The following is a 72,089-nucleotide window of genomic DNA, read 5'->3' on the forward strand; positions in this document are numbered from 1 at the left end:
CTTTAAATTTTTTTATCAAAATGATATATGACTGATTTGCAAGTTTCTGGTTAGTTATAAAAATTTTTATGAGGATTTTGCCAAATACTCCAATAAATTCCTCAGCAAGATAAGTCTTGAATGTTAACCAGAACGCATAATTTACATTACACACATAAAATTCTGTAATTTTATTAAAGGCTGTTTTATTTCCTCAGTAGATATTACAGTTAAAAGAATTTTATCTAAATTTCGTTTGAACCATTAATCTTTATTTTTTGATGATACACAATAGTTTTAAAATAAACTCTTTTAAATTTTCTAAAATCCAAAAAACGTTTTTTTTTTTTTTTTTTTTTAATGTTTGGTTTACATTTTATATCGCAACAAGTATTTCAAATATTTTAGCATCTATGAAAGAAATTTCAATATTCAGTATTAAATTTTATAGTACCCGTTAATAAAAATAGATCAATTTTAAAAAAAACTGTACTTTGTAGATCTAATATTTTTTATTTCATTGGATTATTTTTTATTTTAACTTAATCCATTATTTTCTGTTCTAATTAATTAAAAAGAAACATGCATAGGAAACGTGTTTTATATACACTGTAAAGAATCCCGGATCAAATTATGGTAAAGAATACCGACACTTTGGATTCTGGTACTTTTTGCCATAAAATCTATTTTTTCTGTAAAATTTTACGAAGCAAAAAATCTGAAACCATAATTTTTACTGCAGAATTTATTTTAAAATCACAGAATCATTATAAATAAATAAATATTTCTGTAAAAATTACAATGTAAAATTTTACTTTAAAAATGGACTTACGCTAAAATGAATTTTACGGATGATGCACCCAGGGTGCCAGTAATTTTTACCATAAATTGTTCCTTAATTTTTTACATTGTACCTTACACTGATTACATTTTATTTGTTTTGTATTACTAATTTTGTGTTCTGTTCACATAGCTTTTTTTTTTCCAGCTACGCATTTCATATTGTCATTTTATAAACGGGTATAATTATCTAGTGTCTAAGTTCTCCTGCCTTCCTATTGCTGATGACATACACATATAAAATTCCTCTTCACTCCGAATTGGAGCAGAGGGCTTCTACCATAGCTTTCCATCTGTGGCCAGATATTTTGCCTCTCTCCATGTCTTTCCTATTGTTTTCAATGCTTACAATCGCCCTGTGCCAAGTATTTTTAAGTCTTCCTCTCTTTCTATTGTCCTGAGGGCTCCAATCAAAAACATGTTTAACTTTAAATTCTTGAGGTTTACGTGGAACATGACCAATCCATCTCCATTTACGTTTTTTTGATTTCCGGATCAATTGGATCAAAGGATTTCTACGTTGCAAATTTTATGGAACCACTTGATACATAAGATTCTTCTTAAACAGTTGTTATTAAATACTTGAACCTAAGGTTGATTATCATAATTTTAATATTTTTTCTTAATATTTTACTGAATTGATTATAAATTTTTTTTTTTTTTGGAAACTTCAGCTTTCTTTTTATCTTTTTTCCTCACATAATTTTCTGAAAATAGATTTTTTGGTAATGCTTTGTTTTCTTTTCCTCTTTAAGTATGCCATTATTTGTTAACTCCCTGAAGCAAGAGAAATTTCAGTTCTTTTCCTGGGTATCCTACAAAACTTAATTTTTAACAAGTTTCACAGAATATGTTATTCTGAAAACTATGAAAAAAAGCTACTAGTTTTAAAACTAACTAGTCATAATGCTTTTTGAATAACTTTTCAGAACAATGTTCTTTGTTTATTAGGTCTAACTAGAAATATTGAGGATAAATTAATATCAGTGATACTTTTAGTATTTCATAATTTCAGAGATGTGATCATAATAAAGTGATCTAATATACATTAACACCCATTTAAAATTCAAAATATTATTTTTATTTCTCTTCCAGGGAAGAAAGGAGCAAATTTCTTTCAGACAAATCTTAACCACGTTTTATTATTATTAACTTATTCGTTAAATAGTTAAAGTTGTTAAGTTAGTCAAATATAGACCTTTTTTTACTGTGTTAAATAATTCTTAAACTAATCATTTTTATTTATTTATTATTTTTTGATAAAACTGCAAAGAGAGTATTGGATTTCAGAGAAACTCTTAGTTTTATCACTTTTCCTGAAAGTTACAGGCATATTTTTATTTTGGTTAACAGTTTTTTTAATAACTTTGTTGTGCCGGAATTGTAATTAATGTTTTTTCCTTTTAAATATGCCATTATTCTAAACTTTTCCTAAATATCTAGACATTGTAAACTTTATTAAAATGCGTGATTTAAGCTCTGATTATTTTCTTGTGATAAGTTCTTTTACACGTTATCAAAATTTGCTGATCATTTTCGTGTGATAAGTTCTTTTACATCTTATCAAAATTTGTTAATTATTTTTCTGTGATAAGTTCTTTTACATCATATCAAAATTTGCTGATTAAATTCTTGTGATAATGTTTTTACATCTTATAGAAATTTGCTGATTACTTTCTTATGATAAGTTCTTTTACATCTTACCGAAATTTGCTGATTATTTTTTGTGAAAAGCTTTCTTTTGCGTCCTATCAAAATTAGCTGATAGTTTTCTTGCGATAAGTTTTTTTACACTTTATCAAAATTTTCTGATTATTTTCTTGAGATTAGTTCTTTTATATCTTTTCAAAATTTGCGTTAGTTGGATTTGATCATTTGAACATGAAATATTATGAAATATTTTTTTCAATTGATTATTTCCTTAACATATTTGCAGTTTAATTTATAAAACATTAGGAGTGTCAATTCATCGGATTGAGAATTTCAATCGATCAATTGATTTAAATTAATATATCATCTATTTATATCAAAAATCAAAGTTATTTTATCAAATGTACGTTTACAGCTCGTTTGGTGAACAAAAGGTAATTCTTACTATAAATTCTTTTAAATTTTTATATTTTGAAAAATGTATATTTTTCTAGAACATAAGAAAAACAGACGAGAAAAAAAAACTAAACCCAAATTCTTAACCTCTTATTCATTCTATACGTAAAAATTAAGACTGACGAGTACCCACTTGGGGTATACTTGTGTTGTATAAGTAATAAACTAGCAGTTTCAAGAATAACGTTGTCATACAAGGATTTAAGTAATTCTAATCTAAGAATAGACTACAACAAAAAGTAGAGACAAAAAACAGTTTCAGAATCCGAATGGTGGATATTTATTTATTAATTACATGTGAAAGTAACAATATATATCTTATACAGTTTTATAATACAGTAAAATACATACAAGAAATTTTACGAATGATATAATAACATTAAAATTGCAATTAATATTTTTATTCCAAATTTATTGAAAATTAAAAATACAATATTTTAAAAATTTATAACAATAATAACATTTGTTTGATGTCATTATAACGCAAAACAATAAAATTTTCCGAAAGGAACTATTTATTTAATTAGTTATAACGATTCTCGCAGATTGCGACCAGTATTCTAACACAAACAATTTTACTCTACACGTAAAAATTGCAAAATATATTTTATTTTATAACCGTCGTTGTACAGCCGACCCAATTTTAGAGTTTTGACTAACTACCAATATTTAACTTCAGAAAAAGGACAGAAAAAAAGTTTTCACATTAGAATATTAAAATATAGATAATAATAATGTTTATATAGTGCTTATGATATGTGTTTAATGTTTATCAACTATATGGATGAAATAAAAGTAAGCAACATTTTTTGCGGCAAGTAAAAAAATCTGTTCGTTCTAGATGAAATCTTCACCATTAAACTATTCCTCATTTAAAGAAATCGTTCCAGCTCCTAGTCCAAAGAAAATTTCAAAAACATTTCTGAAAAGTGAAAAATATGATGCTTAAATACAATGAAAAACCACAAAATAATATACGCAATCAGTAAAAAAAAAAAAAGTCATTTTCATAACTGTTGGTAATGTTTATTTATAGATTGACGATTGAAATTTTTCTAATGGTGAAGTATAAATTTGCTATATTTTGAACAAATTTTGCGACGTAAATGAACTACAACAACAACAACAACTTGAACAAATTTTGTTACATTTTGTACAAATTTTGTTATATTTCGTGCAAATTTTGTTATATTTTGTACAAATTGTGTTACATTTTGCACAAATTTAGTATTGTGACACATTCAAACGTGATGTGATCTAAATTTGAGGAAATAATCGGGGTGAAATGTGTATTGAAGTCAAATTTCAACATAAAATTACTTAAATTTTTGACCAACAGTGAGGCATGATATGTTGCGTTCGTAATTTGATTAAATTATCATTTAAAAGTCTATAAGCGAACAAAAATATGGAACATAATATGGTTCAAACTTAAATCTTTATTCTCGAGTATGGTTTCAGTGAATATAATTAATATTATATTTAAATATACTATAGTTAACTTTTAAAACTGATCCACTTTTTTTGTACTCTCTGAGCTCAAACAAATTGATTTTATAAGATTGGATTAGCTTTAAATTCGTTTACTTGTAGACGATACCACTTTTCCCTGTATAACCCATTATTTCTTTAAAGGTGCTATACATTAAACTTTTTTAAGCAAATTAGTTATCTGTTGGATGCCTTTACCACTTCCTTCCTGTTGAATATCATGGTTACAATATCTTTTAAATACCCAGTGTCTTCTTTTGAACTGTATATCCTCTGAACATTTAAAAAAAAAAAAGAATGATTCTATTAGATAGAATAGTTTTGTAACTGTTCTTTTTCTAAACGATATAATACTAATATTTCCCAATACCCAGTACCCAATAAACTCACTATCGCATTTTGTACATTATCTTATGAAGTTTTCTAAGCAGAATGATTTTAAAAAAATGAACAGTTTTTAGATTGGTTATTTGTAGACATCATGATATCTCTTAAATACACTGTATCTCTTTTTGTATAGTGTCCTTTGAACTTTTGCAATCAAATTGATTTTATAAGATTTAGCATTTAAATGGTTCATTGTACGCACAGTGGCACCAATGTGTCTCTGATATACCTAGAATTTCCTTGACACAGAGTCTTATGAACGTTTCTAAACAAATTTATCTTATGAGATTGAAGATTAGAATAATTTAATAGTAAACACACTGGCACCAATGTCTCTGATTTATTCAGAATTTCTTTTGCACAGTATCTTCTGAACTTTTCCAAACAAATTTATTTTATGAAATTGAACATATGAATTATTTAATTGTAGACCACCTGGCACCAATGTCTCTGATATACCTAGACCAATCTCTTTTGTACAGTATCTTATGGACGTTTTTAAACAGTATGATATTATGAAATAGAATATTTGAATAATTTAATTGTAGACCAACTGGCATCAATGTCTCATATACATAGATCAATTTCTTTTGTACATTATCCTATGAACGTTTCTAAAGATATTTATTTAATGCGATTGAACACTTAAATCATTTAATTGTAGACCACATGGCACCAATGTCTCTGATATACCCAGACCAATTTCTTTTGTACAATATCGTATGAAAGTTTCTAAACTAATTAATTTTGTGAAATTGAACATTTGAATCTTTTAATTGTAGACAACTTGACGCCAATATCTCTGATATACCCAGACCAATTTTTTTTGTATAGTATCCTATGAACATTTCTAAATAAATTGATTTTATGAAATTGAACATTTGAGTAATTTAATTGTAGACCACCTGGCACCAACGTCTCTGATATACCGAGACCAATTTCTTTTGTATAGTATCCTATGAACATTTCTAAATAAATTGATTTTATTAAATTGAACATTTGAGTAATTTAATTATAGACCACCTGGCACCAACGTCTCTGATATACCGAGACCAATTTCTTTTGTATAGTATCCTATGAACATTTCTAAATAAATTGATTTTATGAAATTGAGCATTTGAATAATTTAATTGAAGACACCCTTGTCTCCTCCAATGTCTCTGATATATGCAGAATTTCTCTTGTTCAGTGACCTCTGAACTTTTTTAAACAAATTTATTTTTATAAGTTTGAATACATTCACAATGCCTAATGTAATACTTTGGGGAGCATGAAGAGTTGAGTAATAAATTTAAATAAGAGGAATAAAAAAACCTTCCAAACTAAGTTTTTTGTAGACGCTAATGTACCAATTTAATTTATATACCCTGAATTTCTTCCGTGTATTTTCTCTGGACGTTTTGAAGCAAATCAATTTTATAAAATTGAAGATGTTTGAAATTTTCCCCTATAAAAACCATGACACCAATGCCTCTTATATAGACAGTATCTCTTTCTGTACCATACCTTAACCACAGATTGCCTCTTTTAACAGAATTAAACACAGAATTGCAACTTTGCATATTTTTTACTTGTAGACACTTGTACTTTTTTACTTGTATTTTTTACTTATAGAACCAGAATTTTCATTATCTTCTGAATTCTTCTAAGCAATCGATTTTATCACATTGAACACTGAATAGCTTTAAAATTGCTCACTTGTTCACATTCCATAATACCAATATCCTTCATATACTCAATATCTCTTTTTGTACAATATTTTCAGAATTTTACAAATTTGCTTTAAACTTAAACCTTTCCGACTTGTGTTGGCTTTTCAATAGAACTTTGGGAAATTGTCCTAAATGTTCTTTTTGTGAGAGAGATATATTTGTTTTAACTAACAACTTAAAATTTTTTTGAAGTGTTCTTATTTTTTCTGCTATTGACGAACAACTTAACTTTCTTTGAAAAAATTAGTTTTAATTTTTTGTTACGAACTAATAACTCAACTTGTGATTTTAACTTTCTTTATTTTTTGTTGTTAATTAAAGTAATGTTTAGGGTTATTTGCAAATTATGTAAAATAAGCTAGAAACTTCAGTATGAAAGTCCAGACTTTGTCATTTCACGATTGAATAGTAATTAATCAGGTAATAAATCTTTCCTTTTTAGTTTTGTGTTTTGGTACTTTTTCTTTTTTTCTAATGAAAGATTAAATTTATAGCAGAACTAGAAAATCGTAAAAATTAAAAATAGAAGAAATAAAATTTAAAACAAAATTAAGGTCATTTATTTATGAAAGGAATGAAATAGAAAATTCAGTAAGGAGTAAAAATTGAAAAGGAGTAAAAATAACAAAAGATTATTCAAAAAATAAAAACTAAAAATAAAAAAGAATATAAAAAAAAGACAGGAAGAGGGAAATTGAAACAAAACAATCAATTCAATAAAACAAAAGACAAAAAAAAAATTTTTTTTTTTAAAAAAAAAGTGGAAAGGGTTAATGTCTGAAAATCCGAATTTCAACTGTTCCTAAAATATCATTTAGCTTGGCCTTTCTCAAAGCTACTCCCTTAACAGAAATAATACATAAAATTTTGCAAAAAATTATAAACAGTTAAAAATGAAATTGATTATTATGCATTTTAATAATAACGTAACAGAATTTGTATTATTTAAAATATTCCCAATAACAGGAAAGAAGTTATGAAACTACATATTAAGCGCACACTTTGTTTTCAAATTCAATAGACTCTAAAATATTTTGTATCACGAAAATTCATATTTCAATAAGAAAATTAATTATAATTTTTTATATTAATAACATGAAATTAGTAAATAAAACATGTTTTCGATATGTAATTTAAATACTATATTAGTTACTTAATGTTTGGTAATTATTTACATAAACTACAATTACTCATTAAAGTTTAAAATCGTATTTAATATTATGGTATTTTTATGTAATAATATCTATTGAATTAAACATCGCTCTAGTAACTATGTTTCACAGTAGGTGGATTTTTATAATGAATCTCCGCCCATTAAAGAAGAAAGAAAGCATTCATTGGCTGTAATAACTGCCTCAACTGTCCAATCAAGCTTTGGCGATGCCATCACGCAACTCTGCCATCATCGTTTTGAAGAGGGGAATTCTGAGAATTTTTTTCTCTGGGTGTTCGGAGGGGTGTGTGGGGGGTAATAAATGAACGCAAAGTGGGAGAGTAATAAAGGGGGAAGGAAAATAAAGAAAAAAAGAAAAGAAGAAAGAAAATTATTCTAGTTGTTCCTCGATCTTTAATTTACCCTTGCTATAACGTGAAACTCACGTTTAGGTACATTATAAACGAAAGAAAAAAAATGTTGGTCCCCAAAATACAGGATTTAATTCTCCTTAAATGTCCTTCCTTGTAAAATGGGCCCCGTATGTAAATACTTTTTTTCTCGTCTGAAATCCGTGAACGAATATTTTCGGCACGTAGTAGGAGGGGTCGTGGGTAAAGTGGAGGTCAGGAGTTTTTCATTTTTAATGCAACTTAATGGATTAAAAACATGTAATTTAGCATGTTGGTAAACGTGAGCACCTCTTCAAGTGGGCCATAATTACTATTTAATGAGATGCAAAGAAAGTTTTGAAATTTTTTTTTTATTCGTTTACATTTTCGAAAAAAGAAAAAAAAGCTAATTTGTAATCTGAATATACTACATCACTTAATAATACGAACTGTTAAAGTTTTTTTTGCTGTAAAGAATAGCGCTTTGTTGCAACTATGAAATTTGTATTTTTAAACTTTTCAATATTCATATACTTTCATTATATGGATATTTTTATGAATAATGTATAGAAATTGAATATCTCAGCGTTTATTTCTTTTAATCCATCAAAATCAATTCATAAATACTCTAAAAAATCATTAATTCATCAAAATAAGTTCTCTAATTTACTAAATTCTCTTTATCTGATTTCATTAAATAATCCAATAGTGATTTTTTTTTTTATAATCTGCTATTATATGGATATTTTTATTTTAAAATAACTAATGCAACGATTTGAATATTTCAACATTTATTTCTCTTAATCCGTCAAAAACATCTTGTCAATACATAAAACAATCATCCATTCATCAAAATAAGTTCTCTAATTCACGAAATTATCGCTATCAGATTTCTATATAATCTAATAGTGACTTCTTTATAATCTGTTATTTTATGAATATTTTTTATCTTAAATTAATAATTTGGATGATTCGAATATTTCAGCATTTATTCCTTTTTATCCAACAAAATCAACTAGTCAATACATAAAACAATCATTAATTCATCAAAATAAGTTCTCTAATTCACGAAATCATCTCTATCAGGTTTTTGTATAATCTAGTCTTTGTAATCTGTTATTTTATGGATATTTTTATTTTTAAATTACTAATGAGAAAACTTGAATATCTCAACGCTCATTTCTTCTAATTCATCAAAATCAACTCGTCAATACGTGAAACAATCATCAATTCGTCAAAATAAGTTCTCTAATTCACGAAATCATCTGTATCAGATTTCTATATAATCTAATAGTGATTTCTTTATAATCTGAATTGATATTGTCCCACAGTGGACTGATTAAAGTACGGTATCAGAAGAACGCCAAAATCATGCATCAGTGACTGATATCAGTGAGCAATTGGGTGATCACTTTGATCAGTCTGGTAGAGACCGAGGGTGTGCGGTACCGGTCTGTGTTAAAGCTCTACGGTAAACTGTTATACCGTAAAATGCTCAACTCTTCACACAGGTCGTCAGACTACCAAGGTGGGAGAGTCATAATTCCGAAAAGGATCAAAATTTGCAAAGTTGCTAATTTGCAAATTACCAAAATTGTGATGTCTTTTGAATTGTATTTGGACATGCCTTTGAATTATCCGCAGGGATGTACCCCAGACCGTTGCCAATAGCCAATTGAGATGATCTACTAATTGATACTAATTTCGAAGCTAAAAAAATATTCAATTTGAACTATATTAGTAGTCATGTCATAATCCTTATAATAATAGTTCGAATCTATAATAATTATCATAATTCGATTTATCATAGTAATTGTTCGAATTTGCTGCAACTTTTTTTAAAGACAAGTTTAACTATTTTACCCCCTGAGTTGAACCTTGTTATCAAGTACCTCATTGAAGATTAGTTCATAGTATAGATGGCGTTAAAAAAATTTAGCATTAAATATTTTCCAACCAGTCTCTTGAGAAAAATTTTAAAAAATTTACTATACTCTGTTTTTGTAATTACAAAATATATAGCAAAACAAGCTTTGGAAGTATAGGTTATCGTTGAGACCTTTATTTGGAAAGATAGGTTATCTTTGTGCTTAATCAGGAATTTAGAGAAATTTCGATATAAAACACTTAAATGATGAAAGAAATTAATGATAAAAGCAAAAAATGTATCGATTGAATTATAATTTATTTTGTATTCGCAAATTACTTCGTATAGATAAATAGAAAAATCAGTCATAAAGTTATTTATCAATATAGGGGATGGTTTGCTAACAATGGCCGTCGAACCACTTGTATTATTTTGTAGTTGTTGATAGCAGAAGTTAGAAAATTGCCAATTGACAGTGAGTTAATTCAAGTTTAGATAATGTTTCTACACAACAAAATACCAATTTTGTACTTATCTTCTAATCTTTCAATGCAAACATCTTACTGAGGAGAGAAAAAAAATGTGTTCAAAACTTCTACTATATGGTAAAATTTACAGTGTTTCCAGCTCAATAAAACACCAAAAGTCTCGGTAATTGTTTACCGAAGCGCCTTGGTAATTATTTTAGTAAATTAAAAATTAAATGAGATTTTATAACATGAGATAAAATCTGGTACATGTGGCAACATATTGTAATAATATGATACCTTAGAGCATGGCATAAAAACCATTTATTGGGCTAAATTTACTTTTCAGTTCGTTATTTTTTACCAAATATATGGTAATAAGAGCTATAATTTTGAAATCTAGAAATTCTGGTAAACCGAATGACAAAATTATCAAATAAATGATTTAAAATCCATAACCATATATTCTAGTTTTTGAAAATACATAAAAAAAACACACACACACACAGAAATGCTATTAATATAAAGTAGTACGGCAATTTTAACAGAAATTGTTTTCATCGTGCAATGAGACGTTAACATTTATTAAGTGTCTGATAATTTTAAAACTGTGTTAAATCAGCGTTATGCAACCAATTTAAACTGACAGAAAACTTTGTTATAAGCAAATTTAAAGACTATATATAGACTTATAAACCAATTGCTGGTTGCCCTCAATTAGCCAATCTGAGTTGGTATCAGTTGATCCAAGCATGGGAAATTTTATCGAGTCCGTTAATTTTTAAAATTTCGGGTTACATACTAAAATTTATTTGTGGCTGATTTATTAAAAATACATCACGAGTAATTGAATCGACAATTAAAATTAGAATTTATTTCTTCTAGATAGACATTTTACATCAGATTATGTTTTCATGCATTTCTGTGGTCAGTGTAGGTTTTCTATCAGCCTTTTATCCCAACGAAATAAGCTCATAAAAGTTTTAAACATTTTATTGACTCCTAGGATCGTACTTAGATACTGAAATTTAAAAAAAAAATAGCTTTTGGCACATTCATTAGAAAACCCCTTGGTGCAATGACAGTAATATTGAACCGACGTCACTTAATTTTATTTTTCCATTATATATTTAACACTATATAATTGTCACGTCTATATCTGTGTACGCATAGTATGGAAAAAGTAATAATAACATTAACATAACTGACAATAAGTCCATAAAATTGTCAAATTTGACGAGTTTGAGAATCGTTTTATTGAACTAGTTCTTTAGTAGCAACCTAATTTCTTTTATTTACTTTAGGCATTTGATAAGAGACTCAACTAATTACTTTAGAAACAAAATATTGCATAATTTGTTATAAAATAATGCTATTTCACAGTAAAAGAACTATCCATTAAATGATGATGAATGGAAAGTACAGAAGATTCTCTATTTTTATTTTAGTACTTTCATTTGTTATTTATATTATATTTATATTGTACTTTCAAAAGAAAAAAAATCTTTTTAAAAAAAGCAATAGGTATCATAAATAATAGGTTTATAAATAGGTGTCAATGATTGTCTGCAAGCAGGTTTACAAACAATCATTGACACCTATTTTCACGGCAATTTATATCCATTCTATGCGAAACCCAACAAGTTCCAAGCATTTGACTAATTAAAAACTGGGGTGAAGGCCGGTTTACAACAAGAGTGACATCACATCCTTTGTAAATGTCACAAAATGACATGTAACATACATATTCAATACAGTTGTCATGTCAAGGGACAAACCCCAGATGAAGAGTGTTAAATTCCAGCTACAGCATTTAATACCATGTTTTCAAAAAATGATGAAAGATTGGTAGTAATTAAATCTACAGTTTTATCACTTGTTAACAGGAAAAATGAAACTTAGTGTTGATAATAACAACCATTGACTGTGTAAGTGTTACATTGGCGACAATAATTCTAATTATAAACTGGTAAAAATTACTCAGAAATGCCAGTCGCTGCCTTGTATATGATTATTTCCTTCCTTTTCTGGCGTTAAATAGGTGCTATTTATTTGAAAGCTGTTTTTTCTTGAGTTGATAAACATTTGATGACTTCTTCCGAAAGCTCTGCTTTTCAAAATACGGTCCGGAAACCGATCAGTGCTAAATGTAAAAGGTTTTTTAATGATTTGTTTTAGAATTACATAAATTGTTGAATTATTTCATCTTTTTTTAAATTTTTTAAAAAATAATTTGTTTAGTAAAATTATAAAAGTTTATTAAAGAAGTTGCTTTTTAAAATTTGAAATTTGTACAGTACTACGAGATCCAGAAAAAAGTAACAAGAACGAGTCAATATTTTTTACGTCTGAGAGTTAGTTAATTTTTGCTGGGAATAGCTCTTTTTTTTTCTTCTTTTTTTTGTATTTAAGGTACATACAAATGATTAAATTAAACTACAGTAATGTATCGTTAAAAATTTTAAATATGATATGCCATTATTATACAGTGTGGTGATTTTTCCAGAAATTTTTTTTGTCGTGTATTACTATCTAAATTAGATTGAGGAAAAAAGTTTTTTAATCGCCTTATTTTATTATCTCATATGACATTTGATCTTGTACCTTGAATCTTATATCACGTACAGCATTTTACATCTATAATGCTTAGACACTGTATCCCAAATTCATGTTTTACTTAACAGTGAACTTTAAATCCATATTAAATTTGGTGTCAGTAGATCAATTTAAACTCCATAAAATATCTTACATAATAAACAATTTATTATTGTTATTATTTGTAAGTACCTAAGTCACAATTTTGTAACTGCCAAGTCAAAGTCTCAATTTGAGTTGACAGCAACATTTTTTTCTATTCCATAGTCATTTTTTTCTGTTCCTCCAACTTTATTTTTCAGAATTATTTTCTACTTTTTAAATATCTTCTTATTCTTTAGTTGCTGATTTTCATAAATTACAGCAAAACTACTTTCTTTAGAAACAAAACTAAAAGTTAATTTATTGTATTTGTTTACGAAGTGTTGTAAACAGCAAAATAAAATAGTTTCAAGATTTATAGCCGAAAATAATTTTTATATATTCCAGAAATAACATTCAAAACTGCGTGCAAAATTGTAAAGTTGCAAAAGCTCTGTAAATATGCATTTATTTAAAAAATATGTTCTTCTTTTCATCATTTTATTTTTACGCTATTAGATCTTTTAAGCAACATAACTACTTTTAAAAGCAACAAAACAAGCAGTGGAAATTCTTTTAAATAAATGTTTTGATTTAAAAAATAAAGTATTTTCAGGTTTACTTGTGAACGAAATGATACGTATATGATAAAGCTATGATATATTCCAGAAAAATCAAAAACTGCGCATGAAATTGGCCACTTGAAAAAGCCTTTTAATAAATATCCTCTTATTTAGAAAAGAAAAGAATTTTCAGAAACAAAGAAAGAAAAGTTTTATTCTTTTCTTAAGAAAAAGACAATATCCTTGAAAAATTTGATCTTTAAGTGTATGTTGTGCGCTAATGTATAATTAAATCCTCATTAAAAAGTAGATTATTTTCAAATCGTGACTTTTTTAAGGTCACGCCTAAAGAAAGAAATATTTTGCAAATGCTTAAAATATGTAAATATACCGTTCAGAAAACATCTCATATTCTTAGAAGATATGCCTAACATGAATTTAATCTGCAACATAAAATAAAGACCAAAAAGTAAGGTTTTAATCGTGGAATCTGTTGCCGTATCATTTCTGAAACAGCAATTAAATTGAGAAGTCCACGAGTCTTGTATATGATCTACTGACTGCAATACCATTGGTTTTTATAAAACATCTGTTTTTTGAGTCTTGGTGGATCAGGGGATGGAGCACCCACTTTCCATCGAAGTGACCCGGGTTTTATTCGGGTCACTCCAACTGGATGCTGAATGGCTGGTCGATACGATTTCCGTGCCAAGTTCAAAATGACCAGTGTCGACATAAAATGTTCTCAGTGGTAGATGGATCGTAGGTTAGAATCCCAGTGATGTCAGGCTAACCGTGAACCATCTTCGTGATTTTACCTCTCCATGTAACGCAAATATGGGTTATTTTTTAAAATGAATTGAAAAGAGTTGGGACATTTTTTAAGCTTTTAATAGTTTTTTATACATTTGTAACTGTTCAAAATGCTTTAAGTTAATAATTACTTTTATCAATTACGCTATTAAATAATTGTTTTAGGATTACACATGGTCTACTTATTCATTTAATCATAAATACACAGCATTGTTAAAGTCAGTACGATTTAGGGAGCAAATGGTATGGACTAGGCAAATTTTTTTCCTGAATCGCACATTCTAAAAATTTCCGTATCAAATTTTAGTAAACAGTACTGGCACTCAGGGTGTTGGTACTTTTCACCAGAAAATCCATTTTATCCGGTATATTACTGGAAAAATTGTTAAGCTTTTTAGTGTTCCCATAGAGCCAGAAAGTTCTCACCATATTTTTTTCTGTGTGAAAAAACTGTTTTGTTTGGCACTTATTAAAAATGCATAAATAAAAATGGGATAAAATGCAAAGTACTATTTTGAAGCTGCTTTGTCAAACTTCCAAACCAAACAAAAGTATTTTTTGTACTTTTTGGTTTTTCTTTACTTACTAAATAAGAAATTCTCTTAAATAGTTAAAAGTATAAACATAAATATCATAAATATTTTATACTAACACATCTGCAGCAAAATTTATTTCCGCACGTTAAAAAATATATCTTTTCTTGCTTTAAAATAGTCTCTGAGAGATTTTGAAGCATAAACATAAATATCCTAAACATTTTATAGTAGCATATGTGCAAGATAATTTATTTCCACACGTCGAAAACTATCTCTTTTCTTGCATTATAATCGTTTCTGAGATAGTTTAAGGGATAATCATCCTAAATGTTCTAAATATTTAATAGTAAAACATCTGTAAGATAATTTATTTTCACACGTCAAAAACTATCTTTTTTCTTGCATTATAATCGTTTCTGAGATAGTTTAAAGGATAATCATCCTAAATGTTCTAAATATTTAATAGTAAAACATCTGTAAGATAATTTATTTCCACACGTCGAAAACTATCTTTTTTCTTGCATTATAATCGTTTCTGAGATAGTTTAAAGGATAATCATCATAAATGTTCTAAACATTTAATAGTAAAACATCTGTAAGATAATTTATTTCCGCACGTCGAAAACTATCTTTTTTCTTGCATTATAATCGTTTCTGAGATAGTTTAAGGGATTATCATTAATGTCCTGAACATTCAATAGTAGAACATCTATACGATAATTTATTTTTGCACGTCGGAAACTATCTCTTTTCTTGCATTATAATCCTCTTTGAGGTAGTTTAAAGGCTAATCATAAATGTTCTAAGCATTTATATAGTAAAACATTTGTAAGATAATTTATTTCCGCACGTCGAAAACTATATATTTTCTTGTTTCAAAATCGTCTTTAAAACAGTTAAAAGCATAAACATAAATATCCTAAGCATTTTATAGTAACCCATCTACAATATAATTTATTTCCGCACGTCGAAAACTATCTCTTTTCAAGTATTTTTTTCAATAAAAAAGTAAATTACAGAGGTGAGAACGGTACAGAATTCTATGAATTACGCAAACTAAAAGTTAAACTCATTTTGCGATGTGAAGTGCACTGCGAAAAAAGAAGAATGTAGTTGTAAAGTAGTGGACCATGACGATTTAAATTTTTATTTTTTAAGTAGTAGTTTTCTTTAAAATAGTTAAGTCATTCAGCTAAGCTTTAGTTAAGAACCTCTTTTGTCAATTGTGCTGCATCAGTAATTTGAAAAATGGTACAAAATTTCATAAGCTTTTAATACAGCAACTAAATTTAATGATGTGTCACAGTTTAAAATAAATAGATTTAATTGCCTTTGAGATACTTGTTATGCTTTATAGTTTGCACCTTTCAATATTTGGTGTTCTCTAGTTTTTGTTGCAGTGCTATGAAAATAAAATTAATTCTCAATAGATATTAGTTATTCGTTTATAATATAAATTTCAGGAAGACGTGATTTGGGTAAAACATGAAAATTGGGTAAAGGCCATTTAATTTTGACAGTTATTTTTGGGATTAAATTTGGTAATTATATAGTTTCGCATGGGCTAATACATATAATTTTTACTTTCCATATTAGGCATATCTAGACGCATTCTAGTCCACCTAGACCATGCATATCTAGTCCCATTGCCATCAGGGAAACCCGTAAAGTTTTCGTGGTTTTTCTTTCCAGGTAACGCGAATTCGGGTTAGTTCCATCAAAAAGTGCTTTACGAAGACAAACTTCTCCCAATGCTTGATCCAAGAGTTCTTCTGAATTGAACTCAAAATTACAAGGCTACGAAGTACGGAGTCAAGGGTACAAACATTAGTAGTCGCAAACTCAAAATTTGATCTACAGTTCAACAGTTATAAAATGAAATAAAATAAAATGGCTTAGAGGGAAATGGCTCAATGGTTCCACAAAGACTAGTTTGTCCCAATGCTTGATCCAGGAGTTCCCTTGTCTTCTGGATTGGGTTTAAAATTGAAAGGCTACAGAGTTGAACATTGATAATCATAAACTCAGAATTGGGACTCCTGTTCAATACCGGTTGTAAAATAAAATATAAAATGGCTCAGAGAGAGACGTGGTGACTCAGGAGATACAGCTCTCGCCTCCCAATATGATGACCCCTGATCGATGCGAGTTCTGCCTTCGATTCACACCGACCACAGTGTTGACGTAAAATATCCTCAATGGGTAAACAGATAATGAATTAGAATCCCCTTGCCATCGGGCTAACAGTGGGAGGTTTTCATGATTTTCCTCTCCATGTAATGCAAATGCGAATTAGAAAGTAGACCCTAAGAGTTGGTACTTTTAACCGAGATTTGATCCGGAATTTTAATAAGCCCGTAAATTTAGTTATGATAAAGCATATAATTTTTATTAATATGGCTAAATAATGCTGATTTAATACTAATAAATATTTTCAATAACAACAAAAACTTAATTGGTATTTTAGTGAAATAATTCGCTTTATGAATTTGATAAAAAGTACAAAATTAGTTTTTTTTCGTTCAGGAAATTTGTCTGAAAGGTAATTAACTCATAGCAAAGATGGAAATTTTCAAACTTCATAAAGTATGTTAAACAGTCAATAAGTAAAGGCTGCTACCAATAAAAAAAAAATAATAGAGGTGGTCTAAGAGCAAAGCCGACTCATCTATCTTATACATAAATATCTAAAGATAAGTTAATTATATGAAGCTAATTGCAGTTATACTTTTAGTTGTGTATTTTTAACAATGGTTAAATATGTAATGAGAACTATTTACAATTTCGGTTATGTACTTTTTATTATAGCTTTCTAAGAATAGATAAAATCTGACACCGTTAACAAGTTAAAACTTCACGTCAGAAATTTTAATGAACAAAACATTTCATTTTTTGGTATGATACGGCAGTATTTTTTTTAAAGCATTGGGCTAAAAAAGCTGAAATGATATTCTGTCTCACAGACCATATCCCCTTGACATCCTAACATCTGCCTCTTCTGTAACCATTTAGACACTTATTGTAAATGCTGTGAATTTTCATAACAATGTACTGAAAGTTCACTAAGCCATATTTTTAGTAAATTGCATTGGAAAAAAAATTCAAACAATTTTACATAATATCTTCAGTAAATTGCATTGGAAAAAAAATTCAAAAAATTTTACAGAATCTACTGATTTCGTACGAAATTATGTTCTCCCTTTTATAGAAAGAAAAAAAAAACTAAATAAATTAATTGGATATAAAACAACCCAATATCCTTGGAATATTATTAGAAACCCAGTAAAAACCGGGATCTAAAAATTAAATGAAGTAGCACGAAATTTTAATTGGACCCTAAAATATTACCCGCCTTATGTTTTTAGCATTAAAATAGAGACATTAATATAGAAGAAAAATACCTCGCCCAAAATATGTTTAGTAAAAGAAAGTACAACCTAAACATTAGGCATGGACTATCACCCCCCTAAATATTAAGATCATAATTATGTTCGGTTGACTGCAGGGAAGTTGACTATCAATTATCAATTGTTTCGGTCTTTTCAAATTCATAATCAGTTATGCTCCGTCAGTCATTTAACTTAGAAGAGGACAAGATGTCAACCTCGGCTCCCATTTTTACTAAATAAGTCATTATTTAAATTGCTATGAATGCATATTCAAATATAGTACAAATTTCATAATGTTTTGATGGATAGGAAATGCTGATTGTCATGATTGCTTCAATCGTTTTTAAATGATATATTGGTTATACTGGGAAATATATTTTTTGTTGCATTTATACAAATATTTGATCTTAACTAATACGGGAGGAGGGATTTCAAATCTAAAACTAGTTTTGCACAAAAAGTTAAATTTTTTATCAGTCTGTTTTTTGTCGAAATGTTATAAACGTTGCATATAACAGGAGATCGCATAAATGTTGCAACAAACTTCTAGGGGAGTTAGAGCATATCATTAGAATTAAAATTACATATTAATCCATGCCCAGAAATGTCATCGTACGCGGCTAAGGGCGTTTCCCTTTTATGAACTGTTCAGAAGCACACGAAGGAACAGTTCGTAATAGGGAAGCGAACCTGGCAGGTCACGAAGACATTTCAGGACATCGGTTCCTAAGCAATTTTTTTTAATCCTGATGATATGCCCTAAACTTCCCTAAAAGTTTCTCGTAACAATCGTTAAACATTAAAATTTTTTAAATTTACAATATATATATATATATATATATATATATATATATATATATATATATATATATATATATATATTCCCCATAAGCGATGAGTATCTTTGTTTATTTAACAAGATTTAACTTACAACGCCTGAAAAATTTTCCTTTTGTCATTCAAATGGGAATATTATTTTGAGAAATCCGGGAGCAAATCTTGAGTGATATCTTATTTTCTTTTAACATTCTTATTTATTTTCCAAAGACGAAAGATCAAAGGATAGACCGTTAGATACTCAAATAAAATTCTGAGTCTCAAAATTACCTTCAATTAAATCGTAGTAATTTTGGCTTGCAAATTATTTTCCCATCAAAAAGGCTGGAGCAATTCATCTGCAATTTACTTACATTTTCTTAAAAAAAAAAAAAAATCATAAGGAATTTTTTTTCTTCTTCCAGCATCTTCTTGGAAGAATGGTCATGTCTCTAGACTGTTGTCCTTGAATACCCGGATGTTCAGTCGTCATATGGTCTAGTCAAGTAGTAAAAAACTAAGTTGAAAATATCATTTCAACTCCGCCCACTCGTCAATGTTTTAACCAATCAAAGTCAAGAACACGAAATCAGAAAGTCACGATTTAGACTCAAGGTGCTGATGCAAAGAAAATGGCATTTTTCGATTGTGACCTTCTTATTTTTTTGCATGATTTATTTTTATTTTTATTAATTTTTTTCGTGTTAAGGGACTGAGATAATCTGAAGGCAGTATCGGTCCATTTAACTTAATATCTGGTTTATAAGCGTTCGCACATAAATCCGAAAATCATAAATTGATGGTTTAGTGGCCTCGCATCCTGGATTGTTTTCACTTCAATCATTCCGTTCGTAAATTGCTTTTAAAAGTCATTACTAGTTACCCGAAGTCTGTCGATTCGTTGAGTTAGTTGATGCGCTTGAAGTAAGAGATTAGAGATGGAATACTCAGAAGTCAGGGATAAAGATCAGTTGATGATACATCTTCATGAAATGTTTTAAACTTGTCACTTGTCAAAAATTTTAAATTATAAATATGTAAAATGAAACAGATGCGCTTGAAGTACGAGGTTAAAGATGGAACATTCAGATATCGGGGATAAGGATCAGTTGATGATTCATCTTCAAGAAGTGTTTTAAATTTGTCACTTGTCAAATATTTGAAATTATAAACATGTAAATTGCAATTGATGACTTGAAGTAAGAGATTAGAGATGGAATGCTCAGAGGTCAGGGATAATGATCTTCAAGAAATGGTTTAAATTTGTAACTTGTTAACTATTTTAAATTATAAACATGTAAAATGAAATGGATGCGTTTGAAGTGAGAGATTATAGAAGGAATAGGGTCAAGTCAGGAATAAAGATCACAAGTCAAGATAAAGTCAGAAATCAGGGATAAAGATCAGCTGATGATTCATCATCAAGAAATGGTTTAAACTTGCCTCTTGTCAAATATTTTAAATTATAAGTATGTAAAATGAAATTGATACACTTGAAGTAAGAGATTAGAGATGGAATGCTCAAAAGTCATGTAAAAAGATTAGTTGATGATTCATCTTCAAGAAACTTGTCATATGTTAAACATTTTAAACAATAAACATGTAACATGGAAATGTATTAAAAAGCTTGAAGAATTCTGAGCATTATTATAAAACGTAGTTTAAGTTTTGATCAATTCTGAAACTTTGAACTTCATTTTAGTTCAAAGTATGCTCATTGCCTCAAGTTTAACGTTTGAATATCGATTTTTATAGCCGGTTCGGGCTCGATTCTCTACCCCTCTACTATGAATAAATTTGATATGAGTAGACTGAACTCTTTAGCCCTCTCTTTAATATTAAAATTCTTTCGAGGTTTTCTCTTTGTACAACAAATTTGCAAGTTTGGTAATGAGTAATTTCACGTAACAATGGTTGATTTTAAAGATATTTTAAGTACGAATGTATTTTTTAGCGGTTATTCTGTCACTCCACAGTTTATATATAAATCCAGTATTGCTTTGTATACTGATCTAGTTTTACTTAAAACATTTATCTACAACTACTTTATATTAATCCTACTTTTTATTGTATACTGATGAAGATCTGCACGAATAGTCAAGCCTTACTTCGTATACCGATTAAATTGGTTATCCCTAACACATCCAACATTACATTGCATACTTATCCGTCCCTATTTTACACTAATCTTACTTTATATTGAATATGAATATTAGTTGAACAAATTATTATTTGAATATGATTATCTGAACAAAGAGCTTTACCTTGTATGCCGATAAGTTGATCATCACTAGCAAATCCAGCCTTACACAGAATTCTTATTCGTCTCTACTTTATGTTGATTCTATTTCATATTGTATTTGAATAATATTTGAACAAATTATTATTTGAATCCTATTATTTGCACAAACACTAAAAAGAAAGTTTAGATTTATGAGATGATTAACATTTAAGATGCCCTCGGAATTTTTTAGCTTCATGATATTTAAATAATAAAAAGCAAATTATAATTTATTACAAATTTTTCCAGGTGCAAACAGAAACTATATGAATCGTTACAAATAAACCATATTTAATCATAAAAATTACTTTAGATGTATGGACTGTTCATCATGGACTAAGAAGTAAAAAAAAATGTACTCTATCTTACTAAATATTAACTACTAACAAAAGAATAAGAAACAATTGATTATTCGTACGAAAACTTTTCAAAAAATTAACGAGTCAGCTATCGAACCGAGAACAAAATCTGTAAAAACCATATTTAATATATATTATGTATTAAATATGTTTAATAGTAAAAGCTACTTTGGATTAATAGAATGTGTATCACACATAAATAATTACAATAAATAATTACAATAAATAATTGAAATTATGCATTTTAATATTACATAAAATATTTTTATCTTATAATAAAAACTGTAATCTTTGTCTATTAACGAACGCATAAGAAAAAATTGTTTGTTTAAATGATAACTTCTCTGTTTTAACTATTATAAATAAACTATTCTATTCTTAAAAAGAATAAGACAATGAGCTAGCTGTCGGACTTAGGATAAAAACTATATAAAATTCATTGTTAACAATGTTATTTTAAAATAATATTTATGCTTTAAAAACTATAGGAATAATGGAATATTATATACATTTTTAATACCATTTGAAATAATGTAGTTTAAAATGCATTTGATATTCTTGTAATAAAATTTTTTATCTGTTGTATCAAAATAATTTATTCAAACGAAAACTACTTCATAAATCAATAAGGCAGCTATCAGCAATAGTCGATAGCCTTGAATTTATAATTTTTTTTTTCTTCTGAAAAAAGTAAAAGTCGAACATAAGCTTGAGAAGTCTCTTATGAGAAAGTTGATGGGAGAAAAAGGGTCAAGTGACCGTTTTCTCTTGTCCGGCGGTCTAGCCACCCTCAAATTACTGACCACACGCGATGCTTTGATGACTGTAATTTTAAATAAATTAACTCTTGCCCTATTTCCGTTATAGTTATCTGAATGGGTAAACAAGACCGAGGCCATTGTAAACACAGCGCATCCTATTATTGTGCAAGAAAAAAAAATTTTTTTTTTCCATCCATGGCGGGATTAGAAGATGTTGCGTTGATAAAATTGAATTCAAGAAAAACCGTAATTTATTTTAATGTAAAATTTTGTTTTTTTAGTTTATAAAGATTTTTTTATACAAATAACGTGTTTTCTAAATCTTAGGAAACATCCAAAAATGCTGATTTTAATTACATCAGTTTGCAACTATTTTTTTCAGCGTTACATAGTTTTAAAATGATTAATGCTACAAGGGGGAAAATTTTGGTGAAATGACCGTACTGTATGGTAATGGCATTTCTGGTAAAAAAAACAAACATATTTCTGGTAATAGAAATCATTATATATGGTATTTAAACCATTCATTGGCAATTTTTCCGTCTATATGGTTGTTGTTTACTGGAAAATTATAGTTCTTATTACCACACGTTTAGTAAAAAGTACAAAACTGAAAAGTAATTACCAAATTTTACCACATTTAACAAATTTTATTGCATATTATAAAATTATATTTTATTTATAACTTATCCAAAGTGCTTTGGGAAAAGTTATCGAGCTCTTTGTCTTCCTATAGATGCAAAAACACGGTAAATTTTACCGTATTCTAGCAGTTTTGACCATATTATTTTCTCAGTGTAGAATACAGTATTTATACTGCATCTATAATATTAAGTGTTTTTTTTTTCATGAAATTTTTCAGAAATGTGCACTGGTAGATTTTCTTGATGCAGTTTTTCAATTTTTTATGCAACTTATTATTTTATTTTATTTGCAAGTTTTATAAAAGTTTTCAGCATGTTGAACCATATTATAGACGCAGCTTAATATGGTGTTGAGATGAATTGAAAAGTTGGTTCAACGTTGAACTGACTTTTCTCTCCTTACATGGTGCTAATTAGACGTTAAATTGTATCATCGAATCGTGTGACCAAGTTTTTTTAGAATGATATTATGATTTCACAATCGTATTGAGGTTGCAGCAAGTTCAAATGATATCACACTTCGAAAAAAAAAAAAAAAACATGTTCAAAACTACCAGAATATGGTAAAATTTATTGTTTTTCAGGATTTATGGGAACATCAAAAAGCGAAGTATATTTTTACCATAGTGCTTTAGTAATGATTATGTTAAAAAAAAAACAAAAATATATTTTCTTATAATATGTGATGAAATTTGTTGACTGTGGTAAAATTTGATAAATGTGGTAAAATTTGTTATATTTATCATGATACCTAAGAGTATCGCGTAAAAACTATTTATTCGGATCAATTTATTTTGAACTTTTGTATTTTTTTACTAAAAGTGTGGTAATAAGGACTATAGTTTTGGAATCGAAAATTTCCGGTAAACCGTTACCGTATGAACGGAAAATACCGCTTACTTTGGTTTACGGTTGGTTTCAGTTGCGGTATACTCGGTAATGGAAATACTAATTTACTATAAGTTTAAAACCAGTTTTTAGTTTAAAAATTCAGAAATGTTACACTGTAATTAATATTCCATGTAAGTTTACATTACTTTTTACTAATTCTAGTAATTTTAATATTTCATTCAGACTTATTAGCATTTCGAATAAAATTAACACTACGAGTTACTGTAATTTTCTTTTAAATAATAATTTGCTTTTCTAAAATTAACAGTTTGAACAGTTTTTTTCTCCTCCAATTAGCTCAAAGGTTGTACTTAAATAATTAACATTGCAAAATAAGAACATTCAGATAATACTATCACATCACGGGTGAATAATTCAAGTGTAGTTATACATTTCCTATAATTAAGAATACGACTCATGTATAATAATATGGCTAATACTCTAAACTTGCCACCACGCAGTTAAGATTTACCTTGGGGACGATATAAATTGCACAGTAGTCGTACTGTAAACCAGCAATTTCTTAAGAGATTTTTTTCACGTGATAATTTTCTATTTCTTAACGAGAGAAAAATAATTAAAGATGCGCCAGTTCCTTCTGTTCTGTTTCAACATTATTTCTTATTCACTTTTATAATTTATAGCTTTCAAAATATAAGGTTATGTGTAAAAAATAGGACTTTATTTTTACACATACACTGTTATTTATACACATTTCTAATGTTTTAAATCAATAGTAAATTAGTTTCTTGCGGAATGATTTTCAGCATTTTTAAAATATAGTGTTCAGAATAAAAACACTGATGAGTTAACTTCTTGTAATTATTCTACGTTTTTAAAGTGGAATTATCTGTATAAAAAATACCTGAGGAATTCTTACGGGATTGATTTTTCACAAAGATACTTTTTTAAATTAATATCCTGATTCCTCGGAAAACTTTTTCACATTTTTGAGTTTTGATTTTCTGAATTATCACCCTGACCAGTTGTTTTGTGGATAATTTTCATATGTTTTTAAAGTGTTATGATATTCTGAATTAACACCCTGACAAGTTAACATAAGGTAATCTTTCTGTGATTTTAAAGTACAGGATTATTAGTAGGATTATCTAAATTAACACTTTGATGAATTCACTCGCATTGGATTCTCTACTTATAATAAGATTATTATTTTGATTAACATCTTGATGAGTTTTTCTTGGAAAGGTTTTTCCACATTTTTGAACTGTGATTTTCTGGATTATTACCCTGATCAGTTGAATTTGGGAGACTCATACGTTTATAAAGTCCAATGATGCTCTGAATCTTGGCTAACTCTGAATTAACACCCTGACTAGTTTATTTTGGTTATTTTTCTGCGATTTTAAAGGACAGGATTATTAGTAGGATTGTCTAAATTAACATCCTGATGTTTTCAATCGTATTAGATTTTCTACTTATTTAAAGATTATTATTTTAATTAACACCCTGATGAATTTTTCCACATTTTGGAACTATGATTTTTTGGATTATTACCCTGACGAGTTATAATTTTGAGTGACTTTTACAGATTTTCAGAAGATAATGATATTCTGATTTGACACCCGGGTGAGTTGTCGAGGGGTAACTTTTTATTGTTTCCAAACTTGGTTAATTGAATTAACAACCTGCTGAATTTGCACAATTACTTGGAGCGTCTTCCTCAAATATGCATTTCTTAGTTAACACCAAGACAAATTTGTATTCAATTAAAGACTATTGTTGGCTCTAATGTTTTACTCTGAAATCTGATAGATTGTCAAAAATTATATTTAAAAGTATGATAGTTGTCAGCACAAATATAAAAATTTTAGTTAAGAGTTATCATCAAATAATAAAAATTTATACATCAGCATGTTCTGTGACATTTTCAACATTTAATTGTGATATAAAATTTAATGTTATGCCTTTGATACCGTCATACGAAGTTACTTAAACTGCTTTTCGATTTAATGCTTTTATCCATTTATGAGCATTTATCCATTTATTTTATCCATTTTATCCATTTATCCATTATTTAGAGACAGATTAATTAGTGTAAAACATAATTTTTTTAATTTATAGTTTCCTTCTGCGAACATTTAAATGTAATAAAATATTTAATGATGTGTCTTTGATACCGTAAATCGAATTTAAGCGACTTTTTAATTAAAATCCTTTGTCAATTTAAGAGCATTTATATTCGAGATTAGCAAAATATTCTAAAAATTGGATCTATAGTTTCCTTATATGCTTAGTCGCATAAAAGTTTTGTATAGCATATATTTTAAAGATATTGTTGTTGAAGTTCAATCACGTCGCACTAGAGCTGCACAATGGGCTATTGGCGACGGTCTGGGAAGCATCCCTGAGGATGATCCGAAGACATGCCATCAGGGATGGCACCCCCGCTTCGGTAGCCCGACGACCTGTAAGCGAAGCTGAGCACTTTACGGTAGAACAGTTTAACGAGGACCAATACCGCACACCCTCGGTCCGTATGAAGATTTATACAAGTGGTCACCCACCCGCCCACTGACAGCAGCCAGTGGTGCTTGACTTCGGGGATCTGCTGGGAGCAGTGTCTTAATGATCAGTTCACTGCGGGACTACATTTTAAAGAAATTAAAAGCAAATTTGTTTTAATTACCCCCCTAAAATGGAGTAACTTAGACCTGCAATGAGAATTTAGTACTTGATTTATGATAGCCAGTGATGGAATATCTAAGTAGATACTTACATAATTTTATGTAGTAATTTATGTATATATATATATATATATATATATATATATATATATATATATATATATATATATATATATATATATATATATATATATATATATATATATATATATATATATATATATATATATATATATATATATATATATATATATATATATATATATATATATATATATATGAAGGTTCAATATAATGAAAAAACGTTTAATTATAACAACTCTGAAATTATTAGGTTTTCACATTTTTGCCTGAATAGGTCTACTAGTTTTTTTGATCAATATGTGATAAAAACGATTTTCTGATATATTATCTTCGAAAGACATAGTATAAAAAAAACTAATATCCAATTCAAAAAATGATTGGTTTATAATGAGAAATGATGTATAGACCTGAGAGATAAGGGTTTTATTGGTCAATACGAACTTGGATATTTTAAACTGAATATTTAATAATTTACTAAATGTTTAGATATCTTTGACAAAAAAACAAACATTTTAAATGATATTCGATTTCTTTTGTTGTAAAATTAAATTGACATGGTAACTTAATCATTTTAATAAATTCAAAAGATTTATTTGCAAATGCTAAAATAAATTATGAATACAACTTAATCTAACGATTAAATAAATTTAATTTATTTTCGTTTGTTTGTCTTATTTATTGGATAAAAGCATATCATACAAAATAATATTGCGTTTCTTCCAGTTCTGAAAATAATTACTTTTATTGGAAAAAATCTAACATAAAATAAGTAAACCAATTAAACACGCAAAATCTAACAGGTTGAACGAAATACAACAAACAATCTACGGCTTTTTAAAATGTAACCAAATCCCAATTTATTTGAATATTGGTAAAGTAAGAATGTCAAATTTTAGCTAATCTCAATGAATCAATTGATATTGTATAATATTTGTTATTCTTTAGCCTTTATCGATAATTCAATTTTGTTAACATGTTTATAGGCATTGAAAAAATTTGTTAATAAAAAAAAAGTGAAAGCTGGGTAGGTGAATTTTTTTTTCTTCATATTTATTAATTTATAGATACTGTTTTAGATATTCTTTGTTACTTCCTTTCATATTTGTAATAAACATTAAAAAACAAATAAACTGTAGGTGTAAGTTTATATTAATGATGATAAACATGTCATAGACGAATTTTCGGATGTATATTAAGATAAACTATATAATTACAATACCAATGTCAGCATGATAAATGTAATCATATTGATCAACGCGAATAATTTCCTTCTCAAAATTGAACAGAATCATGCGAAATTAATGTATTTTCACAATTGAATAGTAATTCTTGTTTAACTTTCAATCGATGTAATGTATGTAGACGAAAAACAAACTTAATAGCACACGTTCTTTAGTGGCAAAAAATGAAAGTTACTATTTATTGAAAATAGTTTTTACACTATATATAGGAATTAATTTGTTAATTTGCTGCAATAAATGCAAATAATGAATCTGTACAGAAAATTTATGAGCGGAACTGATTAATTTAAATTTAAAAGTAAAATAATATATCTTCTACTACTTTAATCCTTTAATGGCACTCAGCATCAAAGTTTTTATGACGCTCCTAAGAATAATATGTAACTTAAATTAAATGTAATTAGAAGTTTAATATAACGAATAATTAGAAGTGTAATGTAGCTAATAATAAATGTAAATCTCATTGTCTTTTGCTAATTTAATGGAAATAATTACTATTAAATGATTACTGCAAAGCAAATTTATGAGTGGAACTGAATAATTTCAGTTCAGAAGTAAAATGATATATCATCTGCCCTTTTAATCTTTTAATGGCCGTCAGCATCTAGGTCTATATTATGACGCTCCTAAAAATTATATGTAACTTAAATTAAATCTAATTAAAAGTTTAAAATAGCTAATAATTAGAAGTGCTATGCAGCTAATATTAAATATAAACTCTAATGTCTTCCTTTAATTTAATGGAAATAATGAATTTGCAAAGCCAATTTATGAGCGAAATTGACTAATTTCAGTTCGGAAGTAAAATAATGTATCTTTTACCAATTTAATCTTTTAATGGCTGTCGGCATCCAAGATCTATATCATGACTATCCTAAAAATAGTATGTAACTTATCTATAAAATAATATGTATAATATGTAAAATAATATGTATAATATGTAAAATAATTTGTATAATATGTAAAATAATATGTATAATATGTAAAATAATATGTAATTAAATCTAAAAAGAAGTTTATAACGAATAATTAGAAGTATAATGGAACTATAATTTTAAATATAAACCCCTGTATCTTTTGTTAGTTTAATGCACATAATGAATCTGTTAAGCAAATTTATGAGCGGAACTTACTTATTAATTTCAATTCAGACGTTTTACTGCTAAATTGATAATATAACTTCTACTGCTTAAATCTTTTAATGGCAGCCAACATCCATACCTCGACACTTCAAAAAAATAATACATAACTTATGTTAAATATAATTAGAAGTATATTGTAACTAATATTAAATGTAAACCCCAGTGCTTTTGTTAGTTTAATGCAAATAATAAATCCAGAAAGCAAATTTATAAGTTTTGCACATTATTTTCATTAATTAATGAGAAACATTAGTTATATGATATCTTTACGCATTAAAATGACATTATTATAAATTATTTCTACTACTATTATATTACCAAACATTATCGAACTATAAATTGCTTAAGTAATATTCTTTTAATAAATGAATCCAATTGAAAACCCTTATAATTTATTTATTTTATATTTTATTTTAACTATATATGTTTTATTTATTTTATATTTTATTTTAACTACAGACAGTTTATCATTCAAAATAGTTTTTTATTCGTATTATTCCTTAATGTGATATTAATACTTTCCTATTTATTTAAAATTGCTATGAAAAATTGTTAGTAGTTTTCTCAATCAAGAGTAAATCTGTCTTCCTGAAGTGTAGAATCAAAAATTGCAGTACATTTTGAAAGATAAATACTTTAATTGGTAATGAAAGTAATACAAGGTGATAAATACAGTAACTAGATATTTTTTAAAATCACTTCGTGACTCATCAATTAGAGCAACATTTTTTTTAGAAAACTATTTTAATCCCAAAACGTACAAAAATGTACTCAATGATGATAAAAAATATTGTTTACTACATTAAAAAACATGATATTGCTTTAGGCTTCAAACTGCACAGTCAGAAATTGCAAAGCGTTTTAAAGGAAAAATGCTTTTACTGGTGATGAAAGTGATACAGAAGATATATACATATTACATTTAGGACTTACACATATTTTATATTTATTAGTTGATGGCAAGCAATTTTTGCAATAAGGTTCATAAAATTGCTATCATGCATATATTCTGTTTTCGAATCATAATATAACTTATTATTGTAAAGAAAGTATATTTTTATTAGACATAAAATTATTAATTAGATATTTAACTCAAAGAGATTTATGCCCAAAGACAAAAGACAAAATTGTTTTAAGTTTAAAAAGGATTAATTTTTAAATGTTTTTGATCAATAAAATTTGCAGTTATAAATTTAAAAAAAGAATGTTTTGCATTGTAATTTAACTTACTTTAAAAAGCTTTATTTTTATTTTTATTTTTATTTTAGTACTATCCATACAATTTCTGTACAATTATTTAACTAGAAAGAATAATGTACAAGTATTGTTAAGAAACCGTACTTTATTACTTATTATTGCTAAACAAAAAATTTCTTTATTTTAATTAGAATCGATATGATTATTTTCAAAGCTTTCCATAAATTAAATTGCTGTTATAAAATAAAGCTTTTCATTTATTTTAAATAATAAAACATCCGAAATTGCCTTATAAAATTTGAAATTTGATTTTGAAGTAACAATACAGAATATTATTTTAATCCATTAAAGACAAAACTATATTAAAAATAAATGCAATGTAAAAAAAATTTTTAAAAAAATACGTAAATCACGCTTTAATAATAAAATTAATTAAAGGACAAATCTAATGTTTATCTTTTACGATCCAGCTTTAACTGCCTTTGATGGTGAAAATTTACATAAAATATCTATTTATTTTCATTAAAATGATTTTGTTGTTTCATTATACGGTTGACTTCTTACGTAATTAATTTTCTCGTGTTTGGTTCGTATAGAGGGTTGGGGGAATAACATTAGTGTGCATATGTCATTAAATTCCTAAACTTGTAATTTATTTTCCTCTAAAAATGCTATTTTTTCCTTCTTTTTTTTATAAAAAAAATAAAAACATTTTGAGAAATAAAAGGAAAAGTAAGAAACCGGTTCATGCTCGACGTATTTTGCGACTAAGTTTTTCGACGGAGATTGTTGATATGCTGCCGTAAAAGAAACAGTTTTAGCCGGTGGGATTTTTTTTCTAGCCATTGGATTAGTCAATTGAGTTTAATTAATACCGTATTACAAAAAACGTATAAATAAAGATAAAATAATACAAATCAGTGTGTGGTCTTTGTTTCCTTTCTATTTCGTGTACTCGTTATTTAAATTTTTTTTTTAACTTTGAAGATTGAGATTGAATTTTTTAAAAAATATATTAAATATAATACATAAAATTGCAAATAAAAAAAAAACATACTATAAATTATTATAGATATTTAATATTTAAGTTTTGAAATTTGTTAATGAGTAGAATGTCAGGAACCAAAAATATTTTAAACATAGTTTACTTGTACAATATTGGAATATCGTAATTAGAATTTCGAAAGAATATTTTAATACCAGGAATATTTTAAGCATAGCATTTCTTACAAAGATTAAAATTCTTCAAAAGAACAATCTGAAGAATTTCAAAAGAATTATTAGCTTAAGAATTCGCTTAAGAATTTTAAAAGAACAATCATGATTATATCAGAAGAAAAAAAAAACACTTGTCTATCTATCTAGATGTCAAAAAAATCAAGAATCAAGAGCAGAAATCAGACATAGTTTACTTTTATGATATTAAAATTTCATAAAAGAAATTTAAATCCATAATTAACAATATAAAATTTTTTTAAATGCTAAAAGTTCATGCCATAATTACCGAATTTTGTCACAGTTACCAAATTTTATAATTTATTGTAAAACGATATTTTATTATTAATTTTACCAAAATCAATAACAAAGCACTTCGGTAAAAATTAACAAAATTTTTAGTGTTCCCCTAGAGCCAGAAACATGGTTTTAACACACTCTGGTTGTTTTGATCATTTTTTCTCAGTGCAGATATTTAAAAACAATTATTTCATGTAATTAATACAAACTTAATTTTTAGAAAAAACAAAAACAAAAAACACTTCCCATTTACTGTTCAGACAATTTTAAAATTTTGTATTGTAAATAAAATAGAAAATTTCAGAATTTATTTTCATTTTGTTTTTAAACTCAACCCTTAATAAAAAATAAAGCACACTGGGAGACTAATATGCCGACCTTGAATACCCTCTTTAAATATGATTATATGGTACTATAATATACATATATCAAATCAAGTGTAATTTATTTCTTCTCTTATAAATCAATGTCAAATAATTTTAGTTACAAATAATACATGGGAGTATTTCGCAATAAATTTAAGAGACATTACATTTTAGTCTTCCTCTCAATCGCAGCATAATTAATTAAATAAAAAATAAAATGTATTAAATATTATTTTTTCATTTGTCTCTCAAACACTCTTGGCAAAATTGGTAAGAAGTTGGAAAAGGAACTACACATGACATTCGTACTTTAATCCATAATGTTGTTTATGATTGCACTATCTTTAATCAGTTTTTGATATAATTTATGTAAACAATTATTTCTTGCAAAAACTTATTCGCTTGATAAAATTTATGAGAAGCATTTATGTGTGACAAAATCTTTACCCTAATAATCTCAGATACTTTTTGGTTAAATGACTGTACTGAATTACAAATTATACAAATTTAATACAAATTTTTTGTTTGCTATACTCTTTATTAAATCGAAATTCGAATAAGTCTTCTTTCTGAAAATCAACTAAACGAGTTGAATCTTTTCTTTTTTTAAATTTGAACTGAGACAAAAAATACTATCAAAACTACTAGAATATGACTAAATTTACTGTGTTTCTGGCACTATGTGAACACCAAAAAAAAACTCGGTAATTTTTACAGAAGCACTTAGGTTATGGTTCTGGTTAAGTTAACCATAAAATAAAGACTTATAATATATGATAAAATTTGGTAAATGTGGCAAAATTTGATAATTTTCTCATGTTTCCTTAGAGTATAGGATAAAAACTATTTATTCGGTTAAATTAATTTTCAGTTTTGTATTTTTAACCAAATGGTTGGTAATAAGAACTGTAATTTTAAAATCCAGAATTTTTGGAAAACCGTTACCATATAAATGGGAAAACTAGCAAATGAATGTTTTATTAATACCTTAAATTTTGGTTCTATTACCAGATTTACAGTTTTTTTAAAAGATAAATATCATTACCATGAAGTATGGTAATTTTTCCAGAATTTTATCATTGTGTGAAATTCAAAAAGTTCATTAATTTATGACATTTAACCGGTTAATATTTTAAGATATAGAAAATAGAATTGATACAAAGAATAGAATTAATATAGCTCAGAATTATAAGATAGAAATAAAATTTTATAATTAATTTTCTTAAGTATAAAGTTATTCATTGTTGAATTTTAAAACTAATATTTTTAAACAAAAAGAAATCGGAAAACTTTTTTTTAAATTGCAAATAAATGGTTTTAGTAGCCATATTACGAGTAACGAGTTAGTTTAAATAGTTTAAGAAGTTTTAACTATATTATTATGGTCCCATGTTATTCCTGAATTGAGTTTTCAGGAATTTAAGACATTTCCCACAGAAAAATCGGATTAACATTGAATCATAATACCGGTACATCAAAGAATAATATGGTGCATCTTTAATAAAGTATTAAATTAAACAGTGTTTCATCATATAATATAACAATCTCTTAAAATATTTGAATGAATGAATGATATGGTTCTACACGCTACAAAAAGAAAACTAGAAGAATTACGGTACTGTATGATATAACATTTCTAATAAAAAACAGCAACAGCCTAATTTTGATATTAACGGTATTTAAACCATTCATTTCAACCATTCATATACGGTATTTAAACCATTCATTTGGTAATTTTTCTTTCATATGGTAATGGTTTGTCAGAAATTCTGGTTTTCAAAATAATAATGCTTATCACACATTAAGTAAAAAATACGAAACTGAAAAGTATATTTTCAGAATAAATGATTTTATGTCATGGTGTCTGTAATAGAAAAAACAACAAGGAAAAGACAAAGTGGTGCCTAAATTAAAAAATTTAAACAATAATGGACTACAACCCTTGTAATAGCTAATTATTTTGAAAAAGTAAAAGTTTAATGCTAATTTTGGATATGAGCTATATCATATTATGTATCAGTCATATAAAAGTTTTTTTAAAGAAATTCAGTAAAAATCTGCAGTTGTTTTTAGTTAGAATAATTAAAATTTTATATCAAGCTATTTTAAGAGTTAATTGAACATTTTAGAAATGCAAGAATCAAATAATTATCCTGGAAGTGTGTTTTAGTAGAACATAGCATGGCATATGTTATGTTATATCTATATATTCTATAAAGTTTTTCCTAAGGAGCTTAGTTAATGAAAAATATCTTACTTTTGTTTAAACTCCAACTCAACAACACCTGTAATCAAAGAGTGGCACGACTAAGGAACTACAAAACTAGCTATTGTTACAATTAACTAAACATTTTTGAAAAATGAGGGGAAAAAACTTGCTTCGCTTTTGTGCCATTAGTATAAAATAACATGTTACGTGTTCAGTTTTCAGGAACATGTTACATGTTCAGTTTTCAGAATTTTCAGAAAAAGTGAACTAAAAAATTTCTTATTAAAGATCTTTCTATTGTGTTTGAACTCTGACATAACGGAGCTGATGATAAAAGGTTAAAATAACTATAAAATTAAATAAATAAAAATAAATAAATAAATAAATAAAACTACAAGTTTCACAATTTAAGAAATTAACTAAACGTTTTGAAAAAAAGGAAAAATAAAAAAAATTCTCAAATGTGTGACTTAGTATAATATATAATGTTATATTTTCCGATATATAACCCTTTAAAATAAAAGTAAATTAAAAAACAAAAAATTTATCAGTTGCCTTAGAACTGCGACATATCGGTGCCGATAATAAAAAAGACAACTAAAAAACTCTATTTTCACATTTTAAAAATCAACTAAATAATTTAAAAAAAATAAAAAAATAAAAAAAAAACATTAAAATTTATTTAAAAAGTGTTCGATTAGTATAAAATATCATGTTATATGTTCAGTCATATAACTCTTTAAAAAAATAGTAAGTAAAATAGTAAAAATAAATCAGTAAAAATAAAAGATCTTTCTATTGTGTTTGAATTCTGACACAACGCCGTCGATAATAAAAGATTAAAGACAACTAAAAAACTACAAGTCTCACAATTTGAAAATCAAGTGGACATTTTGGAAAAAGTGGGAAATTAAAATTTGCTTCAAATATGTGCCATGGTATAACATATAACAGCTGTTCCCAATTTTTTCAGCTATGGAACCCGAAATGATTGAACTGTTTTTGGTGGAACCCTGACTTTATAAATAATAACGTATATAAAAACAATAGTGACCGTGTTAACCAATAGAAGACTACTTTAGTTTGAAAATATTACATAAGAGGAAGGAAATTTTTTCATTCATTATCTTAAATTAATTTTATATTCAACGGTTGAATTCATACTCCTGGAACTATATCTTATTCAGTTTTAAATGTGTTTTTGGGATATACATAAGTGAAAATGAAAACAAATAAGTCGAATTTTTGTTGGAACGAAAGCTAAAAGAATTGTTATAAATGTTGAAACTGGTTACCAGGGAAACGTATTTCTTTATTAATGAATTGAGTTATTAACGAATTTATGCTGATTTGCAAAGCGCGATGGGAAATATTAATACAATTTTTCATAAAAGCAGGTCCTTTTCATAATATATTCAAAATATTGAAACAATATTTTCATAATATATTTGAAATATTGGATAAAAAAGTAACATTTAAATAAAAAAATTCTATTTCTTTTTTTAAAAATAATTTCATTAAAACAATCGAAATATTAAATAAATAATAGACTATTAGTTCGTTCAAAATATAAACAAGGTTTCAAAAATCATCACTGTGAGGTAAAAAAAAGTCCTTGCTCGCGGAACCCTTCTTATTCTTCCATAGAGCCTTAGGGTTCCGCAAAACACCATTTGAGAATCGTTGACTAATGCTATTATACTGTGTCAGTCGTACATAGTTTTTATAGATTTTGCTCCTGTGATTGAAACCCGACTATACGGCGCCTATAATTAAAGTTTCACATAACTAAAAAACTTCAAATCTAACAACTTTATCAATTAATTGAACATTTTGGAGACGCAAATACTACAAAAACGAGTTTAAAAAAAACTAACAATAGAAATACTTACATAATAATTTGTTCTTGCGTCGCTTAAGACAAACTTAAAATAAATAAATAAATAAAAAAGTTTAAAGGGAATTTTTAGAGACTTTTTCTCACATCGACCGCCTGTCTCCAAATAAATCCTCCATTTAAAAGAAATATATTTTAAAACCTCCATCGACAATAGAAGATCGTTAAAAAAAAGTAAAAAAAGTTCTTTTTCCGGAAAGAGAAAAAAAGTGATGCAAAAATAATAATGAATAGAATTTCTTTTGTTGTATTCGTCCCATTGTAATAGTTTTTAGTTGGTTTAATAATATAGCATTTTCTTCCAACGTAGAGTGATATTACGGGTGTACGGGAATATCGTCTTTTCACGGATGCGGGGGTTGGACAGTGGACGGGTAACCCGCCTTCGGAGCAGGTGGCTCCTTCAGCCGTGAAGAGGAGTCTCTTTTACCCGTTGATGAAAGATAATGAAGAAGAAAAAAAATTCTTCCTGGGCGGTCAAAGATTCCTTTGATCTTTTGTAAACAATATTTCGAATCGAATCTTTAATGAAATGTTGCTTTTGAATTAATATTTAGGGAAAAAGATATGAGAGAAATTTGGGTGAATAAAATTTCCCATTGTAATAGTCGTAAATTTAAATAAAAATTAAAGATAAATTCTCTTTTAAAAAATTTTGGGGGAGCGCTCACTGTAAAAAATACCAGATCAAATTGTGGGATTAGGTACCGACCCCCTAAGTGTAGTATTCACCAAATCCATTTTTACCGTAAAATTTTATACCGTAATTTTTACAGTAATATTTATTTAATTACAGTAGTTCAGTGATTTTACTGCAAATATTATTGTAAAAATTAAATAACTGTAAAAATTAAGATAAATAGTACTGTATCAGTGATTTTACTGTAAATATTATTGTAAAAATTAAATATTACTGTAAAAATTACGATAAATATTACTGTAAACCGTAATTTTTACAGTAATATTTATTTAATTACAGCAGTTCAGTGATTTTACTGTAAATATTATTGTAAAAATTAAATATTACTGTAAAAATTAAGATAAATAGTACTGTATCAGTGATTTTACTGTAAATATTATTGTAAAAATTAAATATTACTGTAAAAATTAAGATAAATAGTTATAATATCAGTGATTTTACTGTAAATATTATTGTAAAAATTAAATATTACTGCAAAAATTAAGATAAATATTACTGTATCAGTGATTGTACTGTAGATATTACTGTAAAAATTAAATATTACTGTAAAAATTAAGATAAATATTACTGTAAAAATTACGGTTTATCAGATTTTTTTGCTCTGAATAATGTTACGGTAAAAATAAGTAATACAGTAAAAAGTACTGGTACTCTGAGTGCCGGTACTATTTCCACCATTCGTTTGAAATTTTTTCCGTTGATATGGTTATAGTTTACCTGAAATTTTGGTTTTCGAAATTATAGCTCTTGTTACCAAAATTATAGTTTTTTATCTTATTTATAATATTTAAAGGGAAAAAAAATACAAATGTTTCGATAAAAATTACCGAACTTATTGGCGTTCCCATAGAGCCACAAACATGGTACGGCGTATAAATTGTATATATAATACGATTTACATGCATTTCAAGTAAAATAGATTTTAAAAAAACTATTCAATATTGTAAATAACGAGAGTGAAGCATCTCATAACTATAATTAGCTAGAACATATGTAGTTAAAAAATATTTTTAACAAAAAGAAGACATTGAAAATGTTCGGTTTGCTTTTTAAAGTTAAAATTCAACAAGATTATGCTGAACTATATTTTTCTTGAAATTAGTCATAAATCTAAAACTGTTTCTAATTCCGTAAAACAGTTTTAAATTTCAACAAGATTCATTTCAAGTGTTAAAATTCAACAAAATTACGCTGAACTTTATTATTCTTAAAATTAGTCATAAATCCAAAACTTTTTCTTATTCTGTAAATCAGTTTCAAATTTATGTCATCTATTAAATTTATGCTATCTGTCATAAACAGGTTCTAAATGTATGATAGTCATAAATTTAAAACCGGTGGGTTAAACTTGCCTTTAAAAGTAAAAGTCATCCTGATTGGTTACATAGAATCTCTTCATTACCATAAATCTTTTTTTTTTTTTTAAATTGAAAATTTTCTAAAATTTGATATTTGTTGGAATAAAAAGCATAAAAGAATGCAAAAAATTGCATTCCCTTTTTTTAATAAAACTTAGTAAATTTTAATAATAATTGGTTAAAAAATAATTATAATTATATTAGAGTTTACAAAAAAGAGTTTTAATTTTAAAACGTTTTGAAATACAAAGAAAAAATCAATAATCAATAAAAATATGAGAAATAAGTAAAAAAAACAAAACAAATAGATAATAAAAACATACGAAATAAAAAGTATAAAATAAAATAAAATAAATGCAAAAAATTGTATTAAGGAAACACAAAGGAAATTTATTAACATTTCTTAACGTATTATTTATTGTGAGTCTAATATGCATAACCTCATTTTATTTCAATTTTTACCTTAATCGGTATTTAAAGTGAAAGAACAATAACAGCAATTATAACAAAAACGGGTCTTACTTTAAATTAGTTTCTAACATGTTGAAATAAATCAGCTAAAAAAATGTTGAAATAAAAAACATAATAGAATTTTAAAAAATGTTTTTTTTTTCTAATTTCATTTATTTATTAATTTTTATTTCTGACTTGTTAAAGTTTTTCCTTTTACCTTCTGTTAAAATAAAATATTAGCATAACAATTAGTTAGTGGAAAAAAAGCATAACAGAAACATTTTACAATAATATATCTAACTGTAATATTGTTAAGAAAATAATAGAAGCTAAACTTTGAATGCAAAAATTGGCTGATTAAATGCATTGAAAATATTTGAATATATATTTATTCACACATGAATAATATCAAAAAGATAAGCTTACGTGCAAAGTATCTTATATCAAGGAAATATTATATCAATATTTCTCAAATTGACATTTAAAAATATTGTTTTACTAAATTGAATAGAAATCACGATTAAAAAAAGAAAAAGGAAAGAAAAAACTAAGTTTTCTAGTCGTAAAAATTAGTTATGGTACTAAACCAAAACATATTTTAAACTACCTAAAATCGCATGAAACTGAAAAATAATAAAATAAAGAATTTTTCTAACATGAACATATTGAAGAAATATAGTGGTTAATAAATTTTTAAATTAGAGGGGAGGGGGAAAATAGATTTCAGAAAAAGGGACAGTATAAAAACATTAATTTAAGTGAAGTTTTAAATTGAGAAAAGCTTAATCGAAAAACAACGTTACGACAAACACAATATTGGCGCTCATATAAAAGAAATTTGCACACTTATAAAAAACTTTGCGCACTTATAAAATAAATGTGCACAATTATAAGATAAATTTGCGCACTTATAAAATAAATTTTTATGTTAGTTGTTTTTGTGAAATTGAAGGACTTTGATTTGCAGTAACGTCATTTTGTTAAACCTAATCATTAGTTTGAAAGAAGGAGAAGAATTAAAAAAATATATATGTTTTTTAATCAAAAGTTACGTTAGTATAAAATAACTTCCGTGTCATATTCTTAATCTGAAATTTTATATTTTCTATTAAAAAAAAGAAGAACTTAAGGATGATACTTATTTATAATTATGAAATCAAAAGACATTATTTTCTTTTTTGAAAAAATCATCATTACTTACTTTTTGATTTAACGAATCACATTAAAATAAACTCAATTTTTTTTATATTATACTGTGATAATTTTTAATATATATATATATCTGAAATACATATTTTGCTTCGTATTTGCGATTAATTTATGTTTAAGTCAGAATAATGATGTTACTTGATTTCATAAGAAACTAAGGGGTGGTTCAAATAAGAACCTTAGTATTGCATTAGTGGGGTATGAGCGTTGCTTGCGTTACACTTTAAATTTTCCATCTTTATATTTTTTATATACTTTTAAGTGGAACATTGCACATTTTATAGAAAACATTCGATGCAACAAAAAAATTTGAATGAAAAGAAAAAAGCTGGAAGAGTATTTAAAAAAAAAAAAAAATCAAGATATTAAACGTAAATTTTAATTTATGCAAAGTTGCATATTTTATAATTTTAATACTCTTAAACGTAGTAAGTAATTATCTAAGAGTAATTACTTACTACTTATAATTACTACTAAGAATCTTTAGTAAGAATCTTACTACTAAGAATCTTTAGTAAGAATCTTACTACTAAGAATCTTTAGTAAGATTCTTAGCTCAGAATCTTACTAAACATATTTTTCCAACTTCTTTTATTATTTTGTATTAATTTAGGTCAAAATAAAAAAATATACATTATTTTCAGCATTTTAATAATTTATGATTATGAAATACAGCATGAAATACCGGTGCTTTCTTCAGCGTTAAAAGTAAAATCTTTCAAACATAGCTCACTTACGAGCAATAATTTTTTCACATTTGCGCTTATTTAAAGTTATTTAGATCTAAGAGAAACAGTTATTCATTATTGAAATTTCTTTACTTTGCAAAATTAATTATTGATATATTTTTTAAACTTGAATGAAAAAAAAAAACTTTTTCAAACGACTTATTTCGGATTTTATATTTTAGTACAAATATAATTCCGATAATGTAACAGATTTTGTTTTAATAGCTATTTTTATAATTTTACAGTTTATAAAAATATTTTTATAATTTTTATAATTTACAGGACAGTTTTTTTTATAATTACAAATTCCAAAACATATTTCTGCTAGTAATTGGAGCGTCAGAACAATGATAAATAGGGACATCCGTGTATCGTTTGCGGCAGAGGGTTATACTATATTTTAGTACAAATATAATTCCGATAATCTAACGGATTTTTTTTAGTACCTAGTAGACAGTTTTTTATAATTAAAGAATTCCAAAATGTATATTTGCTAGTAATTGGAGCGTCAGAGCAATGATAAATAGGGACATCCGTGTACCATTTGCGTCAAAGGGTTATACGTCAAAGAGTTATACTGTAATTTAGTACAAATATAATTCCGATAATCTAACGGATTTTTTTTAGTACCTAATGGACAGTTTTTTATAATTAAAGAATTCCAAAATGTATATTTGCTAGTAATTAGAGCGTCAGAACAATGATAAATAGGGACATCCGTGTACCATTTGCGTCAAAGGGTTATACGTCAAAGAGTTATACTATAATTTAGTACAAATATAATTCAGATAATCTAACGGATTTTTTTTGGTAACTAATGGACAGTTTTTTATAATTAAAGAATTCCAAAATGTATATTTGCTAGTAATTAGAGAGTCAGAACAATGATAAATAGGGACATCCGTGTATCGTTTGCGGCAGAGGGTTATACTATATTTTAGTACAAATATAATTCCGATAATCTAACGGATTTTTTTTAGTACCTAGTAGACAGTTTTTTATAATTAAAGAATTCCAAAATGTATATTTGCTAGTAATTAGAGCGTCAGAACAATGATAAATAGGGACATCCGTGTACCATTTGCGTCAAAGGGTTATACGTCAAAGAGTTATACTGTAATTTAGTACAAATATAATTCCGATAATCTAACGGATTTTTTTTAGTAACTAATGGACAGTTTTTTATAATTAAAGAATTCCAAAATGTATATTTGCTAGTAATTAGAGCGTCAGAACAATGATAAATAGGGACATCCGTGTACCATTAGCGTCAAAGGGTTATACGTCAATGGGTTATACGTCAAAGAGTTATACTATATTTTAGTACAAATATAATTCCGATAATCTAACGGATTTTTTTTAGTACCTAATGGCCAGTTTTTTATAATTAAAGAATTCCAAAATGTATATTTGCTGGTAATTAGAGCGTCAGAACAATGATAAATAGGGACATCCGTGTACCATTTGCGTCAAAGGGTTATACGTCAAAGAGTTATACTATAATTTAGTACAAATATAATTCCGATAATCTAACGGATTTTTTTTAGTAACTAATGGACAGTTTTTAATAATTAAAGAATTCCAAAATGTATATTTGCTAGTAATTAGAGCGTCAGGACAATGATAAATAGGGACATCCGTGTACCATTTACGTCAAAGGGTTATACGTCAAAGAGTTATACTATATTTTAGTACAAATATAATTCCGATAATCTAACGGATTTTTTTTAGTACCTAATGGACAGTTTTTTATAATTAAAGAATTCCAAAATGTATATTTGCTAGTAATTAGAGCGTCAGAACAATGATAAATAGGGACATCCGTGTACCATTTGCGTCAAAGGGTTATACGTCAAAGAGTTATACTATATTTTAGTACAAATATAATTCCGATAATCTAACGGATTTTTTTTAGTACCTAATGGACAGTTTTTTATAATTAAAGAATTCCAAAATGTATATTTGCTAGTAATTAGAGCGTCAGAACAATGATAAATAGGGACATCCGTGTACCATTTGCGTCAAAGGGTAATACGTCAAAGAGTTATACTATAATTTAGTACAAATATAATTCCGATAATCTAACGGATTTTTTTTAGTAACTAATGGACAGTTTTTTATAATTAAAGAATTCCAAAATGTATATTTGCTAGTAATTGGAGCGTCAGAACAATGATAAATAGGGACATCCGTGTACCATTTGCGTCAAAGGGTTATACGTCAAAGAGTTATACTATAATTTAGTACAAATATAATTCCGATAATCTAACGGATTTTTTTTAGAAACTAATGGACAGTTTTTTATAATTAAAGAATTTCAAAATGTATATTGGCTAGTAATTAGAGCGTCAGAACAATGATAAATAGGGACATCCGCGTACCATTTGCGCCAAAGGGTTATAGGAATTTAACCCCAATTTATTATAAATTAGAATACGTCAGTAAAGGTCAAAGTTCAAGCAAAAATCAAGGAGAAGGGATGTGCGACAACTTTCTTGCGTTAGCATGGGAGGAGGTTTATAACAAAGAAAATAGAAAGGAGAAGCCCAGTTCTTCGAAAACGCAACTAACGCAGAAAACTGTTCGGTGCGATATGCTTGCTATATCAGAAAAACAACTTACAGGGTGAGCAACATACTCAGATTTAGTAAAGATGTACTGGCAGTCAGGAGGTACGTTTCCTGAGAATCGGTTATAGGATAACTCTACATGCATGTAGCTGTACATGTATAACTCTACTTGTATATACTCTACATGTATAACTCTACATGTGGGTACGCTGCCTCCAGGCATCCACCAATTTATTCTTTCTTTCTATGTCAAAATTTGTTAGCAGATTTAGTCAACATGGAGGATATAAATGTATTCTCAAAAATATATTAATTAATAATACAGTACTGATTATCAATAGTGTAAAAATGCAGAAAAACCAACTATGAATTAAAAGAGAAAATTCTTCTTCTCCTTCCCAACCCCAGTGGAGGTTGGGGGGGGGGAGGGTGTAAACCAGTTTCAAGAACCTCTGCTACTCTGCCCCTAAATGTTGTTTTTACCTTCATATACAGGAACCGAAACAAAGTTTGGGGGAATGGTTTGCATTATGTCTATGTAAGCTAGCCTTCTTTACCTATGTATATTCTTTGGTTTATAATTTGCTTATTTTTGCTGCCAAGGAGATGGAAAGTTTAAAGTTTTCAAAAACATACTCATAAATTATTTGAATGCTCCCCTGATGTATTTAACTTCAGGTTAAAAACAATGAATACGAAACTGTTTATTATTTCAGAAATTTGAAGAAAAAAAATGTAGCACTTAATTTATCATTTTTATTTTTATATACAAGTTTAAAATTATAAGATACCATTTCAATAATTTAATTTTCAAAATTTTCGAATCTTATTTGACTGGTATATTAAACTTTTTAAAACTGCTCCTTTCGTTATTAATTTTTTAAAAAAAAATGAACTAAATTGTATATCGTTCTGCAATGAAACGTTTGTGAAGAATAACATAATTTGCGTATTGTTATAGCGCGTTTAAATATCATATACTATATGCAGTTAATAATATTGTTTATGAATTGTTAAAAGATAGGGAATTAAATCAAAAGCTTATTCAAAACTTAGATAACAAGTTTTTGTCGTTTGTGCTGCAACGTTTTAAGAAATTTAAATTTCTTTATTATGAATTCCTTTCAAAAGATGTAATTTTGATCGCCAACCTGTAATTTTGATCGCCAAAAATGCAGTAGCAAAAATTTTAAACTAACGCCTTATTTTTATTTTTCGCCTTTATTATTCTTCAATAACAAGAAAGATTTGTTTCGACCAGTAATTTCCCCATAGTTAGATGCCAAATTGTGGCAAAAAAGTTTTTTTAAAAGGGATTTTTTTTCTCCTTTATTCTAAAATTTTATGCAGAATAATAGACAACAAAATCTGTTTTCAAAAATATCTATCATAACTATTTGCTCTTAGAAAAATGATAGAGCTTTCAGCATAAATTAGATTTTCAGAAATGATTGAGCTATCAAAAGTTCGTCATTAGTTGGAGAAGAAAGAGCAGTTTGGCGAGAATCGAATAATGAAAACAACTGAGGTGATGCATTTAATATTTTCAAATAGTATTATGAAAATATAAGAAATTTTAATTATAATGTTTCAAAAAGTTTGGATTTGTCCGATTCTGCATTTCATTTTATTTAATTTGCTTAGAAAGAGATTATTTTTTAAATTCTAAAATAAAAATTTACAATTTTGATAGACTTACAAATTAAAAAATTTTATTTGATATTTCTCAAGTTAACTTTATGTATTTAAAACATACGTTCGACAAAGATGCTGATAAAGCTCTTATCGGACAATTAAAGTTTTTATTTGTTTGCAGTTTCAAGAAGTCTGTAATTTAAATGATTTCTTGTTCAGAGATATAAAATATAAATAAAAAATGTATAATATAGCTAAATAAAATCGAAATAAAGATGAAGCTAAAATAAAAAACTTATTTGCATTATTCGATATATTAGAGGAACGCAAAATATAGAGGAGAAAAATTGCATCCGTACTCACGATGATAATTTTACGTTATTAAAAAAAATTATGTAACTGATAAAATAAATTTCAAGTAAAAACAAATTCATTCGAAAATACTTCTTAAGCAAATAAGTTGAAATTGAGAATTCTTAAAATAATATTTCTCTTACCTTATTGCGTTTTTTTTTGTTTTTTTTTTTTGATAAATAACGCTAAAACGGGATGTGGTAGTGTGACGTGGGCGACGCTGCTCCACCGCCGTGGCTTCGCCACATGTGCCCACTGGGTAAGGAAAAGAGAGTTAGCAGTTCTGGCACTTTCTGTGGCCAATGGACAATAGTTCCAAGTGTCCGCCATTAAAATAAAATAAAAAGAATTTATATATTCGTAATTTTCAAGAAAAAAAAAACCTTTTGAAGACAGAGAAAACTACTGGAGGAGAACTACCTCTAATCTCATGAGCAGGATTAAAGGGAAAAAAAAGGACATTGATAAAAGGAAACTGATAAATTAAAACCGAGATCGGTTAAAAAGGTTTTAAGAAGTATAAAATACTTTTTCAATTTTTTTTTCTTTCAAGCTTAAAATAAGAAACACATTTTTAATATTTGTATTATTTTATATGAAGCTTTTAGAAAATAAGCAAAATTTGAAGGAAGAAAACTACTCCCGCATTTATGAGCAATCTTAAAAAAATTATTTTATGTAATTAAAATAAAAATCAGGAAAAAAAAGCAATAACTTTTTAGTTGAATTGTTTAAAAACATTTTAGAACGTCAAAAAAATTTGAAAAATATTTTTCTTATACAAAATACGAAAGTACGAAACATATTTTATGCATTTATTTATATTAATTGAGATAAAATCGTTTTTAAAATACGAAAAACTATGCATTGTTAGAATTAAATTCCTTAATTAAGGTAAAAAAAAGAAAAACTGCGGGTGCAGTCTGTCTATCCAATTAACCGCAAATTTAGCATTAAATGAAAACTGACTTAACTTGCTAGGTTTGAAGTTCGGTGATTCGTTATGTAATGGGCATTGGAGTTAAGTTGTGGTTGAGTTGTGTTTTATCAATATTACCGTTGAACCGTGGTTGAATTAGTTTGGCCAGTTGCTTTACCTATCGTAAAAGATGGGAAATACTAGACTTTTTTGTGTTTAGCAGCTTTATGAAGCAGCTATTTATACGTTAATATGAGTATCATATTCTAATAGTCCAGGGTCACAAATTGGAAAGTGCATGGACATTAGAAACTCTTCATGTGTTGAAGAAATGGAGTAAATATTCTATTGTCAACGCTGGGATTCGAACCTCCGTTCTGTCGGTCATGAGATTGACAGATTAGCCCTCTTGGCTATAACATGTTCCCGACTGCAATCTAATTTAAAGATTTAATTCCAATAAAAAAATGTAACTACACGTAATGCTACGCTTCGATTTATTTTATGAAACTTTAAACAAAATGTTTTTTTTTAGAATCTTTTTCTCTAACATCAAAACTGACTTGTGAAAATCTTCGAAGAAATTCTCTTACAATTTTTTTCGACAAATGCAGCTTTTTCTTTAAATTTAAAATTTTCCTTACTTTATTTTCATTTAAAAAAAATTTGGCAATAAGAGGTGAAACAAAAATTATCAGATCAAAAATCTCTTTGGGGGCTTACACAACACTTGAACGGCCTCTGTGTCAGTATAAAGGATTAAATTTGTATGTAAATTAATAATATACGAAGTTTAAGAAAAAAATTTAAACCCGAAATTGAAGGCATTTTGGAATTGCTAGTTTTTTTCCCCTTTAGATTGTTTTGTCAGCGTAAAATATTATAGTACAGAGTAATACGTGCTTAAATCGTCCTTTTTATAAGTTAATATCCACAGTACATCTATGTGTTCTAAATTGATGAAGTTGAACAACTTTGTGATTTATATATCGTATCGCTTGGGGGATCCAAACCTTAACTCCACAAGTTTCCTCCAGGTTAACAGTAAATGGTCATCTTTTGTCCCACAGCCACTTTACAAATCGTCCTTTTATTTTTAGCGCTAATATCCACAGTATATCTATGTGTTCTAAGTTGATGAATTTGAACAAATTTGTGATTCATGTATAGTGTTGCCTGGGGATCAAAATCTTAACTCCACCGACTAACGAGGTTTCCACCAGGTTGAAGGTAAGTGGCCATCTTTCATCCCACAACCACTTTACAACACCAAGACACTGTCGTTTGAATTTCGAAACGGGGTTATGATACAACAAATATATGTTAACGTCGTACTAGAGTCACAACTCGGGTTTTGGAATTCATCTTCAATGACGATCAGAAATCAATACTGGCACATATGCACACCACGCGGTCACCATATGGATCGTAGGGTAGATGTTGGTACTAGTATCCATCTCGAAATACTCCCTGTCTATCCAGTAATTCTGGCACTTTGCTGGCACTAAAACCACCGAGGACTCTACATTTGTTTGGATTCTGGACCACTTAAGACACAGTCTGTGGAAGTGCAATTCGACCAGATAATTAACCTTCAGCAAGGAGAATCGTGCTGGCACGAGCCATGATGATAAAGATTGAACCCACCACACCGATTGGTATTTAGATGCAGGCGAACAGCAGTTGCAATTGAAATGTTATGGCAATACACAAGAGTATGCTGTAGTTTATACTATTTTTCTACAGCAATCTACCTTGGTATGATGTAAGCAGCGATAAGGTGTGATGACTCATAGTCATTATAGAAAAAAGACAGTTCAGTTCTTTTTCTTTTGTCTCAATGTATTTGGGATTTCAATTTTTAAGTTAAGTCATTTATAGTTACTATGAGGATAGTTATAATTCAATTGAGCGCTTGTATGATAGTCTCTTGTAAGTACCGAAGATTCATCAGTGATTTCGAGGCTCAAACCAGTTGTCTTCCTACTCACAGCCAGTCACCCTTGTCTTTCCGCTCTCTCGAGATTAGTTTAGTTTATTTATTTACTGTCTTGCGTCAGGTTTGTGTGCTTGTTACAAAGAAAGACTTTTAAGACCTTGTCAAATTAAAAAAACAGATTGTATAAGTTCAAGAATGACATCTCAAAGATTTATCCAAAGTTACGGTGGGATTTGAACCTGCTACCTCCGCGCAACAGACTGTTGGACGGGACTGAGAAACTGCTCGTTTATTTATTGTTAAACATACATGTGCTGATTTGCGTGCTGAAATGGCTTCGAACGGCTAATGGGCTTTCCCATCAGCCGTATTGCATTCCAAACGCTCTGCAACGTGGAGGTAGAGGGTTCAAATCCCACCGTTACCCTATAAGTCTAATACTTTGTTATATTCTACTTGACAAAGGCTTACAAGATTATGCTTATTAAAGCTTATTCTTTTAATTGCGTACACGAGTCTGCATGTAGGCGTATCAATAAATACATCAAATGGCTTATAAGCCCTTGTCAAGTTAAGAGATAACACAAATTAGAAAGGTTAAGGTTAATGTAGTTATTTTACATCGCACTTGAACTGCACAATAGGGTATTGGCGACTGTCTGGGAAGCATCCCTGAGGATGATCCGAAGACACACCATCACAATTTTGATCCTCAGCAGTGGGGATGTCACCCCCGATTCGGTAGCCCGATGACCTGCACGCAAAGTCGAGCACTTTACGATAGAACAGTTTAACGAGGACCAATACCGCACACCCTCGGTCCTTACGCAGACTAACCTAAGTGGTCAACCACCCTCACACTGACCACAGCCAGTGATGCTTGAATTCGGTGATCTGCTGGGAACCGGGTCTTAACGATCAGTCGACTGTAGGACACAAATTAGATAGGAACTGCACAAAGATACATCCAAGGTCACTGTGGAGTTCGAACCCGCTATCTCCACGCTTAACATTGATGCTACTCGGCCAATTAGACCCCAGTTTAATTGAACACTGTGGTTGATGTGAACATTCGAGCATCTCGACAGATGTGCTTTGTTTAAAAATAATTTCATTATTGTATGCATTATTTTGTGAATCGCAACCCGATTTTGTCTTCTTCCGATGTTATCAGTTCTATTTCGGGTAAGAAGAAATTTTTTGTGAAAATTTCTTAGTAAAATGAAATGACGTGTGTTAAATGACATTTAGTTAAGTGACATTTTTAGCTATTTAAGATCTCCTGTTAAAAATAAACAACTACATCTTAAATTTCAATTAGCTCAGCAATGCATTTAGTTCACAGTATGATTTCAGGCAGTACTGAGTTATGGTTGTATGTTAAATAAGTTATTTTAAATAAAGTATAAGATGCTCAGTTAAACTTGAATTGCACATTTAAATTCAGTTTTTACTTATCAAATTTCGTTTAACATAAGACTGATCGATTCCTTTAAAATATTTCTATAACACTTATAGTAATGTGCATACTGTTCGAATTAAAGCGTATGATTTTTAGTTGTATATGCCCTAATAAAAATAAAATCTCTCTAAAACATTATTGATCATTCAAGAAAGTAAAGATAGTGTTAAAAATAAGAGTGCATTGCATGGTTATTGATACCCTCTTTTGCACTATGCCAAAATCTCTAATATCTATAAATTTTTATAAATTTTCTTTACACAATTTTAATATTCATCTTTTGCAACAATACTATGCTGAAGATGCGAATGCGTTACTCTTAATTAGTCTAGAAGAATGATGTACGATTTTATTTCGTAAAATGAGATTGGGGAGAAGATGAACCTAAATTTTCGTAAAATTAAACAGGATATTAAGAATCAGTGAATCTGCTTTAATGAAAATGCTGCTTATTTCGAATGGTATAGAAAGAAATTCGACTTTTTTTCCATACAGAATGAGATTTGCAACTAACAGAGTCGTAACTAGGCAATTTTACCACGTTTATATCAACTTGCCTTCGTGTATGTCTGTTCGGGTGGAATTTTGTAATCGATTTTAAACTAACTTCCCGACTAGCTACAGACTTCAAATTTGGCACATAGTTCAGAATTGGATGACAATGCATGAAAATGAAGAGAAAAAAAAACATACAAAGTAAAATAAAATTAAAATTAAAGAAAAATTTATATTTTCGCGATTGTCTTTTGTTGTCGATTCGATTATTTCAAATTAGTATCACATGTCAGTTGAAAAGTTTTGTGTATAGTGAGTGAAAAAATTGAGATTTTGGAAGTGAGTACAAAAAACAATAAAAATCAAAATAATATTTTTAAAAACCACGTTTTTGTAGTGGAGAATAATAATTAAAAAGCAAAAATTTGAAAAACGAAAAACGTGGGGCACATGAAATATAGTAATATATACACATACATATACACATTTTCTAACTCATACACATGCACAACCACACGCACATCCACATTCAGATACAATTACAGATATACATGCACATATTCTCATGAACACACATGCTGTTACTGTTATGTATTTCATGTGCCCCATGTTTTTCGTTTTTCGAATTTTGGTTTTTTAATTATTATTCTCCACTACAAAAACGTAGTTTTTTAAAATATTATTATTATTTTTCTTCTTTATACACTGGGATGATGTTTGTCAGAATTAAACGCTAATTTAAGCGGATCACATTTCATACTTATGATTTAAAAAAAAAAATTCTAAATTTTCTATTCAACATTTTTCTCAAAATCACCACTAACTCTTGTTGGTTCAAGAACTTTTCTTTTATTCTCTTTAATCTGAATAGGACGCTGTATTATGCGTTACAGCAATACAGAAACTTCTTGAGGAGATTGGCACTGCTCATAATCTCCCAAACGGTACTTTGGAGTGTATTGCATCATAAATAGCAATCTGAAGACGCGTGATTGCAGACAAGCATCTAAAATTAGAGTTTGATCCTCGTTTTGACTTGTATCCTACATAACACTTAGAAAATAGAATTACACTATTATCTATGCTATACTTAATGTTACTAGAATTTAATAAAATGAAGGAGAATATTATTTTGGTGCTTTTGTGTTGCCTGGCTCGATGGTAAGCACATATCTCCACTTTTCGACCATTGTCCTATTGCCATAAAGAAATTGTTGAGGGGGAGGGGAACTCATCTATATGCATATCTAAGGCCGGGATAACCCGGTTCGTAGAGCACTGGACCCATGTCCAAGTGCTCGTGGGCTCGATCTCCGCCGGCCGAAGTCTCCCCGTGTAGTATATGGTGCTGGTACACGTTAAATCTATCGAGTCACAAAGTCCTCCATGTTCCCATAACAAATCAATACCTCTGGGAATACTGATCCAGGAGTTTCCTTGTATTCTGGATTGGTTCAAAATTACAAGGCTACGGAGCTGAACATTAGTAGTCGTGAACCCAAAAATTGGGTCGGCTGTTCAACGACGAAAAAATAAAATAAAATATATGCATATCTACTCACAGAGTCACCCGATACTATGGTATATAGTGTATTGAACCTTTAAATATATTCGCCTCTCAATGGACTGATCGTTAAGACACTGGTCCCAGTAGAACATCGAAATCAAGCATCACTGACTGCTGTCAATGAGCGGGTGGGTGGCAACTTGGATTAGCTTGCGTAGGGATCGAGCTGGTGGGGAATCAGTCCTTGTTAAACTGTTCTATTGCGAAGTGCTTGACTTCAAGGGCAGATCGTCGGGCTACAAATCAGATGAGGATTCAGAAGTTCAGAAATGCAATGATATGACTTCGGATCACAGTTGGAAATGTTTTCCAGACCGTCGCCAATAGCCCATTGTGCAGCTCTAGTGTGACGTAAGTAAACTACTACTACCTTTAAATACGTTAATCTTAAAAATAACTTTTCGCAAATCAGGCTTTAGACGCGTTGCTAATGTAATGTATGCACTGTTAATGATATTGGTCGGTGTTGAATTGTTGTGTTTTGCCAATTTTTTGCAACTAGCAGCACTTCTTATAAGAGCTCTAAAATCATTGCCCACAATGCCTGAGACTTGCAAAATTTCTGATAACATATGTATATTGTACCCTTTACGTGCCCGGCCGGTCATGCACAGTCAGAAATACCGGAATATACCAATTAATTACTCCTCCAATTCTAATAAAAATTGCCCATATGCCGGGCTGGGCGTATAGATAGCACACAGAGAAAAAACTTCTGTAAAATTACCATACTGTAACATTTCAGGTAGAAAAAAAACAACAATTCTGGTTAATAAAATCAAAATATACGTTGTTTAAACCGTTCATTAGGTAATTTTCCCGTTCATATAGTAACGGTTCACCCGAAATTCTTGTTTACAAAACCATAGTCCTTATTGCTATTTAGTACAAATACAAAACTGAAAAGTTTATTTATCCGAATAAGTGATTTTTAAGTCATGCTCTAAGGTGTCATGATAAAATTACCGAATTTTAACACATATTTTTAAAACCATATTTTACTGTTATAATTTTACCAAAATCATAACCAAAATGCTTTGGTAAAAAAATGGTCGAACCTTTTGGTGAACTTTTTTTCTCATAGAGCTGGAAACACGGTAAATTTCTGACATACTTTTATTTAGTGTTCTAAATAGGGTGAAAAAAAAGAAAGAAAATCGATCATACTTTATAAGATAAATGCTATTGAAATTTTGCATAATTAATATGGTAATAAACAAAATTATTTAGCTTACTCTTTTTTGTTTCTCAAATCATGCATATACTTATTCAAAAAAAGTTTACTGCAATGCATAAGAAAATAATTAGCAAAAGTAGCTTGCAGAAGGGCATGCATTTGATAGTAAAATTTACTAATTCTGATAATAATACTTCTTTCTAATAATAATGTTCTGCATTTACTTCGCCGATGCTTAATATTTTCTTGTTAATAAAACTGTATATTTATAGAACTTTAAATTTACCAATAAAAAAATTGGACCATTAATTCCAAATGACCAAGAAAATTTATTGTTAATGACAGAAAATTCATTTTTAACGACATTTTTTTTTTAAAAATTGAATTAGAAAGTTTACAAGAACGAATAATGACCGAGAGAAACTTACAGGGAAAAAAAACTTAAAAACTTACACTTTATTACGAATAACAATTGTACAAGATTCGGTGATAAAGCTGAAGTTGAAAGCACCTTAAGTTTTTTATGATGTTAAGTCAGAAATGAACAATATTTGTTTCTAACAAAGCTCATTACTGAGTAACAATAAGTAAAAAACAACAATTTCTGAGCTGAAAAGGGGGCCAGCTAAAAAAAGAAGGGAAAAAGTTGAAGAAAAGCTAAAAAATATTTTTCGTTTTCAATTCGGAATGGGTTTGCGTGCCTGCATGGGCCCGGATTTGCCATCCCTGTTTTAAATTTGGTGAAATTCTGCGATAACTGCGAAAGGTTAGGAATATAAATATATCTAGAATATTTTTCACATAACTGCATTAATACAATATTTATAAAACTGCAGGCTTATATAACTCTAATGGGAGTTCCTAATGCAATGTTTTCGTTTTTTAGCAACAATAAAATATATACATTCGAAGAGTGTACTAATATTTTGCATCACAATGCATGCATTCGGTAAGCCCAAACAAATTATTCGGTTTAAAAAACATGCCAAAACCCACTCTAACGGAAATGTAATAATAATACAATAAAGAAACAACTGGCATTTACAATGATAAGGAAGAAACAAATTCGAGATACGAATAAATGAAAAAAAGTTTTTTTTCAATTCAAGCTTTGAGCTCTAAGCTGAGCAAAAAGTTTTTTCATTGTTTCCTATCCTTTCTGACCCAAATATTGATTTGTTTGAAACATGCCAAACAAAATCTTGATTTGAAAAAGAACAACAACAAAACAACAACAAAATATAAAATAAATAAAAACCAAATTTAGTCGAAAGGGTAAAGACGGGGAAGGAGAAATCTAAGTACACTTTTATTCCTTTAAATTTAAATCTCACAACTAAAACAGTGGTGAATATTTTATCGGTTTCGGCAGTACCTTTCGATATCTGTAAATTACATCTAATCAGAATTTGAGATATATAAAGTGTGCGGTATTTTAGGCTTTTTTTTAAAAACTTTCCGAAAAAATTATGACAATACAATTTCGGAATCAGCAGTTTTTGAAAAGTATTTAACTTGCATGCAATTGTCTGTTTTTAGATTTATGAAAAGTATCTTCATTTTTATGTAATTAACGTTATAAGAATTTTTAGCATCATCAAAATAAGTTTTCCTCAGTTTAAACTGTACTAAAATAAAATTTATAACATATCTAAAAACTGTCAAATGTACAGTTTTTTAAATTACTTCCTTAAAACCACAAATCACATACTTTTATTGCTTTAAAAGTTTGAGGAAAAATTCATGGAAATACTAAAATTATCAAGTGCTATTTCTCCTAATTTACGACCTCTTTCGTTTCTACCTTTATTGAAAAGTTGTACTGTTGAATAATAACGTATCATTTATACTTTGTTTGATACAAAAGGAAAATCAGTAAATTCTAATCAAAAATTCAATCAAAAATTTCACCTAAAATCCAAGATGATGAGGGTAGAGGCCTCTTATGTGAGCCTCAATAAGCTTAACAGCGGAGAGTATCATACTTTGGACCAATTTTATTTACTTATTTATTTATACAGAAATTAATAATTACAATAACTTAAAAGCTTTGTAGGAAATACATGATGCGTTTGTCTGATAAAGCAACTTTCTCAGTGAATGAATTATTCCATACTCTCAGAGGAAAAAAAAAGGAGAAAATTGGTCAAAGGTAGAACACGGCGTTGTACCTAAAAGCACCATACATTGTACATTAGACCATTAGACTTTACTCCTTGGACAACATTCCTTTCTAATTCCTTTCTTTTTAACTTGTATGATTGAATTTAGTTAATAATGCAATTGAAACTTATTTTTCACGTAGTCTGCCTATCTAAAATATTAAAGTTTATCATATAAGTCATAACGTCATGCATAAAATGTCTTTTTTCTTCATTTTAAATGTTTAGTTGTATAAATTCAAAAAAAAAAGTTAAAGAATACGAAAAGGTTAAAATTTTTTAAGCTCATGTGCAGTATAACTACTTCAGTTCATCATATATTGCACAGTTTTGAACGAATTTTTTTCAAATTTTTTAAGCAAAAATTTCGTAATTAATTTAAAATTGTTCTAAGAAATTTGTTTAATTTTATTGAATATTTTTAAAGTTATAGCAAAAAAAACGTAAGACAAAAAATTTGTATTTACAGAAATGTCCAGATCTCCATAAATATTTATGCTAAGCTTACGAAACTTCGTGTGATTATTGCATATAATAACCAAAATAATTTATACAAGTTACAAATTTATTGCTACATTTTCTGGTATAGGATGTTCAAATGCATTATTTTGGTTTGTAATTTATTGTTGGTCTTTCAAGCCCTAAACTCTTTAAACTTCATTGATATGATTGACAAAATCGCATGATCTTATCACTTCTGAAGTTATAAAATGATTCTCTTAGCATTTCTTCAGAAGTATTAAGAAATGTATTCGTATAATGGTTCCATTATTTCATCAACACTTTATATACACAAAGGAAATAGTAAAATTTGGTTAAATTGAATAATTTTCAGAAATTTAAAGAAAAAAAAAGGAAGAAAGATTACTTTATATTTTCCCTCTAAGGACTTTTAGATAAATGAGCAAAGCGCAAATTAAGAAAAAAAGCGAACACGTAATAATTTTGGAACGAATCATTGAAACAAATCATGTTATAACATACCATTTTTGGATTTTTGATCCTCAAAATATATGGAGTAAGGACTATCTGAAAGTTGGTCCCAATAATTTAAACATCAGCGTGGTCAAAAGTTTTGGCCCCTTTACGTCAATTTCCCATCTTACGTAGTTCACCATATCTCTGGTACTGTTTAAGATAATCAAATAATTTTACACAATTATATGACTTATTTATCTGAAGTTTCAGTTATTTATTATTTTTTAATTTATTTTAATAAATAGTAAAAAACTTTTGAATTATAAAGCATGCGCATTTTAAATCATTTTAAAGTAGGTAATTTTAAATGACTAATTCCAAAGTTTAAATGATCAAGTAGCTCTGGAGGAATGAAAATTTAACATTTTTTTATACAATTCAACATGAAAAAAACCCTACAATTCAGTGTGAAAAAGTTACCAAAAGTTGAAATAAGCTCTCACTTTTTTTTAACGCTAGTAACAAAAGAAAATTTTATTTTCCCAGAGTTTGTTTGGCGTTATAAATATGCATTAAACGCTCTGAATTTTACAACCTTGCGAATTATAAATGCAATAATTTTCCTTTAGATGCGGAAATAAATAGATATTGCTTTTATCAAGGCGAATATTTCGTAATAATTATTACTGCGTATTGCAAAACGGCAACAACATAAACATCAAATTAAGTTTTTGATGAATCTACCCATTAACAGTTTTTATGGGTGCGTTTAATGGATATAAATATAATCAAAAGTGTTGTTTTTCTTCTTAATGGTTATTTTAATGCTTAGACAGAAACTTATACCTAATATAATAACAAAGAACGTCCTTAACAAAGAAATAAATGAATGAGCAAAATATGAAAAGATAGACCAATTTTCGAAATTTCAAACGAGAAAAAAATTAGAGACTTCTCTGAAATTACTACTACAATAAAATAATCAGACAAATATATAATTTTTATACATCCAGCGAAGGAGGAGATGGTAAAAAAATTTCTGCTAGTCATCAGAAAATTGGGGGGAGTCCATCTCCAACCTTCAATCCACCCATTCTTTTTCAAATCTAAGCATTTCGAAGTTAGAATTTTTACACTCCTAGAACCCCGCCTATGCCGGATACGTTCATAAAAAAAAATTATTGCTTACAATAGGAAAGCTACAACGATACTCACGATTTTTAGAATGTCTCTAACGACATTCGTATTAGATTGGTCTTGGTGTTTTGGAATTGACGAATCTAAACCTATGTTTAGTGGGTTCCCACTCAAAATCACATTCGGGTTTATAGTTTGGCTTTTTCCGAAAAAGCTTTCAATTTACAATTGGCGTCGCACATCTGCTTTGAAATGATCACCAAAACTGCATTAACGCACATGCGCGAACTTACATGGCAGGGCATGGGGATTATAAGACAATGTGTGAGTTGATGTACGTGTTTAAATTACCTCCAGGTGCTGCCTAAAGACATTAAAAGTTTGGAATTTTGGAACAAAAGAACGAAAAAGTGTAAATAATAATTCTGTTTTTTTCACCTGTCCATTGCTTCCAAAGAGCATTTTTGAAAATTTGAGACCCTGGGCATAGACCATTTCAAACCAGATAGTGAGCTATAGGAGATACTTAAAGTGGTCTATCCTAAGAAAATTTATTCTAAATAAAACTCAAAATTATGCTGAAAGGGGAGTCGAAGACAATGACACCACAAGGCCTCCATGCGAAAAGGCCAACTTTTTCTGTTTTTAAATTAGATAATATTAGAATATTTAAAGTGGCGATTAAATTTTCCACTCTATTTCTTTATTTTTAAGATAATAAATTTAATTTACAATGATTTTGATTTCCACAATACAATATAAAACAAATATAAAGGAATTGGTAACCATAAAGTGGAGTTATTATTATGTCGTCACCACTTTAAATATTATGAGGAACTATGAATGGCATTTACGCAATTATATTTATCATTAAATTTTTTACGGCTAAATATTTACCTCGAGCATTGCATTTTGAAGGAATAAATGTAATTTTTAAACAAGTTTACTGATGAAATTATTTTTGGTTGGAGTAACTTAAATATTTAAAGCTTAGATCATAAGAACTTTTCTTTTTAACAGAACTGTGGCTTTTCTTCATATTAACGTTTTGCCCAATCTCTCGTGACGTTTCATCCAATTGATCATGACATTTCGCCCATCTATCAAAACTAGCGTAGAGGGCGTTGACTAAATATCGGTTAAACTTCGTCTAACAGTCATGAATAAGTGCTGTAAACTCACAACAGTTATGAAAATAGCATGTCATTTGAAAAAAGAACTTTATTTCATATGAAAACAGGGTTTCCAAAAGCAGCCTTTTAAATACCGTGAGTATGTAACAAAAGCATATATGAGAACCCAACATTACATTCCAACGTCGGAATGATAATTTTAAAGTGAAAAGAATGGTCAACAAATGCTGAGAGCATTATTTCAACAAAAATATTACCATTGATTGTCATCATCCGGAACTTAGTTCAACCACAAGTTCAACACACTGCTGATTGATTCCTTCGTTAATGAGGACTTGTCTCGCTTGCTGATTCAAAATAGAGATTCAATTGTCTCTAAAAATCGCCAAAACAATAAAAGCAATTTTCGAATTGAAAACCCTTTCGCCAATACGATTGCTCACGACGTTGTTTCAAGGTAAAAAAACAACAATGATAATATACCGAATAACAAGATGTTTACAGATACGGTTTTTGAATTTGCAGTGATGAGTGATCTATTGTACGAAGATGAACGAAAAGAAGCAAAAATTTTAGCTTGGACTGATATTAAACAAATTGTTTTGTCAGAAAATAAATGCCTTTAACGCGTTTTGACATGAAAATAGATCGCTGAACAAGCATTGCAATAAAGAAATGTTTTCATTTGTAACTTTTGTTGAAAAATAGTATATGAAACAAGAACGAATTTTAAATCTTCATTTATGATTGATCTGTATCGTTCTCTGAACTGTTTCGTCCTTTCTTTCTTTCCTTTTTTCCCCATCGCTCTTTGGAATGAAATATAATTTTCATGAACTGTGGCAAGAATATCCAAAACCTGGCGAATGTTGACATTCCCCAGTGAATGTAGATAAAGACATCGCTTTAAAGTGCAGTGTGCAAAATATTTTATTTTATATTTTATTTTATAACCGTCGTTGAACAGCCGACCCAATTTCAAGGGTTTACGACTACTAACGTTCAACTCCGTAGCCTTGTAATTTTGAACCAATCCAGAAGACAAGGAAACTCCTGGATCAGTACCCCCAGAGGTATTGATTTGTTGTGGGAACATGGAGGACTTTGAGACTCGACAGATTTAACGTGCATCAGTCACCATTTACTACGCGGGGAGTCTTCGGCCGGCGAGGATCGAACCCACGACCTCTTGGATATGGGCCCAGCGCCCTACCGACCAGGCTATCCCGGCCCTGTGCAAAATATTAGCAAAAAGAACTCCTTAATAACTTCTGATCTAATAATTGGATTTTCAAGCACTAAGACGCTATCTTAATAATGGCAGGGATACCGCTGACAATACCAGGGATATTTTTTGAGCAGTGGGTGCTCAGGGGGTGGAGTAATTGCCTTCCAATGAGGTGTCCCGAGTTCGAATCCCAACGATGACTGATGGATTCGAATACCGCATTCGGCTCGCACCGACCACAGTGCTGAAGTAAAATATTCTCAGTAGTAGACGGATCGTGGATTAGGGTACCCTTGCCGTCATATTGGTGGACTATACGGTGAAGGATTATTTTTAGGTACGTGCTCCGGTACGTAGAAATTCTGTTCAAAAATGTCTGCGTTAGAAAATGTTGTAGCAGCTACAAAATGAAATAATTTGAAGCAGTGATCATATTATCAGAATTAAAATAAAAGGATTTTAGAAGTTCTAGAAACTGATTTTTCTTGGGTAATTTTACAAAACAATGAATGGCAGCACATACATAGGCAGCAAACAAAATGATTAGCAGTAGCGTTAGTGTGAATGGCAGAAATAATTCCAAGAATGGATATAAGAAGTTAAAAAGATTCCATCAATTCCAAGTTGAAAAAGTAATTTCTTATAAGGTCAACACCATAATCCGTCAATTTTGTAGTAATTTATAACAGATTTGGAAAAATATTCTAAAAGAACAATTTATGCACTGTCAGTGCACTGAAAGCCTGCATTAAGCAATATCCAAGAAATTTTGTAAAAAAATGCCTGCTTTAAAAAATGTTGTAGCAGGTACAAATTGAAGCAATTTGAAACAGTGATCATATTATCAGAATAAAAATAAACGAGTTTTAGAAGTTCCGGAAACTGATTTTTCTCAGGCAATTTTATGAAACAGTGAATGGCAACGTATACTTAAGCGGCAAACAAAGTGATTGACAGTAGCGCCAGTTTGAATGGCACAAATAATCCAAAGGATGGATTTAGGAAGTAAAGAAGATCCCTTCAGACCCAGGTTGAAAAAGTAATTTCATATAGGGTTAAAACCATATATTTAGGTGGGGAAAGGGGTACTGTGAAACCAAACAGAAACGCTGGTGATTGACATGGGCACTAATCAACAAACCCGGTGTGCGGTGTAATAAGATCCGAGTTTTCATTATGTTGAACTTTAGTGAACGAAATATTAAAAAAAAAATTTTTTTTTTCCCTTTTATATCAGTGAGTATGATAATATCGCGTGATACTTTAATTCGAAACGTCTTAACAGAAAAGTTTATAACACAATATGAATGAGAAATCAAACATACTTTATCTGCCGGAATATTGAATAACCATATTGTGTGATTTATTATATTATTGTCTGTTACTTTCGTCATTTATTACGTATTATTATAGTTGGAATAATTATGATATTAGCCAGCAAAATTTCTCTGATTTGCTTAAAAACTTCGGAAGACATGGCGAAAATACGTAAGAGAAATTTACATAAAGGAGTCCGAGCTTTTAACCTCTTTCGTTAAACTCGTGCGATCATGTTTCTCAGAGTACGACTACCCCCCATAGTTTGAAAGTCTAAAATCCAAATACATCCAAAAATATGTGTCGAATTTTGAAACTTAAAATATCGTCTGCATAAATTAATTTGTCGTTTTACACAAATCCTGAGAACACTATTCATTAAAGGTGTTCCCTTTTTTTCTCCTCTCACTGCTCTTAAAAATGCTTTAAAATCATGATTTTTAAGATAATTTTTTTTTAAATATTATTTCAAAATTTTGAAACTCAATTTCATAAAATTAAATTAGTTAGTTGCAGTTATCATCATAATTATTTTCAAGAACTCAGGTTCAATATGCTTGTATGGGAATTTGACTGTCTTTGCTCACAAATTTTCATATTAGTACCTCTATTCCTTATCACTAAAACAATATCTGTTTTTATTTTATATGTATGTATGAAGAATTATAATATCTGTATTCACTTTGATTTTCACACTTAATATTTTCCGCATAAGAAACTTAAATTCTGTACTTTATTGATTGTGTGTAAAGAATTTAATTTCTATTTTCATTCTATTAACCTGTGTTAAGAATTAATTACTATATTTATCTTTTCCGGATGTTGAGTTTAATTTTAATTCTCAACTTTCTCCGCATAAAGAATTTAAATTTTGAATTTTATTTAATATAGGGGAAGAAAAAATTTCAATTCTGTTTTTATTCTGTGTTAAGAATTATAGTTTCTGTATCCGTCTATTATGACTGAACAGTTTGATTTCCAGAATTTTTCTACTTCATATAATCCATTTAATTTTTTTTTCTTTTAATCTATTCTGAATGAAAGTTTTAATCTCTTTATTTTATCTATTATGAACGAAGGATTTAATTTCTGTATCTTATCTATTCTGAATGAAGGATATATTTTGTGAAAAAAAATTAAAAATGAAGAAGCTGCATCATTTTTTTTCATCTCTGGAAACAATTTCTTTCGCCATAATTTCAAGAATAGTCGGTATTTTACTTTAAAATTTCAAATTTTATTTAATCACTACTGAATGGTAACTAAACAACAAAATCATATTATTGAAAAAACACAACATGCCATAAGTAATGAAAGGAAAAAAGGTAATACTCAATAATAAAGGTAAAGGATTTATATATATATATATATATATATATATATATATATATATATATATATATATATATATATATATATATATATATATATATATATATATATATATATATATATATATATATATATATATATATATATATATATATATATATATATATATATATATATATATATATATATATATATATATATATATATATATATATATATATATATATATATATATATATATATATATATATATATAAACACAGAAGGTTGCATAAGTTTCAGTATTTCAATACTGAGGCTGATTCATACAACCAAAACGATAGTTTTACTATCTCTATGATGCTATTTGTGCTTCATTGTTTAGCTTCAACTATATTGGTAACATTGTAACAATAAGTATTCTGTAGCTTCATCTATATTAGTATCAATTCGCATAAAAATTCCAAATAAATTGAACTTATTCTATTCAAAGACCAGTGGAGCACCGGAGCAAAATTCAATTTCTATTACTCATAATTTAAATTACAACTCATCCCCGCCATACCGTTACGTTCCTCCTCCACACGTGACACCGAACACCCCTCTTTCACGAAGGGAGGGCTTTAATCTCTTCCTTCCTCAGCATGCAAGGGAAATAACCACCTTTCTGGAAAGAAATACTACTAATTTTATCTTTCAATACGTCTTTCTGTCAATCTTCCCAAAAGAAGAAAAAAATTCTTTTTTTTTTGCATTGTCTCATCTGAGCCGGCGACTTCTATCCTGTGACCAAGAAAAAAAATTTTTTTTTCTTACAGTAATTGCAGTATGTCTTGTAATTGTTTGGTAATAGTAATCATTAGCAAAACGAGCCTAGACTAGAGTTATCGTGCATATCCTAGTCAATGGAAGATGAGCAATGTAAAGCGCACGTATCTCTGAACATTGTCTGAGTGTAATTCGAAAGCTCAGTCGATGGTTAAACTGATGACGATAATGACAATGATGTTCAAAATGATAATTTGGGGTTCGATACTTGGTATAAAGCAATGGTGCGGCTTTCCCAGCTTTAGATATACTTCGATTGCAGCAATCGAAATTTATAATTAATCATGAAACATTGTTGAAAAGAAATAATACTTAGAAAAGGAGTGATTTGTTCATTGTTCACTTAGTACGCTAATTTTCAATCATTTGATTTATCAATTGTTACTGTTATTTACATAATTATATACAACTGTTACTGTTAGCTCATTATTTCCTAGTTATAATATAATCAATTTCAATTTTAAAAAAATACGTTAAATATAATTTTAATACTTTGCACAATTAACGAACTATTGCTTTCGAATAATTTGCTACTCAACAAATTACTAACAATTTCTCTTTAAATTTTTTTTTTTTTTTTGAAAAACAATTAATAATGATAAATGAACATAATTATATAAATGTTGCGATCAAATAAAATTTTATTAGCATGCAAACAATTCTAATTATGTTTTGCAAACGATTCAAGAAATATTATTTTTTGGAATAATTTTTAAAATATGAATTTGAAATTATTTTCGATAAATTATTTGGGATATATGGGATATTTGGAATATTTGGGACACCATATCCAAAAATACATATTTTTTTATAACTTGATGTAAATAACAATGTTTCAAATCTGTTCAAATTCATATTTAGCGCAGTAATTCAAAGTGTGAATGAATTCAATTGTATAGTTTTGCATGAATAAAAATTAAAATTACGACTTTTTATTTCTCTGATTTTATTCAATCGACTTTCAAAATATAAATAGACTTCTATATTTTGGTATTGAAATTAATAATTCCAAGTTTTTCAACCAATACTTTAAAAATTAAAACTAAGCGTTTATAGTTTCGAGTACTAATTTTTTAATTCGCGTAATCATTTCTAGAAATATAGCATAAAACTCGAAATGTAGTAACAACATGAAAGACCCAAATTTGCAATCACTTCACTGACTAAATTACTTTGGCCACATTTTGCCAATTTTTGCTAAAACCTTATGGTAAGGACTTAAAAACTAGTTAAAGCAAAAATATGCCTATTCTGTAAAATAATGTACTGGTATTTGATTTAACAAAGCATCAATGTGTCCACGCGAATTAATTTATTACATATTTAGAGCGTATCACTGAAATAATTGAAATCTGAATTTAATTCATGAAAATCCAAGTAACTAACGTGATTCAGTAAGCTCTATATTTATTAATTTTTTTGCTTACTATTTTTATAGATTATTTATAATGTATATTATAAGTATATATATTAGTTTGAAAAGCGCAAATTGTATCAGTTTAATATTTCTTTTTATTCATATAAAAAGATTGATATTTCTAACTTAATTGCATAACCCAAGAGTTAATTTATTTTTACTTTTTTAATGTATGTTATTAATTTAAATAGAACGCTTGTCGATAAATCGAAATTTATTTTATCAAGTTAAAGAATTCCATGCGTTAAGCGCCTAATGAATTCCCGTCACTGGGATATAAGTTTAATTCCACATTTCAACTCCGAAGCAATTAGACAAGTAAATTGGATAGCAATTCCAGAGACTTAATCCAAACTTTAATGGATCCAAGATTAATGAAGTGATATTAACTCTTAGCGGCAGCAAAATATATTGGAATTCCAGATAGACGCCTGTAGCAACCAAACAACCGCCATTTTAAACACAACTATTCAACAAAAGACCTCCCACTTGGCTCTAAATTCGGTGTTGCCACATCCGCAACACTCTTTCATCAATTCCTCATTAAAAGCTGGAGTTGAGAGGACATAGTTTGAAAGGATTTTCATTAGTATCGTTTGGAAACTGGCGATTGTAACGCAGACGATTAATAGCAGTGGAACTCAAATCTCTGCTTAGTACAGTAGATGGAGTTTCGGAATCGTTTGCAGAAATCTCATTTACACGAACTTACTGTGTTTGATGAAACAAATAAAATTTTCAGAGAATTCTTGATAGAAATTGTCTGATCAGAATTTCTCCATACGAACTAACCTCACAAACATAAAAGTATTGGAAAAGTGTTTCATTAAATGAAAAATTGAATAGATGCGCGAAGCAAGATTATTGGAGAAATGGAAGTGAAATACGTAAAAGCAGGAAATGGAACATTTAATTTGGATTTTCGGAAATTGTTTGCCGTAGGGAGGAGGCTTGGCATTTAAACTAATTTATAAAAAAGTTTCTCTTTTTGCTAGCTACATGGCAACAGATTCGACTCTTACTTAATGTTTAATGCAAAGAAGGTTACAAACAGGCATTTATTGATTTTGTACTTCATCATTTTTTCATTTTAGAAAACTGCTGGAATAAAAGTCATAATATAATCGCAACCGAAAAAAATTACAATAAAACGTATTTTGACTTAAAATGTAGCAAAAAAGGGATGTTTTATTAAAGAGTTTATTTATGCTTTTACTGCTGGAAAAAATTAGAATTGCAAAGAAAAATTTCAACCCAAAAACTTTTGCTTTTACTAAAGGTTTTTAGTGTCAAAACTAGGCTATTTTTTTTTCAGGTTTATATTAATTTTAAAAAAAAATATCGATCATTTAACTCATATGGTTTTTATATCAATTTTAGTAATAGGGGCCGTCTAAATATTGCATGAGTATCTAAACAGGAGAGGAGTTTATGATTTGCTTATACTTGCTGACAAGAGGGTAGGGAAAGTCCAAAATTGCCGAAAGCATGTTTACGGAATATTTGAATTCTTCTTATGGTCAAACTTGAATGAGAATATGGTTCAATGTAACACCTTATTATGGTTGACACATATGGTTTAACATTGGTAAATTTAGAGTATTTTTGCATACAATATCTGTATATTCATTTAAAATACTAAACTTGAGCAGATAGCACTTTTTGTTTTAATTTAAAACTTGAGTAGAAAAAGGTGCTTACATTATCTTTGAAATTTAAGTTTCATTTAATGATTACGCAAGGCATTAAAGTTCTCTTATTTTCGATTTTTTTTTTTTTTTTTTAATATTTAATACCAAAGCAAAATGCATAAGAAAATATGGAAAAATATTAAGTTTGGTAGAATTTCCAAATTTAAATAAAAGTTAACTTCGAGGAAGGAAAATATTTTTTCACGGAAGTTTCTAAATTTCATGAAATAAATTTCTTTCAACAAAATTTACATCGTATATTTGAATTTTATCAAATTCTCAAAATTAGATTACTACAGTAAAAGTAAAAATTTAAGCAAATAAAAAGGAGTCGGGGTGTTGCGACTTTCCTACGTATGCATGGAAAGGTTTTCAATTTCAATTTATTTATTTTTTATAACAATGCAGTAGTCCAGAAGAGGCTAAAATATACTTACGAGCTCTGGTGGTTCAGGAGATAGAGCACTCGCCTCCCATTTAAGTGACCCAGGTTCGAATCCAGAAGAGGCTAAAATATACTTACGGGCTGTGGTGGTTCAGGAGATAGAGCACTCGCCTCCCATTTAAGTGACCCAGGTTCGAATCCAGAAGAGGCTAAAATATACTTACGGGCTGTGGTGGTTCAGGAGATAGAGCACTCGCCTCCCATTTAAGTGACCCAGGTTCGAATCCAGAAGAGGCTAAAATATACTTACGGGCTGTGGTGGTTCAGGAGATAGAGCACTCGCCTCCCATTTAAGTGACCCAGGTTCGAATCCAGAAGAGGCTAAAATATACTTACGGGCTGTGGTGGTTCAGGAGATAGAGCACTCGCCTCCCATTTAAGTGACCCAGGTTCGAATCCAGAAGAGGCTAAAATATACTTACGGGCTGTGGTGGTTCAGGAGATAGAGCACTCGCCTCCCATTTAAGTGACCCAGGTTCGAATCCAGAAGAGGCTAAAATATACTTACGGGCTGTGGTGGTTCAGGAGATAGAGCACTCGCCTCCCATTTAAGTGACCCAGGTTCGAATCCAGAAGAGGCTAAAATATACTTACGGGCTGTGGTGGTTCAGGAGATAGAGCACTCGCCTCCCATTTAAGTGACCCAGGTTCGAATCCAGAAGAGGCTAAAATATACTTACGGGCTGTGGTGGTTCAGGAGATAGAGCACTCGCCTCCCATTTAAGTGACCCAGGTTCGAATCCAGAAGAGGCTAAAATATACTTACGGGCTGTGGTGGTTCAGGAGATAGAGCACTCGCCTCCCATTTAAGTGACCCAGGTTCGAATCCAGAAGAGGCTAAAATATACTTACGGGCTGTGGTGGTTCAGGAGATAGAGCACTCGCCTCCCATTTAAGTGACCCAGGTTCGAATCCAGAAGAGGCTAAAATATACTTACGGGCTGTGGTGGTTCAGGAGATAGAGCACTCGCCTCCCATTTAAGTGACCCAGGTTCGAATCCAGAAGAGGCTAAAATATACTTACGGGCTGTGGTGGTTCAGGAGATAGAGCACTCGCCTCCCATTTAAGTGACCCAGGTTCGAATCCAGAAGAGGCTAAAATATACTTACGGGCTGTGGTGGTTCAGGAGATAGAGCACTCGCCTCCCATTTAAGTGACCCAGGTTCGAATCCAGAAGAGGCTAAAATATACTTACGGGCTGTGGTGGTTCAGGAGATAGAGCACTCGCCTCCCATTTAAGTGACCCAGGTTCGAATCCAGAAGAGGCTAAAATATACTTACGGGCTGTGGTGGTTCAGGAGATAGAGCACTCGCCTCCCATTTAAGTGACCCAGGTTCGAATCCAGAAGAGGCTAAAATATACTTACGGGCTGTGGTGGTTCAGGAGATAGAGCACTCGCCTCCCATTTAAGTGACCCAGGTTCGAATCCAGAAGAGGCTAAAATATACTTACGGGCTGTGGTGGTTCAGGAGATAGAGCACTCGCCTCCCATTTAAGTGACCCAGGTTCGAATCCAGAAGAGGCTAAAATATACTTACGAGCTCTGGTGGTTCAGGAGATAGAGCACTCGCCTCCCATTTAAGTGACCCAGGTTCGAATCCAGAAGAGGCTAAAATATACTTACGGGCTGTGGTGGTTCAGGAGATAGAGCACTCGCCTCCCATTTAAGTGACCCAGGTTCGAATCCAGAAGAGGCTAAAATATACTTACGGGCTGTGGTGGTTCAGGAGATAGAGCACTCGCCTCCCATTTAAGTGACCCAGGTTCGAATCCAGAAGAGGCTAAAATATACTTACGGGCTGTGGTGGTTCAGGAGATAGAGCACTCGCCTCCCATTTAAGTGACCCAGGTTCGAATCCAGAAGAGGCTAAAATATACTTACGGGCTGTGGTGGTTCAGGAGATAGAGCACTCGCCTCCCATTTAAGTGACCCAGGTTCGAATCCAGAAGAGGCTAAAATATACTTACGGGCTGTGGTGGTTCAGGAGATAGAGCACTCGCCTCCCATTTAAGTGACCCAGGTTCGAATCCAGAAGAGGCTAAAATATACTTACGGGCTGTGGTGGTTCAGGAGATAGAGCACTCGCCTCCCATTTAAGTGACCCAGGTTCGAATCCAGAAGAGGCTAAAATATACTTACGGGCTGTGGTGGTTCAGGAGATAGAGCACTCGCCTCCCATTTAAGTGACCCAGGTTCGAATCCAGAAGAGGCTAAAATATACTTACGGGCTGTGGTGGTTCAGGAGATAGAGCACTCGCCTCCCATTTAAGTGACCCAGGTTCGAATCCAGAAGAGGCTAAAATATACTTACGGGCTGTGGTGGTTCAGGAGATAGAGCACTCGCCTCCCATTTAAGTGACCCAGGTTCGAATCCAGAAGAGGCTAAAATATACTTACGGGCTGTGGTGGTTCAGGAGATAGAGCACTCGCCTCCCATTTAAGTGACCCAGGTTCGAATCCAGAAGAGGCTAAAATATACTTACGGGCTGTGGTGGTTCAGGAGATAGAGCACTCGCCTCCCATTTAAGTGACCCAGGTTCGAATCCAGAAGAGGCTAAAATATACTTACGGGCTGTGGTGGTTCAGGAGATAGAGCACTCGCCTCCCATTTAAGTGACCCAGGTTCGAATCCAGAAGAGGCTAAAATATACTTACGGGCTGTGGTGGTTCAGGAGATAGAGCACTCGCCTCCCATTTAAGTGACCCAGGTTCGAATCCAGAAGAGGCTAAAATATACTTACGGGCTGTGGTGGTTCAGGAGATAGAGCACTCGCCTCCCATTTAAGTGACCCAGGTTCGAATCCAGAAGAGGCTAAAATATACTTACGGGCTGTGGTGGTTCAGGAGATAGAGCACTCGCCTCCCATTTAAGTGACCCAGGTTCGAATCCAGAAGAGGCTAAAATATACTTACGGGCTGTGGTGGTTCAGGAGATAGAGCACTCGCCTCCCATTTAAGTGACCCAGGTTCGAATCCAGAAGAGGCTAAAATATACTTACGGGCTGTGGTGGTTCAGGAGATAGAGCACTCGCCTCCCATTTAAGTGACCCAGGTTCGAATCCAGAAGAGGCTAAAATATACTTACGGGCTGTGGTGGTTCAGGAGATAGAGCACTCGCCTCCCATTTAAGTGACCCAGGTTCGAATCCAGAAGAGGCTAAAATATACTTACGGGCTGTGGTGGTTCAGGAGATAGAGCACTCGCCTCCCATTTAAGTGACCCAGGTTCGAATCCAGAAGAGGCTAAAATATACTTACGGGCTGTGGTGGTTCAGGAGATAGAGCACTCGCCTCCCATTTAAGTGACCCAGGTTCGAATCCAGAAGAGGCTAAAATATACTTACGGGCTGTGGTGGTTCAGGAGATAGAGCACTCGCCTCCCATTTAAGTGACCCAGGTTCGAATCCAGAAGAGGCTAAAATATACTTACGAGCTCTGGTGGTTCAGGAGATAGAGCACTCGCCTCCCATTTAAGTGACCCAGGTTCGAATCCAGAAGAGGCTAAAATATACTTACGGGCTGTGGTGGTTCAGGAGATAGAGCACTCGCCTCCCATTTAAGTGACCCAGGTTCGAATCCAGAAGAGGCTAAAATATACTTACGGGCTGTGGTGGTTCAGGAGATAGAGCACTCGCCTCCCATTTAAGTGACCCAGGTTCGAATCCAGAAGAGGCTAAAATATACTTACGGGCTGTGGTGGTTCAGGAGATAGAGCACTCGCCTCCCATTTAAGTGACCCAGGTTCGAATCCAGAAGAGGCTAAAATATACTTACGGGCTGTGGTGGTTCAGGAGATAGAGCACTCGCCTCCCATTTAAGTGACCCAGGTTCGAATCCAGAAGAGGCTAAAATATACTTACGGGCTGTGGTGGTTCAGGAGATAGAGCACTCGCCTCCCATTTAAGTGACCCAGGTTCGAATCCAGAAGAGGCTAAAATATACTTACGGGCTGTGGTGGTTCAGGAGATAGAGCACTCGCCTCCCATTTAAGTGACCCAGGTTCGAATCCAGAAAAGGCTAAAATATACTTACGGGCTGTGGTGGTTCAGGAGATAGAGCACTCGCCTCCCATTTAAGTGACCCAGGTTCGAATCCAGAAGAGGCTAAAATATACTTACGGGCTGTGGTGGTTCAGGAGATAGAGCACTCGCCTCCCATTTAAGTGACCCAGGTTCGAATCCAGAAGAGGCTAAAATATACTTACGGGCTGTGGTGGTTCAGGAGATAGAGCACTCGCCTCCCATTTAAGTGACCCAGGTTCGAATCCAGAAGAGGCTAAAATATACTTACGGGCTGTGGTGGTTCAGGAGATAGAGCACTCGCCTCCCATTTAAGTGACCCAGGTTCGAATCCAGAAGAGGCTAAAATATACTTACGGGCTGTGGTGGTTCAGGAGATAGAGCACTCGCCTCCCATTTAAGTGACCCAGGTTCGAATCCAGAAGAGGCTAAAATATACTTACGGGCTGTGGTGGTTCAGGAGATAGAGCACTCGCCTCCCATTTAAGTGACCCAGGTTCGAATCCAGAAGAGGCTAAAATATACTTACGGGCTGTGGTGGTTCAGGAGATAGAGCACTCGCCTCCCATTTAAGTGACCCAGGTTCGAATCCAGAAGAGGCTAAAATATACTTACGGGCTGTGGTGGTTCAGGAGATAGAGCACTCGCCTCCCATTTAAGTGACCCAGGTTCGAATCCAGAAGAGGCTAAAATATACTTACGGGCTGTGGTGGTTCAGGAGATAGAGCACTCGCCTCCCATTTAAGTGACCCAGGTTCGAATCCAGAAGAGGCTAAAATATACTTACGAGCTCTGGTGGTTCAGGAGATAGAGCACTCGCCTCCCATTTAAGTGACCCAGGTTCGAATCCAGAAGAGGCTAAAATATACTTACGGGCTGTGGTGGTTCAGGAGATAGAGCACTCGCCTCCCATTTAAGTGACCCAGGTTCGAATCCAGAAGAGGCTAAAATATACTTACGGGCTGTGGTGGTTCAGGAGATAGAGCACTCGCCTCCCATTTAAGTGACCCAGGTTCGAATCCAGAAGAGGCTAAAATATACTTACGGGCTGTGGTGGTTCAGGAGATAGAGCACTCGCCTCCCATTTAAGTGACCCAGGTTCGAATCCAGAAGAGGCTAAAATATACTTACGGGCTGTGGTGGTTCAGGAGATAGAGCACTCGCCTCCCATTTAAGTGACCCAGGTTCGAATCCAGAAGAGGCTAAAATATACTTACGGGCTGTGGTGGTTCAGGAGATAGAGCACTCGCCTCCCATTTAAGTGACCCAGGTTCGAATCCAGAAGAGGCTAAAATATACTTACGGGCTGTGGTGGTTCAGGAGATAGAGCACTCGCCTCCCATTTAAGTGACCCAGGTTCGAATCCAGAAAAGGCTAAAATATACTTACGGGCTGTGGTGGTTCAGGAGATAGAGCACTCGCCTCCCATTTAAGTGACCCAGGTTCGAATCCAGAAGAGGCTAAAATATACTTACGGGCTGTGGTGGTTCAGGAGAT

General features: G+C 29.8%; 1 long non-coding RNA gene across 1 annotated transcript; it reads right to left on the bottom strand.

Annotated features, from left to right (window-relative positions):
• Window positions 1-3,177: 3,177 nt before the first annotated feature.
• Window positions 3,178-36,599, bottom strand: LOC122269424 (uncharacterized). The gene is made up of 2 exons (XR_006225179.3): window positions 36,414-36,599; window positions 3,178-3,847 (listed from the first exon to the last, which is right to left on the bottom strand). It is a non-coding gene; the product is annotated as an uncharacterized LOC122269424 (long non-coding RNA).
• Between the last annotated feature and the right edge of the window lie 35,490 nt (window positions 36,600-72,089).

The sequence above is a fragment of the Parasteatoda tepidariorum genome, chromosome 4, assembly GCF_982258835.1.
Source record: "Parasteatoda tepidariorum strain Cologne lab strain chromosome 4, Ptep-v5.0, whole genome shotgun sequence".
Taxonomy (NCBI): Eukaryota; Metazoa; Arthropoda; class Arachnida; order Araneae; family Theridiidae; genus Parasteatoda; species Parasteatoda tepidariorum.